Source organism: Vulpes vulpes, chromosome 13 (assembly GCF_048418805.1).
Source record: "Vulpes vulpes isolate BD-2025 chromosome 13, VulVul3, whole genome shotgun sequence".
NCBI classification, from domain to species: domain Eukaryota; kingdom Metazoa; phylum Chordata; class Mammalia; order Carnivora; family Canidae; genus Vulpes; species Vulpes vulpes.
In genome coordinates this window covers 50,847,567-50,919,655 of record NC_132792.1, presented here as the reverse complement: position 1 = coordinate 50,919,655, position 72,089 = coordinate 50,847,567, and the positions used below count along the sequence as shown (strand labels likewise).

Below are 72,089 nucleotides of genomic sequence, written 5' to 3'. Positions count from 1 at the left end.
TCAGGGAAGTCCTCTCAGGAAGATAATGTTTGAACTGAGACCTGAATAATGAACTGAAAGTAAGCAAGTAAATATCTGGGAACATAGCATTGTAAGCAGAGAGGTAAGCAACTACAATAGCCCTGAATAGGGACAAACCAAGTGGCAGAGTGACAGAAGCTTATCGAAAGAGAAGCAATGGTGGGAAAAATGTAGTCTAATATTTGGGTAGGAGACAGAGCATGTGGGATCTGGTAGCGGCTAGTGAGGGATCTGGGTTTATCTGAGGGTCAAGAGAAACCATTGGAGGGTCTCAAGTAGTAAATAACAGAAGACCTCCCCTCACCAAAAAAAAAAAAAAAACCCAACCCAAACAAGCCTAGTTTCACTTTCAGTAATGGAAAATTTGACATTTGGAATAAACCTCCTACTAAAAACAACTGAAAAATTTATAATTTTTTAAAAATTAAATTTTAATTTTAAATTTTAAAAAATTATATTTAAAAAAATTTCTTTATAGGGTCAAAGAGCTAATAAAATACTGAGGAATTATTTAGCATAGATCTAGAAATCAAGAGACACAAGTCCAACTGACAGGGCTGGTTTTGCCATGGAACATTTATTTGTGCATCCGGCAGTGGCTCAGAGGGCTGAACTGTACTTTTGGCAACAAAGGAAACAATTGCCCTTTGTCTGATGGTAGATGAGCTAACCTCATCTTCTACTGAATTAGAAAAAGAGTTTGAATATTTAGGTATGATGGTCATGAGAGTGCTATTTACCCTAGCAGAGGATTGGAAAGCAGAGGATTGGAAAACTTTCTAGAAATGGGGGATTGCTTAAATAATAACAGTATGACCACATGACATTTATAACAGGCATAAAAAGACTACCAAGATCTTGAAAAGGTCTTATAATGCACTGTAAAGTGAAAAAAAAATCGACTATATTATGTACATGTTGTCTCACTTGTGTAACAACACATGTGTATATATAGAAAAATATTGAAAAAAATTGAACATTGAAAATATAGAAAAAATTAACAATGGTTATCTCCTAGGATTGGGAGATATGTCTTATTTACTTGCTATGTATGTGTTATAAGAAAAATGTGGGAACGTTTTAATATAGTTTTATTTATATTTTTAATGATAAATTGTGTATTAGAAAATACTACAGAAAAAATACAGAAAGGTACAAAGTGGCAGTCTGACTTCCATAGAATATCAATATTAATATTTGATTATGAATATTCAAATAATTCTTCACACATTTATGTGCATATAGACCCAAAACATTTTATACATTTTTATACATTTTATTTTATTTTTTTTCCAAAACATTTTATACATGGGATCATATTAACCATTATTTTATTGGCAATAGTCTTTTTTTTAACTCAAATATTTATTTTTAAAAATAATTATAATTGACATATAACATTAGCTCAGGTATACAATATGATTCGATATTTGTATACATCATGAAGTGGTCATCGCAATTAAGTCTAATTACCATCTATCCTCATACAAAGTTACCAAAAAAATTAAGTTTTTTTCCCTTATGATGAGAACTTTCAAGATCTAGTCTCTTACCGACTTTTAAACATATAATACGATATTATTGACTACAGTCATCATGCTGTACATTATATCCCCATAACTTACTTGTTTTATAACTGGAAGCTTGTTCTTCTATATCCCCTTCACCCATTTCACCCACTCCTGAACATCCCTCCCCACCAGTAACCACCATTCTGTTCTCTGCATCTTTGAGTTTTGTTGTGTTTGTTCATTTTTGTTTTTTAGATTCCACATATAAGTGAAATCATATGGTAAATGTCTTTCTTGTTTGACTTATTTCATTTAGTATAACACCCTGTAGGTCCATCCATGTTGTTGCAAATGTCAAGATTTCATTCTTTTTTTCACTGAATAGTATTTTACTTTATATGTTGTATATCACATCTACTTTATCCATTCACCCATTGATGAACATTTAGGTTGTTCCCATATTTTGGCTATTGTAAATAATGCTGCAGTGAACATGGGGATGCATATGTCTTTTCAAATTAGTTTTTGTTTTCTTCTGAGAACTACCCAGATGTGGAATTGCTGGATCATATGGTAGTTCTGTTTTTCATTTTTGAGAAATAATCTCCATAGTGGTTTCACCATAGTTTCCATAGTGATTGCACCAATTTATATTTCTACCAACAGGGCACAAGAGTTCCCTATAATTACATGCATGCCAGTATTTGTTCTTGTATTTTTGACAATAACCATTCTGACAGGTGTGAGATTATATTTCAGTGTGGTTTTGGTTTCCATCCCCTTGATGATTAGTGATGTTGAGCATCGTTTCATACATACATACATTCATATGTATGCACATACATTCATATGTGCATATCTTCCTTGGAAAAATGTGTATTCAGATCCTTTGCCCATTTTTCATTGGATCATGTATTTTTTTGTTGTTGTTGAGTTGGATGAATTCTTTATGTATTTTAGGTATTAACCACTTCTCAGATATATGACTTACAAATATATTCTCCCATTCAGTAGGTAGCATTTTCATTTTGTTGATTGTTTCCTTTGCTATGCAGCTTTTTAGTTTGATGTAGTCCCACTTGTATATTTTTGCTTTTGTCACCATTGCCTTCAGAATCAGATATGGAAAAAATATCACCAAGAGCAATGTCAAGGAGCTTACCCTCTGTGGTTTCTTTTAGGAATTTTATTGTTTCTGGTCTGATCCATTTTGATTTTTGTGTACAGTATAAGATAATGGTCCAGTTTCATTTTTTGCATGTGCCTCTCCAGTCTTCCCACCACCATTTATTGAAAAGACTATCCTTTCTCCATTGCATGCTCTTGCCTCTTTTGTTGCAAATCAATTGATCATATATGCGTGGGTTTATTTGTGGACTCTCTATTCTGTTTTATTGATGTATGTGTCTATTTTTATGCAAATACTATATACTGTTTTGATTACTATAGCTTTGTAATATAATTTGAAATCTGGGAGTGTGTCTCCAGCTTTGTTCTTCTCTCTCAAGATTGCGTTGGCTATTCAGGATCCTTTGTGGTTCCATACAAATTTTAGAATTTTTTTGTTCTATTCCTGTGAAAAATAACATTGGAACTTTGATAGGGATTATATTAAATCTACAGATTGCATTGGGTAATATGGACATTTTAACAATATTAATTCTTCCAGCCCATGAGCACAAAATATCTTTCCAATTTCTTTCACCAGTGTTTTTAGAGTTTTCAGAGTACAAGTCATTTACCTCCTTGCTTAAACTGATTCCTAGATATTTTATTCTGTTTGATGCAATTGTAAATGGGGTTGTTATCTTAAATTCTCTGATAGTTCATTGTCAGTATACAAAACTGCGGGAGTGGCATGGAGGGTGGAGTGCTCACCTGTTGACACTAGAGAGAGAATACAAAAATGGCAAACGCCCACACCTGCACCCGCAGGCAGAGGGAGAGTGCAAAGATGGTGCCTGCCCCTGCTGGCCTGCAAGGTAGAGAGAGAATGCAAAAATCTCACCTGCCCATGCCTCCAACCCAGAGAGAGTCCCAGCAAGCTTCTGTACCTCCCACAGATGACTTAGGGTTAGCAAATGAATCTCCCTCACATAAATGATCTAAGCACTTTTCAATCTGCTGCTTTTGTGCTGGGTGTGGGGGCAAATGAGTCTGTGTGTGAACCTTCTAAGGGCAGAATCTGTTCCTTATGGTCCTATGTTTCTCCTGTAATGTAAACCTCTTTGGTTTTCCAAGCCAGATATTTTGGGGGCTTGTCTTTCTGGTGCAAAGCCCAGGGGTTGGGGTGCCTGATTTGGGCACATACCCTAATTCCTCAGGGAGAAGCTCAGTATTGGTGAGGTTTCTCCTGGCTCCTCCAGATTGTAGGTCGCTGTGCTGGGGATGGGGTTTTTTGGACAGATGGGTCTCTGCTTCCCTTACCAGTCTTGAAGTGGCCTTTTTATCTTTTGCTGTGGAGAATTTGTTCAGCTGGTATTCAGGGCTTTTTTTTTTTTTTCAGAGAGAATTGCTGCATATATGGCCCCTTAGATTTGTTATGTCTGTGGGTAGAGGGAAGTTCAGGGTCTTCCTAGATCCCTATCAGGAACCACCATATCCACATTGTTTTTTTAACTTCATAATATGTAACTGTACCTCACCTCTATTATTTATTTTATCAATTTTTATTGATATCAAATTTTATCAGTTGCCTATTGACAACTGTTTAAGTTTATGAAGAATTTTCAGTTATTAACTATGGTTCAGTGAACATTTTTATACATAGATGTATATAAATAAATAAGATAAAATCTTTTAAGAATATTTAAAAAGTACTTACCCTTCAGCTAAGTCCCCAGAGCTTTCTCAGCCTTCTTCATAACATACGCCAAGTATTGCTTGGTTGCAGACAAACCTGACCTCAGAATGTTGTAGAATGTACTAATACTTGATTAAGGAAACTTCTACCCTACAAAATAGTTTACCTCCAAGAGGCATTTCAACTACTTTAACAAGGAACACATTTCTCCTTTATACAATTAAGTATCTAAGGTAGGGAAATTTTCATTCTAAAGTCAACTCTAATGGACAAGTTGAAGGACCAATATTTTATTTATGATGAGACAATTTTGCTCTTTCTCGTTTGCTGGGTTTCATGCAAGACCATGGTGTTTACTTGAGCACAACTCTGAGGGCCTATATTCTCATTCTCATCTGTGTGAATGGCCCTGCTGGGTTGTGTGAAATCTGTGTGGTTATGCCTATGTCCTGGCGTTTGGTGTAGTTTGTTTCTGGTGTAGTTGGCTTGTTGGTTTATTACTTTTCTACAAGGAATACAAGGGAGAAAAATCCCAGCGATACCGTTCAGATTTTCTGAAGAGTGGCAATGACGATAGTGTTCACACAGAAGTTTGGAGAAGTAACATATAAGAGAACAAAGACTTCTTTCATTACTTAGACAGAGTTGGTTTGACAAAGGTTTTCAGTAAATCACACCACCGAATATAGAAACTAAACTTGCTGACTCAGTCTTTTGCACTAACCACTAAATTCAGCTTCCTTCCTTAGCCATGCAGGGCAAAAACACAGGGGAAAAAAATATGCCACCCTTTCTGGAATAGGCAAACTTCTGGAAAACTGCCAGTTCTGGAGGTTGACCTGTATAATGCATCATTTTACAAAATGCATACCACACCCAGAAACCTTGGAGAAATCACCATAACACAGATGAGATAATCTCAAAACTTTCTGATTTTATGTTGAAATGACTAACATGTCAGTAGAAGGCTCTGATGATAACCTAAATTCCTTATTCTGGAAATGGGAAATAATCCTAGGATCTCAGAAAACTTAAATCAGTGTTGATTCTGGATGTTTGGGCAGTTGATGGGGAAATAGTACTATTTCAATTCTGCAATCAGGGGCACAAAGACACATTCAAATAAGAAATAAGATGCCAGACCAGGATGAGTCAATACAGTGTTAGTGATGGCAATAAAGCCAAGAGATGATTTTATAAAAATGTCATCAGCGTATCTGCCAAGTAGAAAATCACATTATCATTACTCGTACTTCATTATACCTAAATTCTGTATACACGGTCATTCTTTTTTTAATCGAGGATAAATACTTTCTTTATATCAAGAACAAACGTATATGACTACATAGCTCATATATAAAGCATGTCTTACTGTATTAGCTTTGATTAGTTAGGTGATGAGGTCTTTGAGTCCTGCTCCAAAGTCAGCAAGTTTGAGATGGATGGATTGATTGATTGATTCATTGATTCATTCAATTCAGCAAATGTGTGCTGAGCCCCGACAATGTGCCAGGCTTCATGATGAGGGCTGGGCATACAGAACTGAATAAAGGTGAAAAGCTCTTGACTTTATGGAGCTTAGAGTCTGGAGGGAGAGATGGACAAAAAAGCAAAACTAATGTAATAATTATAGATGGACTTAATTGCTGTGAAAGACTAAACAGGATGCTTGATAGAGAATGGCAGCAGGAACCCATAATGGGCAGGCTGGGGACGGCCTCTATGAGGAGGAGAAATTCACGTTGAAACCTGAAGGAAGAAAAGGAGCCAGGCAGGAGATGAACAGACTTTTTAGTGGAAGGAGTAAATGGCCAGGGGATGGAAGGAACTTGGTGTGGAGCCAACTGGGGCTCATGAGGAGGAAGAACTATGTGGGGTGCTGGGCGGGGGGCGGGAGGGTGGCGGTGATGTGCATGCACTGGGGCCAGCTCTCCTGGGAAGTCACCTGAAGGTGAGGTAGGATCATAGTAAAAGGTGGATACATGTATTTCAATCCCTAGAGCTAGACAAACTTTTGAATTCAGAATTTGTTTTGCATTTTGACGTTAATATAGTACACATATGAAACCATGTATTAACCCATGTATTATGTAACTCTCCCAGTGGCACGGGGTGGGGGGGGCAGTAACCTGTAAATCAAACACATTCATATACCTACAGTGAAACATGAATATTCAAAGTGAGGCCCATAAAGACTATACATGGCCCGGCATCAAGTTTATCTCAGGCTTTGCTGCCAGATGAGTTCAGCTCCAATTAGATTTAACCACTAACTAAGTTATATTTTTTTTAAAAAAATCAGTTTTCAGAGCTTTTGGCTTTTGGCTTTTGGATTGGTGGATGACAGATTATAGATCTATAATTATCCTCCCCTCCTGCAATCATTTGACCAATACTCTGTAATTCATTAATTTGACAAATTATTTTTTGAAGGCTTTTCCGTGTGCTACCAGGTAGTGTTTTGATTGTCCAGAAATGCGTTAAACATGAAAAATTCATATACTCTTAAATAGGAAAACTTCCTTTAAGAATTAGCCATGTAAAAAAAAAATATATAGCTATGTAAGTTTTAAATGTTAATTTTCTGCAATAAACTATTACCAATGACCACAGAGTTAAGCTAGCACAAAGCCTTTCAGTATGTAGGCTAACTTAGAAGGGTCTAATGCCAAGTTCTTGGTCAGCAGACAGTGAAGTGATGGAATCTACAGTTGGCTTCCCTGAAACTCCTCTAATGTGATACTGTCCAGATCCTTTCAGAAGATTCTAATACTCACATTTGCCTTTGATAATTAACAGAATTTATCTGCCTGTGATGAACTATTTGTTCTACAGCGTTTAGAGGAAATATGTAGAAACAAGAGTGTATTTTGGATGATTCTTGTTCCTAATAATGAATTTCACTACTGTTCTTGCAATAGTGCCAGGCTACTGAGGCAAGAACTTTGCATGATTTCATTCAATCTGTAAAAAATGAGGTAGATACGAATATTATTTCTTTTTTTAAGAATCCAGGAATAGAGGTTTAAAAGCAACATGAAGGGACACTGGAGCTGCACCTATAGAGAGCAAGGCACACCTGGGATTTACCCTCCACCCAGTACCCACCCTGCTCCGGAGGTGGCAAGCAAACAATGACTGGCTGGTGTGGGAGTGTGAAAGCTCAGGTCCCCCTCAGGGCAGGACAACTCTGAGATGTAGGTGACACTCCAGAGCTGCCCTCATCAAGCTGAGCCAGCACTCCGAAGAACTTTGCCTGAGATCACACCCTGTCTTGGTTTCCTTTTCCTGCTCATGCTTCCCCTCCACTCTTTCCCTCACCCTTACAGGTCTCTCCAAAGCACTTCCTTTAATAAATTGCTTGCACAAAAATTCTTACCTCCAGGTCTGCTTCTGGAGAACTTCGAGCAGCCCTACTGAACCCAGGGGAATTCCTAACCCGTGGAAACCATGAGTGATTAAAAAAAATGATTGCTATTTAGACTGTGATTTGATACACAGCAATAAGTAGTTAGAACTCCCTGCAATACCGCAGTAAGTGTGTACAGCAGGGACTTTTTTCCAGCTCATTCTGAGACAATCTGTGGCTAAATTCGTCATGATCTGGCAGGCATATATTCCAGATATTAGACTTACCTTCTTGCTGTAGGGCCCTGGCTAACGCCACTATCTAAAGCCCCACAGGGTGTCTGATCTGTGAAACAACATCTCCTTGGGTCAGAGGACGCGCTTCATGGTAAATGAGGTGTGACAAAGTGTAAATGACCATGGAATCCACTGTTCCTACCATGAACTGCCTCACTTAGAAGATTTTAGCCCGATAGAGCATGAGACAGTCTCTTGAAAGCAAAGCTAAGAGTGGGGCATATGGTCCTTCAGGATGTGGTTTGTACAGAGAGCCGTCTGGAGCCCTCACATACTGCTGGGTACCCAACAGGGGGAATATAGAGGTTCAGGAACCAGAGGCAGGAATAGGAGTGGCCTTGCTTGCTGTGACTCCCAGTGACCTACCTACTTCTTGTTCTTTGGATATGTTTTTATACCTTCCCTTCGCTCTCCCAGCTTCAGTGTACCTCCAGAAGCTGCAGCCGTGGTTCTCCTTGGCCAGACAGTCCCAACACTACTGGAGGCATTCTATTTGCAAAGGGCTGGAGGTTCCCCTCCTTTTCCCACCAGTGCTGCCAGCCTGGGTGCAAGGCACAAAAGCATAGCTCCCTTGCCACAGACTGGGACAGCTCTGAGATTGAGTTTGCCCTCTGGACTTTCCTTGTAGGAAAGGCTCAGCGTGAGGTCTCATCCTTGCTTGCCTACCTCTCCTTCTGCTTCAGAGGACCCTCACCTAACTCATTTTCTAGGGTCATAAACAAAATAAAAATCACGGGATCAGGACCTAGAGTTTATATTATTCATTCTTTATCTGAATTTCAAATTTAACAGGGCATCATGTATTTTATCTGGTAACTGTATCAGGACAGTAGCCCAAGTCTGTCTTATTCCAGTACTTACGTAGTTTTTTAAAATTAATAAATCATTTTGAATCTGTAAATAAATTTAGTGTACATATTATAGAATTCAAAATATAATACTATAGAATTATGTAGTAAACAATAAGTCTGCCTACCACCCCTGTGCCCAGCCACTCAGGTCTCCTTTTTAGAGGCAATCATGAAAAACTGTTTCTTGTTTATCTTTCTGGAACGTTCTTTGTAAATGCAGGCATAATTGTGTATGCATCTCTGTAATTTGCTTCATTAGTTTAACAACCTATCTTGGAGATAGGTCCTTATCACACATATAGAGCTGCCTTGTTCTCTTCAATAATTTACACATTTACTTTAAAAAGACTCAATTAATAATAATGTGGATTGTTTTCAAGTTTTTGCTCTTATAGATAACCAAAGTCCAGACTATGTTGTTCTGTTCAATTTAAAGAGACTCCAGGGTCTTAAGTATTAAAATGCAAATCAACAGATTGAACTGCTAAATACTCCTAATAGGATTCGGGAGAGCTGGGGTTTACCTGATAATAAGTTAGAACAAATTTAAGTGGATGCTATACTGCTAAAATCCAATAAAACAAGAGTGTGTTTTAAAAGCACTGTTTCTGGGATAAGCAGTAGCTCCTATAAATCAATTGCACTCCTTTCTAGAAAAGCTCTCTCAGAGAAAGTGGAATAAATGCCAGGTAGGTTCCTAGACAGTTGTTTTGCTAATATATAACAGAAGGGAAGATATATTTTAGGGCAAGAAGAAATTATTATTATAGATTGATATTTATTGGGGGGAACTCTCATTGGGTTAGAAATACTCCAGGAGTGCCTGGATGGCTCAATCAGTTAAGCGTCCAAGCATCAGACTCTTGATTTCAGCTCAGGTCATGAACTTGGTATCCTGAGATCTAGCCCCGTGTAGGCCTCCATGCTGGGCGTAGAGCCTGCTTGAGATTCTCTCTCCCTCTTCCTCTCTGCCCCTCTGCTCTCTCTAAAAAAAAATAGAAGAAAAAGAAATGCTTCCTACTCTCAGTAGGTTTACAATAAGGTAGCTTGACATGGAAACAAAGATGCTATCTATACGCAAGAGTTGTTCTCAACAGAATTCATATATTGCATAATATACACAAGTAATGTGTGTGGCTTAGATTTCCTTATATTCCATAATTCTTTGCTTGTCAAGCATATGGAACCACACCCTGAAATAAGCCTCCATAAAAGCAGACTAACCGGGTAGGAATTTAGTTTAAAAGGGAAGATGAAGGTTCTGCAATCACTATGTATCACAATTAATCTTTTCACTACCTTTAATAACATGTTTATTACTTAAGGAAGAAATAGCTCTGAAATGTTAGGTCAACATGTGGAATTTTCAACCTGTTCAAGTTCTACAGTAAACTTATTATTTGGGAAAGGAACATTAGCAGATTTGACCCATGGCTTTGACTTTTTATTCTTAACACTCTCACATTGAAATGTCCACTGGTTCAGGGTAGCAGGTACTCTCCCTCTGAGTGGTGTGTACAGCGTGTGTTCACTGACACTTCATATGTTAAATAAATATCACAGGAACTGAAACAATCGATGTTTCCCAAGTATAGGGATCCTTTCAGCCACAAGATTTACTTTAGCGCTTCCTGAGAAGTGCTATTGCAAGTATAGGAGCCCTGCTACCTACTTGCAAATTGCTCTTGAGTACCACGTGAATGCGTATCTTGAATGAACATGAAGGGGCTAGATTGCAAAAACCAGTGTTCCAAAAAATAAACATAAAAAACTGATTTTTTCTTTTCTCTCCAGGCATTGCCTGGTAATACTAGTCTGACTACTCTTCTGCTTATTTCTTACTCTTTCTCAGTTACCTATATTTCATTGTTTATTTACCAGGTCAATTTGAAAATGGCAAAAACAGTTCAAATAATCTTTATTCTAAAGCATCTTCCCATCCTGTCTTCATTAGTCTATGAACTAACTGGCTTTCCCATTCTTGTGTGTTGGTAATGGAGAGGAGGAGAAGTTTTCCTCGCTCCTCTTACAGTCCCTGGCTGGGTCTGAACATTAAACTGACCAAGGCAGAGAGAAAAGCATACACATTTTATTGAAGTTTTACACATATGTGGAGCCTACATCAGAGAATGAGGACCAGAAGTGACTAGAGCAGGAAGCTTTTATGTCTTTTATGCAAAGAAACAATAAATTTGTGAATTGACAAAACAAAGGGGTTTGGGCTTAAGGCAGTAAACAGTGAAGAAGTCAGTAGGAAGATAAGGGCTTAGTTTAGTAAGGTTTGTTTGCAGATTCTTCGGGTGACTTCTCTGGGCTGATAAGAGTTTATCTCCAGTGCAAGGAGACTTATGTCCAGAGTTTAGGCAGAAAAGGGGCAGCTTTGTCTATATTTACTGCTCAAAGGTTTTCAGCCCAAAATAATTTGTATGGTATAGAGGCATATTTTAGGGTGACAAATTCTGGTTTTCTTTGGGAGATAGGAGTCATGGAATCAAATAACTCCAAGCCCAGAGGCACTTGGAAGGGCCTCTGATAGAAAACCCAGGAGAAATAAATATAGAATCTTAGATTTTCAGGACTGGAAAGAAACTTACAGAGAATTCAACCCAATATCAGATATTCGTATCTCTTCGGAAATGTGTAGAATTGTTTAAAGACCATTTCTAGTTTGCGAACCTTTGCGTCCTGAAGCCTACTTCCTTCCCACTTTTGAAACACTAAATTACCAATTTCTAACCTTCAAACCAGTAGTGTTTAAAAGTGTCATAAATTGTACATATCACATAACACTAACATTGTATGTCACTGCCTACACTAAATTCATGATGTGTTTATTTTTATTTTCCAAGATAATTTTCTGGTACATTCTATTTTCTCTTTTCTCATAGCAGTGAGAATACAGATATCATCACTGATTTCCTATTCTCTCCTTGGATCAAATCTCAAAGAGTATTGAACTGAGAACTTGAGGAGCATAATTAGCAGAGATAATAAAACTAGAAAAAGTAGATATAATAAATTATTTTAAAAAATCAAATTCCGAAGCCAAAGGGCACTTTAGTTAGATATCATTTAGTAAAATATCTTCATTTTAGAAGATGAATTAAGGAAGACCAAGAATGTTTGCTCAGTGAAACAGATGGTTATGGTGGAGCCTCTGCTAGGTCCCATTCTCTTGAATTCCAGAAGGATTGTGAGGAAAATCTCAAGAGAAACTTCAATGCATGAAAGGTATTCTGGTTCCCCTAGTTCCCTGAAAACTTGTTTACTAGACCTTTGGATTCTGAGAACTTGATTTCTTTTTCTTTCTCTCAGTCTCTTTTTATTTTTTTGCACATTCGCTGACTCCGATTTAAACTTTCGGCCTCAGATTAATGAGAAATATGTATCCACTGAGCTGATTAGATTCTCAGGAAGTTCTGGGCCTGGAAAAGATTCCAGACGCTTCCAGATTAGGCTCTTTAGAACAATGAAGGGGAGCAATAGTATACATGATTCGAAATAAATAATTCTTCAGAATGATTAACATCCTGTTAATGTTTAATGTAAAATATTAACATATGTTAATAATTAACACGTTAATTGTTAACATGTTAATAATAAACATTAATGTAATTACTAAATTAATAATTTAATTATTAAAGAAAATTAACAACTAGGCATATTAATGGGAAACATCCTTCTTAGGCAAAGCATATATACAAAATATTTAGGGCTTGTTTTCATTTTTTTTTAATATATATATTTTTAATTTTTCTTTATTTATGATAGTCACACAGAGAGAGAGAGAGAGAGGCAGAGACACAGGCAGAGGGAGAAGCAGGCTCCATGCACGGGGAACCCAACGTGGGATCCGATCCCGGGTCTCCAGGATCGCGCCCTGGGCCAAAGGCAGGCGCCAAACCATTGCACCACCCAGGGATCCCTAGGACTTGTTTTCAAAAGGGGAAGACTTACATAACTCCATCCACTACCATCCCTACAACTTGTAAGAGAAATTTTGATAAAAGCAGTGATATTCTGGAATATATTTTGGATAGAGTTCTAAGCAATAGGTCATGGCTTGTTTTAAGGAATGGAATATATTTATGAAGAGAGGTGGATAGTAGTGCTTTCTATGATAAAATTCCTAGGATGGATCTCAGTGAGAAATGCCATAATGTTGAGGGAGGAACCAAAAGGAATGATCACTTATAACCTCTTCTAGGAATATTATTAATGGGGATGTCTATGTAAACAATTGTCCTCATTCCTGTCTGCACTCCTGTAGTAAATTGTTTTTTGAAATCCATTTTATCTCTGTGTATCTTCTCTTTATTATTATCTTTCTGATTCTCGGTTTTGTTTTGTTTTTTAATAGAGGAGATAATCTATTTTTCTTAAAAAGAAACTCTAGCTTTACATCTCTTCTCCTTGGAGGCTTTGCAAACCAGGTTTATCATGAATAATTAAGAGTTTACTTTTGTTGGAAACACTTTTTTATGACTGCATCAGTATATGGAACATAAAAAAAGGTGTTGATACAAAATAAAAAGATGTTGACCTGTCAGCTCACCAGTCCTAAAGACCAGTGTGGATCCATGTGTGCTTGGACTGAGCCATGCAGACCACAGGTGTTCTCTGATTGCTTTTCATAATGTTGGGTAGGCAGGATACTAATGAATGAAGTTCATTTTCTGTAGATGGCGTATTTCCAGGTTCTTTAGACTTTCTCTTTTTAAGAATCATTTCACAGCTTGTGTTTTCTGTTTCCTTCACATTGTTTTTCTTCTTAAATAAGGGAGCTTAGAATCAAACCCCTTTACCAATACGTGTTTTGGTGAAAAGCAGTTCTTCCTTTAATCTACAGTCTTTCTCCTTCAGGCCATTTCTATTTCCTCTTCCTTAACTACCCCATTTCCCAGTTTTTGACCACTAGGTGGCATGAGTATTCACACAAATGCCTCAAAGATGTAAAAAGAAACTTTCACTTAAAATAAGCCTCTGAAATAGTGAAAGGGACTATAAAGGCAAGAAGGGAAACTGGGAGAAAATTAGAGAGGAAGATAAACCATGAGAGATTCCTAACTCTGGGAAACAAACAAAGGGTTGCAGAAGGGGAGGTGAGTAGGGGATGGGCACTGAGAAGCATACTATGGGATGAGTACTGGGTGTTATACTATATGTTGGTAAATTGAATTTAAATAAAATATAAAAAAAATAGGCCTATGAGTATCTTGACTTTCCATATAAGATTTTGTATCACTTGGACCCATATAATAGTTCACATTTACATGTACTTCAAACTCAAACTAGAAAGTTCAGAAAAACTGCCAAACCCAAGGAGAACAAAATAGAAATCTTTGTGGCATATGAATGGTTTGTCAAAGGGACAAATATGTGTAGCTTTGAACTTTGCAGAATTCATTCCTTTCAGATTCCATTCCCCACAGGCCTCTAAAGGTGCCCTTAGCCTCACCACATGAGATTAATAGGCATTTCCTTTTAGGGATGAGCTGCACAGGACAAAGAGCACATTGATTGAACTATCCTTTAGAAATCTTTGCATTACTTTGTAATTGGGAATCACATGAGACACTAGGACCCACTATCAATCTACTTATTTGTATTTCAGTTGAAGTGTCTGATAGGTTAAAAAATTATTTTTAAATCATAGCTTTTTGGAGCTAGAAGGATCCTTAGAATGATCAATTCTAACTTCTTCATTTTAGGATGGGGAAATGTTGCCTGGAGTGGTTTGCTCATTGTCCAAATGTTCTGGTAACAGAACTAGACCTGGACACACATCTTCTGTCTCCTATACAGAATTCATCTTCTCTGTAGTTATTACTGTTCTTAGGATAGATTCATATATCTACCTTGGAATTTTGAAGAAAATATAAATAAAAATATCCCATAGCCTATGTTTAATATTCTAAGGAAAATCTTAGCTCAGTAAGCTTCCTTGGTAGAGATTTGATATTAAGAAACAAAAAACAAAATCAGTCTATTAGTCATTGTCACAATGACAAGAAACAAATCTTAATGTTCTCATTATATAGAATTTACAGATCGCATCTTAACTCAGATAGATGGAATGGCTGTTCCATTTAGCATTTTGCATAGCTGCCAGACCCATATACATCTTTCAATGAAGTTTTCTTTTTTCAAAGGAAGATGTTGTCTATCTATTGACTTTCTAAGAGAATATTATTCTTGTCACCAAGATGAAAAGGAAATTAGCTTAATCACCTGGATATAAATGGAGTGAAAATATTCTATTTTTTGAAGTAGCTGTATCATAAAATAATTTTGTTTGTGTAACACACTTCATTTCTTAGGATAAGCAGGGCCATCCTCGTATGACGAAAAGGTTTGGATAGTTCACATTCTAGATGATTACTCACTTTCCAGGGAGAGGATCCTATAGATCCTTCTGGTAAATATGGCTCTTTTCATTCTGACCAAGATTTCCACGGTAAACTCCAGTGCAGAAATTCTTTGAGTAAAACTTTTCATCTAACTATAGTACTAAACAGTTGCTTTGGCTAAATTTTCTTATAGAAAATTGAATTCAGTTTGAAACACTGAATTAAAAATTCTCTGGTGACAATAGTGCATGGAAACTAGTTACACTGGAAATTTTGAACAGTGTTTGAGGTATTCTACTAAAGAAAGTTGCAAGGTAAAATAAGGGTGAAATAATTTTATATGCTCAAAAATGTTTCTTAGACATTTACAGTTTTGCTTAGCATATTATAGTCTGAAAAATCCTGCAATCAGGAAACTTTTGTTGTAAAAGGACAAATAGCATCTTGTGAAAAACAAGTTGAGAAATTTTTATTTCCAAAATGACATAAAATATTTGATTGATAAGTCAACTACTCTGTATCTTACAATGTGCAATTCTTCTATTTGATTTTTATCTAATTTATTGGCAGAATCTTGACAGTATCCCCTTTGCCTCCATGGCCACATTCTGGCTAACAAGATTTGTGATGCAAAAGCCCTGCCAATTTATCCACAGAATTTTCTAGTATCAATGTCCTATCAACAGATGGACTATTTTAAAATATTGCTTTCATATGTTATAAAACAGTTGTTTGGATTGATTTCCTCTGACCCATTTATTTCCTTCACTTAATGTAAAAAGAGGTTGAATAGGTCTGGACTAAAAATGCAATTGTTTTATATCCTGGGAGCTGATATTGTGGTTGTTAACTGGTGGTAGGAGTAGCTTGCCTATTCAAGATACTAACTTGTTAGCGTGGCATAAAAGGTCAAGTGTATTTGTTTCTAAGGTGGCATGGAAGTGGTGCACCCAGATCACCACTGATAACAGAGGTTTAGTACAAGAAATCAAGATAAAAATAAGGTAACCTGGGTTAATGTCTTGCTTTCTTATAAATTGGCCTGATGCTGAAACTTCCAGAACTGGGTTCTTCCGTAAGCCTGATGGAGAATTATAACAATATTTTTGTGCTATTTTGTTTATAGCTGTAGCTTATGTGATCTGTTTTCTATTCCTACATCCCAAGAGAGAGGATTAATTTACATTAGTTTGTCATCTTCCCATACAAAGAATTCTTACTAGGCAGTTTTATTCCAAGCTACTGCAGAAGCCATTGACTTACCCCCAAGTTCAAGTTCAATTTGGAACTTAGTGCCTCTGGAACTAGCCTAATCCCCAACTCTGTTAATTTTGTGTAGAGTATCTGAATTTTCTTCTATACACATGCCACGAATCCTAGCAATAATTTCCCTAAAGAATTACTTGCCCTTTCTGTCCTCCAAGGTGACATAATGATCGTGGCCATGGGAACCCAGAAGTTCTCATCTGCTACTTCAACTAATCCCCCATTGCCCTTCTCCTTTCCTCATGAAACATAGAAGAATATATTTTCTCCAAATATTCTATGCTCCTACTTGTTGCCATATTTTGTACATGTACTTCTCTTCTGTTAGAATGCCATTCCCTTCCTTTATCACACAATAAATTCTTCCCAGATTTCTAGGCTTGGTTAAAGCAGTACCTTTACTATGCTATCTTTCATGTTCATTCTGAAGCTCAGAGAAGATTTCAATTGACATGAGAAAAAATTAAGATTAAAGATTAGAATAGTTAGTATATTACTTATGATAGGAGTAGCTGCTATAACACACAATCCTCAAAATATATAATTGTTTAAAAATGTATGAAAGAAGTTTGTCTCTCAATCATATAAACTCCCAAAGAGTGCAGGGGCAATTCTCCTCCAACTAGTGATTCAGGGTGTTAGGTTCATTGTATCTTCTAGATTCACCATCCCTAACACTTCAATGTAAGAAAGCTTAAGCAATAAGATTGTTTTAACGAAGTCATTCAGGGGGTCTTTTTGAGATGCCTTGGAAGAGCTGCAGGGATCAGGCAACCATGGGGAACTTCAGATATGGGACCCGAAGACGACAATGCCACCATGGTTATCTTTTGTCTTTGTTTTAACTGTTTGCTAACTTTGGTATTTCATATTACAGAGCAATTGCTCTATATATGTGGTGGGAGTGCGAAATTAGCCAGATCCAAGTGTAAAGTCTCCAAGTATAGTGACTCCGGGGTGGGGGAATGAGAATCTAGCCAATTTGGCTTATATGTTCCCCCAGTGGACCAATTACTGCTAAGAAGAGCTCTGATTGGCTAGGCTAGCGTCATGTGTCCCCCACATTTTAGAACCAAGCAAGCACTGTGATTGCAGTTCTACACATGACAAAGCTAAAATCAAACTCTCCAAAGAAAGGTAGGAGCTGATATTGCCAAACAATGAACAAAGATTTTCTGGGTAGGACAAACCCCCCCCCCCCCCGATATCTATTATAGAAATGCTTTAAAAAAATTAAGAATAATTAATTGAGACTGAAATTTTATTCTAAAAATCAGTTTTCCATGTTTCCAAATTTCTGTAATAGTAAAATAACTTAAATTTGATAGTAAACTGAAGAAAAACTTTAGTCTTCTCCACATTTATGTTAATTGCCAAATGTCAAATTTCATTTTATTTGTTGTTTCACTTTACCATACCCTGAAACTTTTATAAGGGGCTATAACGTAGAAATGAGAGAAAATCCATTCTTCCAATTGCACATGAGTCAGAATTAGAATAACCACATATTTTAGTTTGTTAATGACAGTCCTGTTTATATCCATTATCTTAGAATGTGAGAAATTTTACAAAAAGTGTATTAGGAAATAATTTCACTATTTCATGAAATTACCACTATTTAACATTATCTTCTTTGAATTACCTTTGTTAAAATATGAATCCAAGGACTTTGCAAACTTCTGTGCTAAGAGAAAACAGTACTTCCTTAGGGTATTTAGCCATGTCTACTGGGATCTATAGAGTCTTTAGATTCCTGTTCCTGAAACCTTTAGTAAAAGTAAAGGTGAATGGACCATAGACAAGGTAGTTGGAAAGAAGAAATTTCTAAAAATTATAATTGTGTTGTTTTTGTAAATATTTTTCATTAACTAAATAAATATGTATATGTGTATATTCTTGATTGATTCTAGTCTTTCTCTGGACTAGCTATACTCCCACCTTTGAATAATGTGAAAATTTAGTTATTCTTCAGTTTTATAATATGCATTTATTATGTACTAGGTGCCATTTTCTAGGTATTGGGAATAGTTATTTTTTAAAAAAAGTGGACAAGCATACCTGGGTAGTTAGTTGGTTGGTTAAGCTTGGTTAGTTGAGCTCAGGTCATGATCTCAAGGGGGTGGGATCAAGCCTCATGTCAGGCTCTTCACTCAGCAAGGAGTCTGCTTGCAATTCTTTCCCTCTCTCTGCCTTTTTCCCTGCTCTCTCTCTCAAATAAATAAATAAATAAATCTTTTTAAAAAAGTGGACAATGTTCATGTCTTCTTAAAATGATATTTTTGTGGAAGAGACATAATAAACAAACAAGAAAATATATACTACAGTACCAAGTAGAGATATTAGTTATGGAGAAATACAAGGTTATATCCTTATCAAAAATATTTTTTCTTTTAACTATATGGATTTCTTTTACCACCAAAGGAGCCTTAATAATTATACTATGATCTAAAAAACTTCCCATTACCTTTCACCAATTATATTTCAAATTATGTTTTCCTACTTTACCAGCTGATCTATGCCAGGAACTCTCAAGAGTTTACTAGTCACTGAAGGACAATTTCTAACTAGCATCTATAAGTGAACTAATCAGCAATAAACATAATCATAAACCACTTCCCTATCACATTATTTCCCCATCCTGGAAAAACATTTTTCTTCCCATAGTTGATCCCAACATCTCTTTAAAATGCATGTCATCTACCTTTTTAGATTTATTTTCAGGTAGAAGACATAAGCAAAGTAGGTTTCTGAAGCCTATGCATCCTTGGTCTCACTCATGGGACACAATTAAAATAGAGCCCACTCACTTTGATCTTGGGAAGAACATGGCCCCTGGTTTAGACCAGGATCCCTCCTGGAGAGAGATAGGTAAGTTCTGATGGATAGGGGCTCACTGGACCAACTCTTGGCTACAGCATTATACATTCCTCTGAAATTTATCTATAATTGTTCAATTTGTCCTTTCCTTTTTTTTTTTAAGATTTTTATCTTGCTTATTCATGAGAGACACACAGAGAGAGGCAGAGACAAACAGAGGGAGAAGCAGGCTCCTCACAGGGAGTCTAATCTGGAACTCGATTCCTGGACCGGTATTATGCCCTGAGCCAAAGGCAGATGCTCAACCACTGTACCACCCAGGCATCCCTAATTTTTCCTTTCTTTTTGGACAGAGATCTGGATTCTGTGAAAATATTTCTCAACTTCTAGAATAAATCATAATGCTTCCGTTATATTTGTATTAGAAAAGAGCTTATGATGAGATTCAGTGATCCTCAGTCCTTCCAAGTCTCAGGGTAGATCTCTGAGGCATTGGGCAGTAGTTAAAGTATACTTCCAAAGAGTTGAATGGGGGCAAGGACTTGGGAATAATCCAGCTATATACATTTACAAGAGTCTATTACCACAAGAATATGCACCCCGCTCCTTCTGGAAATAGAACAAGAGCTGTGTAAAACCTACCTAGCACATTTTCTACTGGCTCACATAAAACTGCCATCCCAATGGTACATGTACTTATATATACCCCATATCACATTACATATCACACATATTTATACACATGCACATACACATATATAAAGTTTACAGCACTTGTAGGACCAGTCCATGACTGACTTGGGACCTTATACTTTTATTTCAAAAAGGCTTAGGGTAAGTGGAAGGATATGATTGCTAAGATGGTGACAACCTTGGAATATGAACTAGATTAGAGGAAAACTTCAGCAAACTGGAGAAGCCTATGCAGCCAATAGGAGTGTGGAAGTAGGTTAGTTTCTGTTGCTTTAGTTGAAGTCTAGGGCCCACACCACTGACTCCACATGTAATCCCATGTTCTAAATTCCTGTTACTTGTCATTTTACTCTTGGTAACATAAGCAACCCCAAATCATTGTTTTGAACTTGTTACTGGCAGTGCAATTGGCTAGATATCCTGAAAGCCTTCCAGATTTTTACCTGAAATCATCTAAATATGCTGGGTTAACAATAAAATACATCATGTTAAGTCCATAGTTGAGTCAGTAAGAAAGTTAGCCAAATCTTCAAAGAATAAGAATAAAGCACCTTCAACAATAGATGTATCATCCAGATATAAAATCAATAAGGACACATTGGACTTAAACTATACATTGGATTACATGGACCTAACAGACATATCCAGACGATTCCATCCAATAGTAGCAAAATATACATTCCTGTCATGTACAAATGGAACATTCTTCAGGATACATCATATGTTAGGCCATAAAGCAAATCTTAATAGATTTAAGAAGATTTAGACATTACCAAGCCTCTTTCCAACCACAATGGTATGAAACTAGAAATCAATTATAAGAACAACAAATATGTTGAAATTCAACAGCATGCTACTGAACAACAAATGAGTCAAAGGAGAAATCAAAAAGAAACAAAAAGAATCTTAGGAGAAATGGAAATAAAGGGACAACATACCAAAACTTGGTATGCAGCAGACATAGTTTCGAGAAGGAAGTTTATAGTAATGAATGCCTACATTGAGGAAAAAGAAAGATCTCAAGTAAATAACCTAACTATATACCTCAAAAAAAAAAAAGAAAAAAAAAGAAAGAAAGAAAAAGAAAAAAGCCCAAATTGGGTACAAGGAAGGAAATAACAAAGAAGATGAGAAAATCATATATTACAGACATTACAATTCTACCAAGCAAATAAAAAGAATCATAAGAGACTATGATATAAAATTATATGCCCACAAATTGGACCGATGAGAAGAAATGGATATATTCCTAGAAACATACAACCTACCAAGACTGAATTGTAAAGAAATAGAAAATTGGAACAGATCAATTACTAGTAAGGGGATTGAATTAGTAATCAAAAACTTTCCAACAAACAGAAGTCCAGGACAAGGTGGCTTCATTGGTGAATTCTACCAAACATTTAGGGAAGGATTAATACCAGTCTTTCTTAAACTCTTTCAAAAAACAGAAGAGGAGGGAACACTTCCAAACTCATTTTCCTGGGCTAGCATTACATTGATACCAAACTAGATAATCACACTACAAGAATAGAAGATTATAGTCTAATATCCCTGATGAACATAAATGCAAAATTCCCTCCAAAATATTAGCAATCAAATTCAACAACTTAAAGAAAATCATATACCATATACCATCATCAAGTAGGATTTATTCCAGAGATGCAAGGATGGTTCAGTATCTGCAAATCAATCAATATGATGCACTACATTAACAAAATAAAGGGCAAAAAAAAAAATCATATCTTCTCCATAGATTAAGAAGAAGCATTTGACAAAATCCAACATTTTTTCATGATATAAAGTCTCAACAAACTGGGAATAAAGGAAATGTTCCTCAGCATAATAAAGGCTATATATGACAAGCCCACAGCTAATATCATACTCAGTGGTGAAAAGATGATTAAAAAAGATTAAAAAAAGATTTAATCTCCAAATCTTTTCTCCAAGATTTGGAACAAGGCAAGGATGCCCACTCTTATCATTTCATTCAACATAGTAGGAGAAGTCCTAGCCAGAGTTATCAGACAAGATAAAGAAATAAAAGGCATCCAAATTGAAAAGGAAGAAGTAATATTATGTCTGTTTGCAGATAATATTATATATGGAAAACCCTCAAGACTCCAGCAAATAAGTGGGCTTATTTTTGTTTGTTTTTTTTTTAAAAAATATATCTTTATTTCTCAAACACAAAGCTTTATTTCATCAACTTCTAATACAGTTTGCATTGACAAGTAATTTCACCTTCATCACGTAAGAAAGTCAGTGGCCATTGCACCAAAGAGGAAACCTCAAATATCTTAGGCATCACTAAGAAATTAGTATTTCAAAGGCTATGCTTTGAAGAATAACAAAAAGTTTCCAATTCAGTCTAATGAGCATCTTGCTTTTCATCTATATTAATTTGGAAATTACTGGATAAATTTTCCTAAAGCAGCTCTTTTTTTTTTTTTAATCCTTTGGGTGGCAGGGGGGAGGCCAGATGGCTTGAGTTTTAAAATGCCCACATATCTATATTACTTAACGACTTCCTCTTTAGTGGATTGTCTTCTCACCTTCCTATACAAACACACATGACAATTTGTACCAACTCTCACCAAGCAAACCTCCATGCATTTCCTTTAGCTTACACTTAAACTATTTTCGAAAAAGTGATAGGTAAACAAGATTTAGAACTCACCAAAAACAAAACAAAAACACATTTTCTTTCCTGATCCTCACCTTGGGGAATCTCCACAAGTAATCCTGAAAAGTTGCCAGGTCTTTTAAAACACATCCTCCCTACATTACCTCCCTTGGTCCTCTGCATGTAACTGGCTGAACTGGAACATGTTCCAAAATCAGCTGTGATATTCTGGTCTCTGCCAGATTAAGGATCTGAATCCAACCCCAGCACACAGGATTGTTCACCTTACAGAATCCAGCAGAAGGGTCCTCCCTCACATAAAGTCCCAGTTTGATACCCAGGAAATAATGGTCCCCAGTGAGCTACGAGGTCCTCTGCCCACAGATGGATAACTATCAGTACATTTGAGCTCAGAATCGAGGTGCATCCTAAAATAAGGCACCAGTATCAGAAAGTTAACTAGAAAAGAGGTATTCCTAAAGTTAGGAAGTTGCTCTTGAGTGGCACCATTTCTCAAAGTTAACAAAGCAGTGCTGGTTAAGATCCTAACCTACCATGAAGGTAAGGAGCTAGTGCTCGCAGGGAGGTGGAAGGAAAAGCAGTTTCAGGGCATTAGCGATTTGATTATTATTATGTCACCACAAAACATGGGTTTACACAAAGCTCACAGTGACTCCAGTCCCCAGGGAAAAATCAAACTGGGGTGTGTGTGGTGGTGGGGGGAACCTGACTACCAAACCACAACTGTTAGAACAAAGCAGGGCCCCAGCATCCTTCCTCCCTGACTCTCCTAGCGGCCAGGTGCTCCCAGGTGTGGACCATGCCACAGCTCACAGTTAGCAGGAACCCTGATTTGAAGGTATGAGTTGATAAAGAGTTTAGTTTCAGAGCTGAAGTTGAGTGAGGAACCGTGTCTTACTGCCAAAATAAAATTTAAGGGTGATACAAGCTCAAGGCCAGGAATTTAGGCTGTGCCTTTCTGCCCACGCAAGGGGAAACGGCCATCAACTTGATGGCTGACGTGAGCCTCAAGGGCATCACTGGCTCCTGCGGCCTGATGGTCAACTACCGGTACTACCCAGCAGAGACGGCCACAAACAGCACCAGCTACCTCTGTTCAAAGAGCATCAAAGCTTCCGAGCAGGTCTTCAGCCTCATGGCCCAGTTTCAGAAGAACAGCAAACTTTAAACCCATCCCAAAGCAGAGGTCCCTGACTCAGAGGAGAACTTTATGGATGGGTCAGGGAGGGTTACATATGAAAAGGAGCTTTTTGTAGTAAAGAAAAAAAAAGTGTTAGAACTAATAAACAAATTCAGTAAAGTTGTAGAATATAAAATCAATATACAAAAAATCTGATCCATTACTATACACTAACAAATAATGATCAGAAAGAGAACTAGGGAAGCAATTCCATTTATAATTGTATCAAAAATAATAAAATACTTAAGAATAAATTTAGCCAACAAGGTAGAAGTTCTATACACTGAAAACTATAAGATGTTGATGAAAGAAATTGAAGAAGACATAAATAAATGAAAATATACTTCATGTTCGTGTACTGGAAGAATTAATAAAATGTATAAACTATCCAGGGCAATTTACAGATTCAATGCAATTGCTATAAAAATTCTAATAGTTTTTTTCACAGAAAAGAGAATCCTAAGGTTGTAATAGATCCCACAGAAGACACTAAATTGTGAAAGCAAACTTGAGGAAGAACAGGCTAGAAGTATTGCACTTTCTCATTTCAAACCACATTCCCAAGCTATAGTAATTAAACATATGGTATTTTCATAAAACAGATACATAAATCAATGCAACAGAATAGAGATACCAGAAATAAATCCATGTATATATGGTCAATTAATTTATGATGACGTATCCAGGAATATACAATGATTAAAGGGTAGTCTTTTCAATATACAGTGCTGGGAAAACTGGACAGCCACAAGCAAAGAATAAAACTGGGCCACTATCTTGCACCATACACAAAAATTAATTAAAAATGGATTAAAGACTTGAATTAAATGGATTAAACATGGATTAAAGCAAAAATAAATAAGTAGGACTACATCAAACTATAAAACTTCTGTACAGTAAAAGAAACCATCAAGAAAATTGAAAGGCAACCTATAGAATGGGAGAAAATATTTGTAAACCATATATTTAATAAAGGGTTAATATCTATAATATACAAAGAGCTCCTACAACTCAATAGCAAAAAACCAGATAAGTCAATTAAAAAGTGGTCAAAGGAACTGAATAGATATTTTTCTAAAGAAGACATACAAATAGCTAACAAATACATGAAGAGGTGCTCAACATCTCTAATTATCAGAGAAATGCAAATCAAAATCTTAATGAGGTATCACCAAACACCTGTTAGCATGGCTATTATCAAAAAGACAAGAAATAACATTTGTTGGCAAGGATATGGAGAAAAGGAAACACTTGGATACTGTTTGTGGAAATGTAAATTGGTGTGGCACCTATGAAAAACACTATGGAGTTTCCTCAAAAGGTAATAATAAAACTACCGTATGACCTAGCAATCCCACTCCTAATGTACAAAGGAAATAAAACCATTATCTCAAGAGATAGCTCTACTCTCACATTTGTTGCAGCATTATTCACAATAACCAAAGTATGGAAGCAATCAAATTGTCTGTTATTAGATGAATGGATAAAGTAATATATAAAAAATAACATATATAATACGAATATAGAAATGCAACTGTTACTAACAGAAAGAGAATATTATATAGAGAAGAATATTATATGTAACTTAGCCTTACAAGGAAGAAAAGCCTTTCATTTTTGACAACATGGATGAACCTGGAGTTTATTATACTAAGCAAAGTAAGCCAGACAGAGAAACACAAATACTGCATGATATCATTTATATATGGAACAAGAAGGAAGGAAGGAATGGAGGGAGGGAGGGAAAAACTTAACTATAGAAACAGAGAGTGAAAAAGTGGTTACCAGGAGCCAGAATAGGGGACATAGCAGTAAAAGTGTACAAATTTTCAGTTTTGAGATGAATAGGATGTGAGAATCTAATGTAAAAATGCTATCATTGACAGTATTGTGTAATTGTATTTAATTGTATTATTGGAATTTGCTAGGAGTAGAACATGAATGTTCTCACCAAAAAAAGGGGGGGGGGAATGTAAATATGTGAGATGATAGATATATGAATTAACCTGATAAGGAAAATCTTTTCACAATGTATAAGTATAGCAAATCATCATGTTGTATACTTTGAATATCTTCCAATTATACCCTAGTAAGCCTGAGAAAGGAAAGGGAAAATAAAGGTAGGCCAGTGTTTCTCAACCTTCTTTTCATATCACTCCCTAACAACATTTTGGACATTTTTTTTCTGTATTACCCTTATCCCCTATGGAACTTTAATATGACAGATATTATTTACATTTGTTTATATTCTATGGCTCTTCAGAGGGTCATAAACCATTGAAATATCTAACAAAATGTTTTATGCCCCCAAGAATTGGTTTTTGCTAGTGGAGTGTACTGGCCCCTTTGCAAAGCTCAGCTTTCAGTGTCATCGTAATTAGTGGAATACTAAAAAGAACACTCAATTTATAGTCAGTTGAAGATTATGGAAGATTAGAACACTAACTCTACCTTGTACTATCACTCTTATTTTAGGATAAGTATTCCATTTACTTGAATGTCAAATTCTTCATGTATTAAATAGGGTAAGGTAAAATAATAAGCAAAGAGACAAGATAGAAAGTATCTTATTTGCCTAACATCACAGAGTTGTTGTGAGAGCAACTTTTCCTGAGATAAGTTTATTTATCAAGATGGGACTCACCAGAAGATTGCCTATCAGCATTTTCTTCACAAAACCAGTCTTAATACAATTAACATAGAAAGAACCTCAGATAGTTGCATAGTAGTAATGGGATGTGGCAATAGGCTCTGCCTTTCAGTTTAACAACCAGATAATAAGGGTCTTTCATGGAATTTGTTGAGATAAAAAGGAGTACTTATGTCTAATGGAGTAAAAAGTCACAAAGGGAAATTTTGGAATATTTTTTCTTTAGGAACTTTGAAAACAATATCAAACATTGTTTGACTTCAGGGAATTATTTGCAATCAAGGACTGAGAAAATTGATCTCTCTGATCCTCAGCTTCCTCATTTTCAGAAATAATACATATTTCTTAGGGTTTTTTGTGAACACTGAAGAATTAATGGCATTAAAGTATCGAGTACGGTTCATGGGATTACATGGTAATTATTATGTGGTAATTATGTGTAGAATTAAATTAAGTTGAATTTTACTTTCCATAGATAGCTTATGTTGCCTTATGAAGCCATAGGGGATACTATTTATTAATTCATTTATTCAAAAAATTCTTGATGCCATTTCTGTGCTGCATACACTGCCAGGTGTTGGGAAGATGGGAATATAGCACACAAAGTCTGTGGTCTCATGTATGTATGAGTCTCATTTCCTCACTGCTCAAGGTGTGCTCATCAACATCACCAGGGAGATTGTTAGAAAGAAGGAATCTCAGGCTCTACCCCAGACTTGCCGAATCAGAATCCACCTTCGAACAATTTCTTCCACACAATCCATATGCACATTACTATAGGAGAAGCACTGCTCTACCGAACTGTAAGTGGTGTTGGTGACATTTTACTCCATGTGATACCTAAAAGTGTCCTGGGAGTGTTCTTGCATTTAAAAAGCTGGTGAATCTGAGATACAGAACTAAAAATGTAGAGATAACAAGCTACAAAGAGTTTGGTTTTAACCTCCTTAATTTAGCAGAAAAGAAATCAGGCCAAAGTATTAAAGAGAAATAATGATGGTAAAAGCAATAAAAGCAAGGGCACACATATTCTGGATTCTTTCTCTCATTCTCATTTCCTCATTTGTGCAGGATACGATGTAAGCTTTGACATTACCAACCCCAGCCTTGCTGTACTTAGGGGATTTACTGAATGAACAATGTGATAAAGGCACTTTTCACTGCTGGACATGGGAGGAGCTCTGATTTCCTGAATATGCTCATAGCCTGGGTCCTCTGAAAAGATTTTTTTGATGATGTGGATGAAGTCATAGAAAGAAAGCTCTTTCATTTACTAAGAACACAAATCTGGGAAGGTGTGACAGATGCTACCAGTTGTCCCGAGTGCCTGTTCCTCATCCTTTTACTTAATAATAGAATTGTTCTTTTTATCTGGACACACAGCTCCCCAGAATAGAGATAGCATTGTTTTCAGCCTTTCTTGTAGGTAGTTATGGCCCTGTGGCTACATTCTAACTAATGAATAAAAGGTCCTAGAGGAAAAATTCTATGCTCTATAAAAAGTCCTTTCTCAAGGGTCTATAAACCAAAGTGTTATATGTAATGGCACTTCGGGGCAATCATCTTAAATAGACTGGAGACAAAGTTCTTGACTCTTTCCTACTTGTTGGCTGGAGAGTGGATATGACAGCTGAATCTCTAGGCTTCATCTTGAACTATAAATTGAAGGAGATGTTTAGGATGATAAAACCAAGGCAAAGGATGATAAAACAAAGGTACAGGGACTGGGGTCCCGGATGATCACAGAGTCATCACTCCAATGCTGAAGTGTTTATCTATGGTCTTTGTTCACATAAGACAGGGCTGCATTTCTATGTTGTTAACATTATGGTATCTTAGTGTCATGTTATTCAAAGCCAAATATAATCCCAGCTAATCCAGAGGGCTTGCTTATATACTAAACAATGAAATCAAGATGAAAAAGCTCTTGGTAGACTGAAATGATAGTCAAAACTGTTGTGACATAAAGTGGAATAAGATGGAACTGCCAACACTTAGAAAAATGTTTCCAAATATTAAATTGAAAAGAACTGGCTAAAGAGCAATTAATATATAAAAGACATGAGTATGTGTTAGGGGAGGGAAGCAGGCAGACACAAAGTTGGTGTGGGTGAACAGTGTAATGAGGCTACTTGGAGCTAAGGCTATGTTAGACTAAATTCAATTGTACAGACCAAGGGAGGTTAATACTTTCAATTTTCTGTGCTGACATAGCACTTTTGGGGTGTTGTGTTCACTTCTGAGCCCCATATTGTTCACAGTGATAAACTACAGAGGGTCTAAAGGCCAAACAGAATAGCATAGGGTCCGACAACCATATGACAGTCAATGGAAGGGCCTGTGAAGAATTAGCCTGGAAAGAAGCAAGTGTAGGGAAATGTAGGGGAAAGGTAGCTTAAAATATTCAAAGAGCTGTCACATGGAAGACAGAGTATGACTGTTTATTTGCTTTTTTCCCAGAAGGCATACTTATGACCCATGAATGAAAGATACTAGAGGCAAAATTCTGTTCTGTAAAAGAAATAATTTCTCTCAATAACTAAAGCTGTCTTGAATGAGAATGCACTGCTTTGTGAGGTGTTAAGTTGGATCATTCTAGAATCATGAATGCTAGCCTTTATTTGGTGCAATCTATGAGCCCTTTGTATGTGTTATCTCATTAGTCCTCACAAACCTGTGAGGCAGATTCTATTTTTTTCTCTCTGTCTTACAAATTTTATTTAATTTTACAAATTTGGAGGTTTAGAAAAATCAAGTAACCTACCCAACGTCATCTGGCTGGTGAAAGGCAGAGCCAGGCTCCAATGCTACCTTGTATCCCCCTCTTGTCCATTCATGGAAGTGGGCAGACTGGGAGAAAGGGCAGCATGAGCTGGCAGTCCTATAAAATTCCTGAGTTAAGCCACATCTGGAAACGTCTCCATTTCTTTATCTTGAAAGTGTTTTCTTAACTTTAATAGTAGTAATGAGACTTAGTGTGGTATGGCAGGAGAAAACTCCACTGGCTTTGTCTCGGACTTTGCTCAGAGGGGAAAAGGGGAAATCATGAAAAAGTAGGGGAATGGATCACAACGTATAAATTTAAATCCTGACTCTTTTACTTTCTAGTTGTATAGTTTTGGACAAGGTATGTAATCTGTTTGAACCTTAGTTTCTTCATGAGTAAAATTCCAATGATTACAGGCAACTTGCGGGGTTGTTGTGATAGCTAAAAATCAAGGGATTAGCTCAGGGCCTATTGAAGAGCAGATGCTCAAAACTGATCATTCATTATCACTGACACCTGGCATGTACTGGTGCCAGTATTAGCTGCAGCTTGTGTTTAGAAAAATCAGATTCTGGGATTTCTCCAGGATATAAAGGAGAAATTTAAGCTCCTTTAGACTACATTTTTTTTTAATTCTTAAAAAGATTTTATTTATTTATTCATAAGACACAGAGGCAGAGACACAGGCAGAGGGAGAAACTGGCTCCCCCCAGGGAGCCCAATGTGGGACTTGATCCCAGGACCCCAGGAGACCATACCCTGAGCCGAAGGCAGACACTTAACAACTGAGCCACCCAGGCTTCCCTAGACTATATTATTTTTATAATGCCTTAATCACTACTTGTCCAGAAATTTAGAACTTTATTCTTTGGGATGAAACTACATTTCCCAGGTTCACCGAAAATTAGGGTTCTGCTTGTGATTCAGATTTTGTCTATCAGATGTGCTCGTATTAGACTTGGATTAATGAAGAAATAAGTGGGGCAGGGACACAAAGCAAGGGGATGTGTTGGGGAAATAAACAAAATCTCCTGCCAACTCAGAAAACCTCTCCACAAAGTTCTAAAAGAGAGAAAACAGTTTTATTACTGAGTACACATAAACCAGGATATTATGTGAATTACAATCCACTAAGAGACTGCAGACAGAAAGCAATCTTGCCCTTATATAGCCAAGCAGACGTGACCCATGCCATACCTATTCTCAAGATAGACAGTAACTAGTCCTTAAGAGGACTGCATAGCACCATTCATCACACATAGTTGATCCTAAATTCATCTGGTTATTGGGGCAGCTACCTGTGTTTGCCCATGGTCTTCACCCAAAAGGAAAGTATTCTCTTATATCATCATGACAGGATATTAGTTTGCAACTTGAAGCCAGGTACCAGCTGAAATTAGGCTCCTCTCCTTCCATGGAAACTGGAAGATAGGGACACTATCTTCCTTGATGACTATATTTCAAGGAATTGGTTTCCAGGTCCTTGAGGAAAACTTCCAGGATTATAAAATTGGCTAGAGGGATATTTCGTTTTTAAAAAGAGTTATATATATTTTAAAGAAGCAGAGAAGTTAAACGTTTTCTAAAGCAAATGCTTTAAGAAAAGGGAGAAGTTAAAAAAAAAGGGAGAAGTACTTCACTTTTTTCAATAAGAAAAGTTAAGTTTGTTGTTTTCTTATTTTAAATTTGCATTTGCCCTTATACAATTCATCATGCATACATGGCCTTAAAGTCAAGAGTTCAGGTGGTAGCTTCCCCATCCATCTGACCCTAGTCAACAATTATAGGAAATACATTTTTCCTATAGCATGACCAAGATGGCAGTCCAGTTGAGACTCCCTGACCTGCCAACCTCCTAATTATGATAGTTAGCAGTTCTCTGATGGGCCAGTGTTGATCTGCAGCATCCCAGATCTTGCTCCTCCCTTTTCAGTGAATTTATATGCCCCTAACTCACTCTATTAAATCCCTTTCTTCTTAAGTACCTGGAGGACTGTCTGTTTTCTAAAACTGAACTCATTCCAGTATAAAATCTAATGAAAATTATCATCTAAATGAGCCACAACTCTATTTTAGACAAAGTTTCTTTGACAGTATTAGTATAAACAGAAAAAGTCTAGAATTTTATATGATTTTGCTAATGAAATAAATATTCAAACACACATGGAAAAACATCTATCACCTTTTGGTTGTTTTATGAATAGTATTAAACAGATAAGACTTGAGTGTGTTGTTAGTTTGGGAAACTTAAAAAGCACATTCCTTTGGCATAGATTTCTTTTTTCTTTTCTTTCCTTTTTCATCTTTAGATGATAAAAGAAATGCAGTTTTTGATTAAAGTTATCCAAAACATAATGCAATTTAAAAATAGAGGGATGTGGCTAATCTGGGATGTTTCCATTCCCAAGTCTCAAGGAGCAATCCTTTTTCATATATTGGTTTTCAATTCTTCCCATCCTTATCGATTTGTCAGTCCCTTATTAAGAGGTAAAGGCTAATTTTCTTCCCTTCAAATCTATGATGGCTTTGTCACTTGTATTGCCCAACAGAATGTGACAGAAATGACTGCAAAATTGATCTAGTCCTTAAGAAGCCTGGCAAATTCTGCTTTTGCTTTCTTGGAAGCCAGCCATTGTTGAAGAAGTGAGACTATTTTGCTGAAGAGAGGCCACTTGGAAAGAGCCCCAGGGATGTGAGATTGAAAGGTGATGAGGTTGATCAGCCAGTCTCACCCATTCCAACCACCCTCTGAGGTGCCAGATGTCTCTAGGAATTCACACCTACTGGCCCTTCCCTGGGAAGTGCTTCACTCTCTCTTTTCCAAACTAACTCCTACCCATCCTTTAAGACTCAGGTCAAGTATCACTAATTGTAGATCTCTCAGAGAAGTATGGAAATATGATCACTATAGGCCAATTCTTCTAGTCTCAGGGTAGAGTGGGAGAGATAAAAGAGTCTTCACTTGAAATATTGCAATCATTTTCTACATATCCATTATTTAGTAAATGATTACTAATTGCTTGTACTACTTGTACAAAATACTAATGCAACTCAATACTAGCAATTACATAGGGATAAATATTTTATATTATCATGCAATGAATAGTGTAAACAATTCAGTTAATATCCGAATTATCATATAATAATACAATTAAATATACTATGTATAAGTAATGACTTTATGACAGTTATTATTACATATGGTACTTTACCTCTTACTAGTAATAGTTATTAATGAATAATAGTAGTTATTGATGGGTGAATCAAGTTCTAAATACTATAAGACAATAAATAATATTTGGACAGTTAATCTTACCTTGTAATTGTACAAAATATTTATTTCCTAGAGCTCAAAGCCAAAACCTCATAGAAAATTCACTTCAACTCTGAAATATCATACTTCCTTAGCAGTGCAGAGTTTCAGCCTCCACTAATTAGCCCCTGCAGTTCTGTGCTGGCATTCCTGTGCATGGGCTTAAAGGAGTTTCTGCTTACAGTGTCCAAGACTTTTGAAAAAGTCATATTAATAGTCAGTAAAGGAACATGAGTATGTTAATCCAGATTAGCCCATTCTACCGTGGTTTGTCACGGTGAAGAGGTTAAATAATTACCATATAACTGATACAATATAGGAAGAGAATTGCAGGAAAAACTGGAATAGTGGCTCATGTAATCTTACTGGACTATTACTTGGTATCTCAGTGCCTTGTTTTCCAAACTGTAAACAGATAACCTGTCTCTAAATGATCGTGATAATTAAAGAAATAATGACATATCGGTGTAGAATATTCCTGTTTCTGATTCTTCCTATCTGTACCTAATTACGTGTGGGTGCTGTGCTCACCATGTGCACCTGCCAATCAGCAAACTCGGTGGCCATAAAGATATGGGTGAGCTAATGGTACCATGGATCAGGTCCCTTATCAGCACCTCCCACAAATGTGTTCTCTCTCTCTCTCTTTTTAAAATACTCTTACTCACTAAATAAGAGACAGTGATATTAGTATGGCATTTTGACTGCTACTAGCTTCCAAGAATTTTCCACCCTGAGTCAATAGAGAGCCCAGTAAAATTTAGGTCTAATGGTAACTTTTCTCAGCACCTACTATTAACTAGGCTCTTTTGAGTTTTAAGGCTCATAAAGCCCTTCAAACTAGGGAAGGTAAATTGGGAATAATTTAGGGCACCAGGAAAGAAAAAATTCGGTTATATGCCACGACAAATTAGGAATTACTCCTGGAGTGCAAGGATAGCTCTAAATATAAAAATCGATCAATGTAACATACCACATCAAAAAAGGATGAAGGAAAAAAAGAACACATCACCATCTCAATTGTTGCAGGAAAAGCATTTGACAAAATTTGGCACGCCCTTTAATGATTAAAACACTCAACAATACAGGAATAGAAGGAAACTGACTCAATATAATGAAGGCCATATGTGAAAAACCCACAGATAAAATACTCAATGGTAAAAGACTGGAAGCTTTCCCCTAAGATCCAGAACAAGCCTAGGAAAAACAGAGAACATCTATCTGATTTACAATCTAATGTTTGGTTTAGTAAATATTCATAGAAATAATTAATATTACTAGTCTGTATTAATAAAGATAAAGCACTGGCAAATCTTCAACTTCCAACGTACTAGCATCCCTAAGTGGGCATAAAATCCCTGTAGTGGCAACCAAGTGCAGGGTAGTGAGAGTGGTCCATTCTGAGTACAGGCAATAAGTGAGTGTATTGTCTGCAGAGAATTTGAAAATGATAATAAAATCAGCTACGTGGTCTGCTTTTGAAAATCACCATGTACAGGCAATTTGAACAGACTTCATGATAAAATATCCCTCTCTGAAAAACACTTCTTCTAGGTTCTAAACAGTTGTGGTTATTAGGGAATTTTAATAATATATGTACATTTTTAAATTAGCTCATTTTTATTACTTATCCCTTCATAAACATTGTATTCTGGGCAAGAGCTATTTGAAAAACTCAGTTATTACTTGGTCTCCCACACACATGCAGATTCAATTTGAGGGCAAGGTTATAATATTTTGAGCTAATCTGGGATACAGTTTCTCTCTCTACATATCCCTGAGTTTAAATCATGAAAAATGATGTAATTTTTCTTTTTTTATCTTAAAATCAAGGAAATGCAAATTAAAACTACAGGGAGATAACAGTAAACCCCACCAGAATATCTAGAATTTAAAATGACTTATAATGCCAAATGCTAACAAAGATGCAGAGCTTTGCTGGTGATCCACACTGCTTGGGGAAATTGTTTTGTATCTACAAAATTTGAACATAATCATACTCTATGACCCAGGAATTTCTTCTCTGAGCAAATATCCAACAGAAATGCACAGATACCCCAAAAGATAGTAACAAATGTTCAAAACAATGTCATTTGTAACTGCTTTGTACTAGAAACATTTCAAACTTCTCTAAGAGTTGACTGAATAAATCGATTGTGGTAGATTTATACAATGGAATAATACACAGTAATGAAGAAAAAAACTGCTATACTCAGCAACTTGGATGAATCTCATAAATAATGTTGACCCATAGAGGCCTTAAACAGAATGATGCATAGTTTATAATTACACTTATATAAAATACAAAAACAGGAAAAATTCTTCTGAGGTATTAAAATTCAGGGCAACTCAGGCAGTTAAAATATGGCCTGGGAGGGACATGAAGATGTTTTCTGATGTTTTCAGAATGCTCAATTTCTTGACCTAGCTAGTGTTTGTGTGGGTATGTTCCCTTTGTGATAATTCAATAAACTGTAACTTCATGATTTCTATACCTTTCTGAATGGATAATTCAACAAAAATGTTTATTGAAAAAAAACATAGCCACGCATTAAGGTATAAATAAAAGGTCTCACAGGCATTGCATTTTGGGGATATGATTCTACAATCTGATGTGGGTGGGTTCATGGATGTAGCTGTACACATACAGATAGAATTTCCCTTAAGAAAATCTAAAACAGGGCAGCCCGGGTGGCCCAGCGGTTTAGTGCCACCTTTGGCCCAGGGCCTGATCCTGGAGACCCGAGATCAAGTCCCGAGTCATGCTCCCTGCATGGAGCCTGCTTCTCCCTCTGCCTGTGTCTGCCTCTCTCTCTCTGTGTGTCTTTCATGAATAAATAAATAAATAAATCTAAAAAAAAAATCTAAAACAAAGAAATCTACATTTACAAGACAAATAAACCAAGAGGAATATTATTTGTGTAGTATTAAATGCATCTTTTAAGAAACAATTCTTTTATTGTGCTTGAAAATGTAATGTGATTTTCAAATACTTTATTCCAATCCTCAGAAAGAAATCTATTATGTAATTTTTAAAGTAAATTAAGTGTTCTACCTTATACCTCACCTCTCTATTTTTTTTACTGGCATATTTATTTTATGAGACTCTAATGGTGCATCATCATCATCATCTTTAGTATCATCATCATCATTATCCCGCTGCATTTTCATCATGCCTAACAGTAACAAAGCGCTTTCTCTGATTGCACAACAAGCCTTAGAGGTTAGGAAGGCGAGTATCAGACTCACATTCTACATTAGCAAACAGGCTTGGACTGGCTAAAAATTTTTTTCATATCCCACTGCTTATATGAGGTGAAATTGCACCCTAGTCTGGTAGTTTCTCTTTATTAGCTCGTAATCTACTAAGTTGCTTGATTTCAAACCACAGAGACCAACTCTAGTCATCTTAAGTTGGGGATGGGGGGGGAGGCGGAAGGAAGGAAGGAAGGAAGGAAGGAAGGAAGGAAGGAAGGAAGGAAGAAAATAAGGGGGGGGGGAGGAAAAAAGAAAAGAAAGCCAGAATATGTTGGAAGCATATCAGAGATTCAAGTATTAACAAGAGGCTAAAGCACCCGTCTTGGAAAACTGGCATTCCAGCCAGCTCCAAAGGCTTGGCAGCAGGAATCATGATGCATAAACCATCTGGCCTTTGTATTGCTGCTGGGATGACTCTGAAATCCAAAAAGATTCCAGCTCAGGATTCCACATCCCAGGAAGGAGGCTCAATGGGCTATTTTGGTTTTATGCCTACTTCCTGAATATTGTTAGGGACAAGGAGGGATTTGAATTCCTTCATTTCTGAGAGGAGGCAATCAGCATTGGGGAATTTCCCAAAAGGGATATTAGAGTTAAGAACTTCCTCTAATAGGACAATAGGGTGCTGATGATGATCAAAGTGAAAAGGAGTCTGAGGAATAATGCACGTAAGACACTAGGTTATAATTCACTTGACTCCACTGACATCCGAGGTTGCTTTCTAGACTGAGCTGGTTCTCAGTTTTTAAGTAGTGAAATACAACATAAGTATGCACGTCAATTATTTTCAAGATTTAACAGGGTAAAAAAACAAATAGAACAACCATAATAGATAAGCTAATGGATAGCTAAGAGAATATAAAATAACAATAATTCAGTGGCTACTGGGTACTTACCTGAAGAATACAAAAACACTAATTCAAAAAGATATATGTGCCCCTATGTTTATTGCAGCATTATTTACAATAGCCAAGATATGGAAGCAAGTGTACATCATAGATCAATGGATAAAGATGTGAGATATATATATATATATATATATATAAATATTACTCAACCATGATAAAGGATGAGATCTTGCCATTTGTGACAACATGGATGGACCAAGAGTATTATGCTAAGTGGAATAAGTCAGAGAAAGACAAATACCATATGATTTTTTCATATGTGGAATATCTAAAAAAAAAAAACCCAAATAAATGAATACGCCAACAAAAAGTAGAATCAGACATGTAGACACACAGAGCAAGAGAACTTGGGGATGGGCAAAATAGGTGCAGAGGATTGAGAGATACAGGCGTCCAAGTTATGGAATGAGTAAGTCACAGGAATAAAAGGTATAACATAGAAAATACAGTCCGTGATACTGTGATACCGTTGTATGGTGACAGATGGTAGCTACACTTGTGATGAGCACAGCATAGCATATAGAGATGTCGAATCACTACATTATGTCTAATGTAACCTTGTGTGCTAACTATATATACTCAAAAAAATTAAAAACAAAACAAAATAATGCAGTGGCAACCAGAGAGGTCAAGACTGCTGCCAGTGTGGTAGCTGCAACAGTTTAGGAAAGCAACTAGAATTTTAAAAGCATGTATTTGCTTGTTTCTATTTAGGGCTGGGAATATGTGAGTCTTCAACTTAATTTTCAGTATGATCAATATAGTTTTTAATATAATCATGGTTGAGATCATCATGTATATTGTTTTGCTAGGGCTGCTGTGACAAAGTACTACTAATTAAGTGACTTAAACCACAGGAAAGTATTATCTCACAGTTCTGGAGACTAGAAGTCCAAGATCAGGTTGGCAGTGTTGGTTCCTTTCTAGGGCTCAGAGAGAGAATCTGTCCCTTGCTGCTTCTTTCCCAGCTTCGCTGCCAGCTTGACTGGCAATCTTTGGCATCGCATGACTTGTAGATGTCTCATGGGATCTCTGCCTTCATGTTCAGAACGAAGGAAGTTGGTTCGATGGTGTTCTCTATGTGTGCATGTGTGTCTCTGCATCCAAATTTCCTCTTTATGTAAGTACATAAGTCTAATGACTTTATTTTAATTTGTCTTTGAAAGATCCTATTTCCATATAAGGTCATTTTCTGAGGTACTAAGGGTTAGGGTTTAAATGTATCTTTTAGGGGGACATAGTTCAACCTTTTGCTATCAAGAATAATACTTCATACTTTGTAATATCTTTTTCTGGGGACCAAAAAGCATGTTCAACACTGTTTCGTATTTCGGAATAGCTTGGTTTCTGAGAAGGTCAATTGTTCTCCTAGGCTCAAAGGACAATATCAAGGCTGTTGATACTATGTCCCGAGGCTTGACCTTTGTTAATTCTGTTAAGTTCTTAGTGTCATGTTTATTGCACAATACAGAGTTCTTTCATGGAAAAGTATTGGTTTTGTCACATGATATTTAACACCTTTATTTGTGTGTGTTTCGCAAAAAAAAAACTCAACTAATTAAAAATTTTTTTGTTATATTTATTTTTGTTTGGTTTATTTTGTTTAATTTGAATTCAATTAATTAACATATAACGCATTATTAGTTTCAGAGGTAGAGGTCAGTGGTTCATCAGTCTTCATAATATCCAGTGCTTATTACGTCATGTGCCTACTTAATATCTATCACCCAATTACCTCATCTCCTCCCCTCCAGGGACCCTGTTTGTTTCCTATGATTAAGAGTCTCTTATGGTTTGTCTCCCTCTCTGATTTTGTCTTGTTTTATTTTTCCCTCTCTTCCCCTATGATCCTCTCTTTTGTTTCTTAAATTCCACATATGAGTGAGATAATATGATAATTGTTTTTCTCTGATTCACTTATTTCACTTATCATAATATATTCTACTTCCATCCACATTGTTGCAAATGGCAAGATTTAGTTTTTTGATGTCGGTTGAGTAGTATTCGTTGAATATATATATATATATATATATATATATATATATATATATACCATATCTTCTTTATCCATTCATCTGCCAATGGACATCTGGGCTCTTTCCATAGTTTTAATTTCTTTATCTTATTTAGAGATTTCATTTCTTCTATTTTATTTCATTTTTTAATTTATTTTTTATTGGTGTTCAATTTGCCAACATATAGAATAACACCCAGTGCTCATCCCATTAAGTGCCCCCCTCAGTGCCCATCACCCTGTCACCCCCACCCCCTGCCCACCTCCCTTTCTACCACTCCTTGTTCGTTTCCCAGAGTTAGGAGTCTCTCATGTTCTGTCCTGAGAAAGGGAGACAGAACATTTCTTCTATTTTAATCTCCATTTTCCAAAGCTTCTTGAGGATTTTTCTATTGTTAATAATTTTTTGGCCCTTAAATATGATATTCCTGGTAGGAAAGATTCATAAGTTTGGAATTTCACAATGATAATTAACATGTATTAAACCATTATTGTGTGCAGGAACAGTGTAAGATCTTTATATAGATTATCTCACTTAATTCTCAAATTAGTCTCACTTTACACATGAAGAAGCTGAGGCTTTGGAAGATTCTATGAAAGTCAAGGTCTGTAGCTACTGATAGTGCAAGAGAATGTGGACTCAGGCTGATTCTAAAGTCCAGCTGTCATCGTTCTACAGGACTGCTAATTAAACAGTTTCAGTAAATTAAGATTGCCCCCAAATTTGTCTTTCAGTTCCTTACTCACAAAGGAGCAAGTTTTATTTATAACCAGAAATTATCTGAAATGCTTGCTGGGTAGTAACAGCAAGATTGCAATCAACTGTTGTGCATATCTTCTGGAAAAGTGCTCGAGGAAAGGAAAGGTGGGTGGGGAAAGAAGGATGGAGGGAGTCTATCATGTCACTGGGAAGTTTTTCACCAGATACAGGACAGCTCTCGAGAGCATTCCTTTCCCCTTTTCTCCGTATACTCAGGAGGGATAGGAGGAATTTTCCTCTTGGAGAGGAGTCCGAATGCCAGGCCCAGTGACATGATAGTCAGAACAAATAAGATATGGGGTAGATAAAATACTGTGTCAGAGGAATATTCATTAGGTACAATCACTTTAATGTAAAATGGACTATTTTTTTCTTTGGGCCCAGATTAGCACATCTCTAGATTGTTTCATATAAGACATTCAGTGCTGAGAGATAAATTTGTCCTTCCCTGTATCTGCATCACTTTCAACTTCTATTGATTTAAAGGGGGAAGATATGACTGCCTCAAATAATCTGTTATCTTCTATAGTTGGTAATGGATGAAAAAAATGAAACTGAATTCTTTTCTTTCCAAAGTCTGGAGAGAGAATTGAGAGGGAAGGCAGGATATGGTTAAGTATCCTTAGGCAAGCTTCAGCTCTGGAGTATGCTCCAGGCCTTACTCAGGAAATATGACACATCAGGAATGCACGAGAATGCAAGAAGAAATTAATCTTGCCATCAGGAACACTTTGCATTTAGAAATTCTCTATTTCAAAAAGCATCAGCTTACAAGAGGCCTGGCCACTTTCCTAATTATCTTTGCAACACAGCACATACTTTCCCTCTTCTTCTAAAGGGAATGTGATTTGCTCTTTCTCTCTCTTTCTCCCTGTGTGCAAATACTATGGTCTTCAGCAGATGGGCTTGAGAGCTATACAAAAAAAATAAATAAATAAAAGTCCTTTATGATCTTTCAAACTTATTCTTTTTCTCCTGGAATGTGCTGAGGTGTCCACAGCTGCCTGCAATGTCCGATAGTAAAAGTGGTGTGATGATGACCACGTTGGATGGTGAATGGAGGATTCCCGACACCAGGTACTGGCCAGCCAACAGGACACAGGCTTGTCCCATGGCAGCAGAAAGTTGCTCTGTAGGCCAATAGCAAGGCTGTGAAATGGCCTGATCCAAACAGGAGCCAGTCCTGACTGCACCCCAGACTTGCCTAGCCAGCCAGCCCAGTGAGGCAGAAAGCCACCCTCATTGCTGACACCGCAGAGCGGCTCTCACAAAGCGCTGCCTGTTGGCTCTGGACACAGACCTCCCACACCTACAGATAAAACAGAGAGAGATTAACATGCATTAGAAACTAAGCAAATAACTTAAGGGATAATTTTTTTTAAATGCCTGTATATCTAGATCCTGACCTTCTTTTATTCCATTTTAAGGTATGCCAATATGGCACCTTGTGATACGTTTAGTCCTGTGCAATGTGTGCTAACATAGCTCCTGGCCTCTGTGGCATTCAGGGTCTGCATCTTATTTAGCTGTCAATTGGTTAGCAGGAAATAGGCCAAATAACTTTTATATGGAGTCGGGAGTTGTGGCTCTACTGACCAGGGAGGGCATTATGGACAAGTGTTCACAAACTAAATCCATGGTTTCTTCCTTTATACCTGACACCCTTGGCACTATTTTTTTTTTAAGATTTTATTTATTTATTCATGAGAGACGCAGAGAGAGGCAGAGACATAGGGAAGGGGTGAAGCAGGCTCCCCACAGGACTCCGAGATCAAGACCTGAGCCAAAGGTCAGATGCTCAACCACTGAGCCACCCAGGCATCCCCCTTGGTGACATGATGCAAGACTAAAGCAGGAAGTACCCTCGTAACAATAGCCAAATAGATAGACTGTGGCCTCATAGTGTTTCTTATGAATTGAAATGAAATGAAATGAAAAATAAAGTAAGGTCATTTTTACATCTTTAATTTGGAAATGCCTCTATAATCTATTAGCCTCCCTGAAAAGTATGACACATTGATGTCCTGATATCTAAAAGCAAGCCCTTTGCAATTAGATACAAAGTGCTGAATACCTGCAGAGTATCATCAATGTTCAGTAAGTGCTGTTGAATTTTCCAACAGATCCTTTATTATCTTCACATTCCGGCTTTACATTTATTCCAAAAGTAACAAAGAAAGAAAAAAAAAACACCCGAGACTGAATGTTTGGGTTGCTCTCATGTCATACTTCTGAACTCAAACTATTGGAATAATGGCCTTTGCTGTGAGTGTTGTTAATAGGTGAGCAAAGTTAATGTCGAGGCTCCCACATTCTCCCTTGGGAATACAGCATTTAGACCGTTATTCTCACGTTAACCAGCTAGTTCAAATCTATTTGGAAGCCAGTTCAATAGAAATAATCTCAAAAGAGTAATATTCAGAAAATGATGTCCCCTCTACCTTGGGAAAGGACAGTGCTTTGAGTAGCCCAAAGAGCTGCTCTTGTATTGTCCCTTTCCCCCCAGGGTTAATGTTTAGATTGAGGAAGCACATTACTCCCCAGAGGATGGTGCAGAAAGCAACACGAGGACGTGTTGGGACAGGGAAGCTTACACTGAAGTATGAGTGGGCAAATGTTGGTCACATGCTGCTTTCTCTGTCCCGGCTCCTAACTCTCTGATCCCTGGTGGGAAGACGGTCTCTCTAGCTCCATTTTTCTTGTTGTTGTTGTTGTTGTTGTTGTTGTTGTTTTAACCACAGGAAAAGGGTTCTCCCTTATGAGTTTACACATGGCATCTCAAAAACAACCAGTTGTAGGTTCTGAGTATTCTCAAAGAGTAAGCATTCTGGTCGCTTCTTCTGTAAGCAGATATTCCCAATAATTTCACCATTCTCTAGACTCACTTGACGGAGATCCTAAATACTGGGAAATCTCCTGTAGAGAGTATGTAAACTCTTTGAGAGGAGTGGCACAGTCACAGCCTTTGGTACACATTACTCAACACAGTTGGCCTTGGGCTTGGCAGGGACTGGGATATTGCTGTCGGATTGGGAAATGCTGCACATATGCAGTAAGTGCCAAGGAGCTTTCCCAAGGAGTCCCTGTTTCTAGATTAGAGATTATAACTAAGTACCTAAAGTGAAGGCTGAAAAGACACAAGGGAAATACGCTTCCAGGGAATTTTTAGAGAATAATTCTCGACAAACTCCTATCAGAGTAGCTATTAAATTCATAATGGTTTCATCAAAAATCTCATCTCTGGCACCATGTATTTCAGAAATGTAACTGCCTGAGCAGAATCAGCTGCCTGAGAACTCGGCAGCGATTTTTTTTTTTACTTTGCTCCCAACTATAAGAATTTGCCATTGTTAGTAATTATAAACGATAAGACATCATAAAATTGGAGCAATTATAAGAAATGATCAAAAAGCCAGTTTTCATGTTGTCAGAATAAACAAAGAAATGTTAAAGCTCAATCTTATCTGCGTGTCAGTAAGAAAGTCAGTGGTGGAAACAGAAGTTCAAACGACTCAGTTAAAACAGTAAACCACAAGCACTCAATCTTGTATAACATGTTTAACTCAACCCCAGTGTTTCACTTCTTACTCTGAGATCAGGTTTCTTAAAGGAAGTGTGGCCAGTTCAGATATACCAAGGGTAAGAAAGAAAGTCATCCCAGGGAGGGGGGTGGTTTTTATAGGTCAGAGGGTTGCTACCATTATTATTAAGCATCTGCTACTTATCAAACCTTGTTCCTTGAGCTTTGCATATCTGATTTTACATACTCATCTCAGTAATCCTGTAAAATTGGTATAATTATCTCTGTATTTCAGATGCCTACCATGGAGGGAGTTAGGTAAATTTTGCAAAGTCTCACGGACGGTAAATGCCTTTGGAGAGTCCCAGACCATTCTGATTCCAGATTCCAGAATGCACGCTTCTGTTGCCCCTCCTCTAGGTGAATGTCAAAGGTACTCAAAAAAGGGGAAGTGAGAACCCAGTAGGGCTGCCCAGCAGGGGCAGTAAGATTTACCTCCATTCATTCACACTTGCTCCCTTGGGAGGTGTCCTGTGATTCTGAGTTTTGTGTTTCAGCTTCAGCCTTTCACCCTTCACTCTCCTGCTCACCACACAGACCTCTGTCCTGGGAAGGACACTGCACTACGTTCAGAAAAGCGTATCTATATTATTAGTAACTCTATCTGCACATTTTTCTAAAAGTTGTTAAGCCATTGCTTTTAAACATGGTAAAGTCATTTTATTTAATTTTATTGATTTTATTATGTTTTGGTAAGTCAGTAAATTTGGTTCCTTGTCACTCTCCAGCTAGGAGTGGGAGAGTGGTGGCTGAACCAGACTCAGCTCAGTGGCTTCCTTCCTAAGGTTAGGCTGATTTTCTGGAAATTCCTCCAGAATTCCTGTCCCTGAGGATGACATGGCAGAGACAAGGGACACAAAGAGGCATTCCATCAGGTGGCTGGGAGGAGAGGGTCTAATTTCCCACAGTCCAGCAGGCTCTGAATAGTCTTGGTATTTTAGGAGGACGTTTAGGATGCCTCCCAGTAATGCAGCTGGAACTCCTTCCTCTGCAAGACATTCAGAGGGAGGCAGAATTTAAAAGCATTTAAATCACTGATTTTCCTTTTCTTACAGGGGTCCTAGATGAATATGCTGAGAAGTAACAGTTTTAAAAAGAATGGTTTAGCAACTTTTTTTTTTTTTTTTTTTTTTTTTTTTTTTTTTTGAGGAGAGAGACTGAGCATGAGCAGGGGGAGGAGCAGAGGGACAGGAAGAGGCAGGTAATCTCAAGCAGATTCCTGTGCCTTAACCTCACCACCCTGAGATCATATTCTGTGCTGAAATGAAGAGTTGGACCCTCAAATAACAGAGCCACCCAGGTGCCCCAGGAATGGCTTAACAACTTTTAGAAAAATGTCCAAGTATAGTTATGATGATTAAGTATATTTTTCTGAACACAGTTAATATTCAGCATTTCAAGTGGAAAAATTTCAGTTTATATTGATTTTTGTTTCAAAATTTTATTTTTTTATTTTTTTGCTTTTTTGTTTTTTTTAATAATAAATTTATTTTTTATTGGTGTTCAATTTGCCAACATACAGAATAACACCCAGTGCTCATCACGTCAAGTGTCCCCCTCAGTGCCCGTCACCCATTCACCCCCACCCCCTGCCCTCCTCCCCCTCCACCACCCCTAGTTCATTTCCCAGAGTTAGGAGACTTCATGTTCTGTCTCCCTTTCTGATATTTCCTACCCATTTCTTCTCCCTTCCCTTCTATTCCCTTTCACTATTATTTATATTCCCCAAATGAATGAGACCATATGTTTGTCCTTCTCCGATTGACTTATTTCACTCAGCATAATACCCTCCAGTTCCATCCACATCTGGAGATCCCTGGGTGGCTCAATGGTTCAGCGCCTGCCTTTGGCCCAGGGCATGATCCTGGAGTCCCAGGATCAAGTCCCACGTCGGGCTCCCTGCTTGGAGCCTGCTTCTGCCTGTGTCTCTGCCTCTCTCTCTCTCTGTGTCTATCATGAATAAATAAATAAAATCTTTAAAAAAAAATTTAAACATCTTGTTGAATTCCCATATTGTACACCTGAAACTAATATAACACTGTATGCTAATGATACTGGACTTAAAATGTTTTAAAATTTAAAATACCATTATCAGTTTGCTAATATTTTAGCATCTAAATGTTAACATTCTTCAGATTTCTAACTAGTTTTCTTATCCTCCCTTTATAATTTTACACTATGATTAAATATCAAATTAAATATCAAATTACTCACAAATCATCCAATCCATTAAAGTATTCCCTTCTAAATATCCTTGCTTCCTTCCTGTTGATTTGAGAAGTTTCATATTTTTGAATCGAAATTTTCTACAAACTCCTACCCAACTTTCTGTCGCTGAAATTTTTATTACAAACCAAAATGTCAGCATTTTATCTCTATCCTATCTCTGATAGGATTCTTGGCTAATTTTGATTTATTTCATATCATCTTTAAACTAAATTTAAATTTTTAATTTAATGAAAATTCAACTTAACTCTAATTGTGAATCAATTTTAATTAAAATTAGAATTTTCTGTTTTAAAATTTAAATTAAACTAAAAATTACTTGCGAAAAATGTAAATGAAGTTGACGTGTAATTTGAGGAATTGGAAAAATAATACTAAATGTTCTTAAATTTTTGAAAAATAGTCAATACTGAATGCCAAAATTGTTGATGGAAAAAGTAGTTCATATTGGTACTTTGTGAATTTAGGATTTACTAGCATTTTAGCAATCAGTTAGGATTATTTTATCAGGTGGCCAGCCAAGTTTGGTTTAACCAATATACCAAAGAATATATTTGGTTATATGTAATCAGAATCAAATATTTTTATTTAAATTGGTAAAAACTGCAGTTTATAAATTTTGGTCATTCTACAAATTGATTATTTCAAGAACAAATTTTTAATAGGTATGCCTGCCTTCATCTTTAAGACCCTGTAGTTAAAAATACAAACAAGAACATCCATAATAATGGCAACATTTATTGTAAATAGACAGTAGCCAGCACTGTGCCAAATACTCTGCAGTAGTTATCTTCCTTTACCCCAAACAACTTTTTGAATTAGGCATTATTATTATCATTTTACACAGAGGGATCCAGAGGTTCAAAAAGGTTAGTTGCATAAATTGCTCAAGGGAGGCAGGATTAGGACTACTTTTCTCAGAGGCCAGGTTATGAAACTGTGAAATGCAAGATGGAAACCATCCACTTCTGCCCTAGATCTGCAAAGTGGAGATGAGGAAAGAAGTTGCTTGCACTTCACTGCCTAAAGAGAAAGAGCCCAGCATCTTCACAGATGCAGCATTTGGGGCAAATCATAAGTGGGCTGCGAAGATTTCCAGCCAGTTGTTTAGGGAGTAGGAGTGACATTAGAAGGGACACAGGTGGGTCTGGTCCAGGCATCCAGCTGGCAGCAGGGCTAGACATTGGCATCTCCTGGCGATGGCTGCAGCCCCACAGCAAACACAGTCAGCTGACTGCTGGCCCCTGGCTCCACAGCACGGAGCTCCATTCCCCCCTGTAAGGCCATTACGTCTATTGGATACAAAGGAACAGGCTGTTGCTCCTAAGTGCAGCCTACAACTAGTTGCTCTCTGAATAATGCCAATCAGCCCTGCATGGCTGGCAGGAAAGTAAGAAAGTCTCTTGGCTTATAACCTCAGAGCATAAAACTGAAGGGCATGTGCAAGTCTAGTTCCAGGGATCCAGCTATAGGGGTCATCAGACAAGAGGGATGTGCATGGAATGGTTTTGACTGTCATCTAGCCAGCTTTTGTTTGGGGAGATTGGGATGAGATGTATGTGGGTTAACCTGTTGTGTGAGCCTTAGCTCATTATTAATACCAGCTAGCAAATACCAATCCTCCTCCTCTTTCCGTCACCTCCTGTAACATTCACAGTGATTATCCCGAATTTTTCTACTGTAGTGACAGATCTGGGCATAACCAGGGACTGTTACTTGCCACACATACACACCATTTCCTCTTTCCCACTGCAGCTTTGGGAAGAACAAGGCTTGAGAAGGAAGAGAAAGGGAATGGGAAAGATTTCCCTTTCTTTCTGCTTGGGATGACATGATACCGTATCTATCAGATTATTTTTTCTTTTCCAATCCCTCATCTCATATAGCCTTCTCAGATTGAATGATTGAATGTCTCTAGTTAGTGAGATGGCAAGTATATATATATTTATATATATATATATATATTATACATTAGTTTATTTTTTAAAATTTATAATTTAGTGGTTTTTAATACATTCACAAAGTTGTACAGCCATCACTGCGGTCTAAAAACAGAACATTACCACAACTTGAAAAAGAAATTCTGTTTTTGTAAATTTGCATTTTCCTCCCTTCCTGAGCCCCACTATTCTATTTTCTGTTGCTATAGATTTGCCTATTCTGGACATTTCATAAAAATAGAATCACAACGTATGACCTTTTGTATCTGGCTTCTTTTATTTACCATGATGTTTTCTATGTTTATCTATGTTGTAGCCTGTCAGTACTTCATTCTTTTGGATAGCTAAATAATATCCCACTGTATGAACACACAATATACAATATTTATCCATTCATCAGTTGATGGAAATTTCAGTTGTGTCCACTTCTGGCTACTATGAATACTGCTGCTATAATCATTCATTGGGGTTGAATGGACATGATTTCATTTCTCTTGGGTAACACCTAGGAGTGGAATTGTTGGGTCATATTTAAATTTCTGAGGAATTACAAAATTGTTTTCCCCAGTGGCTGCACCATTTTGCATTCCCACTAGCGAAGGTACATAGTGCAGCCAAATAATAGATTAATGACAGGTAAAGACAAGTAAGCTGTTGAAACTAGAAATGCACAATGTCACTAGAGTTTTATTTAAAAATGAGAAAAATACTATAGTGAGGGATGCCTAGGTGGCTCAGCAGTTGAGTGTCTGCCTTCGGCTCAGTGGGTGATCCCGGAGTTCTGGGATCGAGTCCCACATTGGGCTCCCTGCAGGGAGCCTGCTTCTCCCTCTGCCTATGTCTCTGCCTTCTTTCTGTGTCTCTCATGAATAAATAAATAACATTCTTTAAAAAAATACTATAGTTAGTGACTACAAGGCCAAAAATGAGACGGTGTTGCTTAAAAGGAGATGTAAGAAAGCATCTCAATAAATTGCACATAATTGTGCAAAGTGTGACTTATACAGGCAACAGTAAGCTAGAACATGCAAGAAAAAAAACTAGAAGAAAGGATATCCTGAAATAGTCAAGGAAGCTTCCTTTTACTATCAACCTGAGAGATGACAATAGGGGGCTGCAAGGAAGAGAGACTTTACATGCTTGCAAACTATTTTTGTTTTGTCAAAATTCCTTGGGTGAATAAAGGAAATCTACATAAATGATGGTGATCTCTGATCCACTTAGGAAATGGAAAACAATGTCCAATGGTAAGAGTTGGACAGATCCAAATTGATTCAGAAGTGTTGGAAAATTCCATCACCATCTGAATATTTACCCTCTCTAAGATGACAGCAGAACATCTACTGTTAACATTTAGTCAGTGGAACACTGAATTGGAATGATTTAATCAAATACATTACTCAAATTTTTATCCCCATATCCAGAGAGATATGTAAGTGTAATAAAGATAGGTATTTTAGGAAGAGAATTATCCTTAAAAATTATCCATCCAAATCCTCGTATTCTATGGATGAGGTTCCTGAGATTCAGGGAAGTGAGCTGGAAACACTCGTGAAATTAATTACAAACCTCTTGGGGAAAAAATGTCAATTTTTGGCATTATTGAATAATAGTCGCTTGTCAATATAAGATTTGGTCAAATTCTCACAAAGAGATACAAATAATTTACAATGATGTAAATTATTGATAAATGGGAAAAGTTATGAATGTAAATCTTGGAGCAGATCCCTAAACCCCTAAAAATAAGGGGATAGAATTATTCATAAAAATGACAGAGTTCAGAAGATGAAATTAACATTTAAATATAATATTGTCTTATTTGTGCATTCAAAAGAGCCAGTCAGTATTTAAGCATGGCTATCTGACTCCTTGCATTTAAAAGTAAAACAAAACAAAAGCAAACTTTACTCTCATTACTTATTTCCTACACTTTCAGTTTCCCATAGTTTGATGGGCAAGATATCAATTTGGGGGGTAAAATCTAATGAGGAAACTCATCAACCTGGCCATCAGGACAGCTATAGCTAACATTATAGGCTGTATCTGGTCCCATTTAATTCCCCACTAGTTGCTTCTTTTCAATATATTCTTCAAACAAGCATTTTAAAAGTATTTCCTCTGCTTCTTGCTTTGACTGGGGGATGAAGGAAAGAATCACTATGATCTACTTAACAAACAGACCACAGAAAATTTAACCATGAAACTAAAAATAATTGCTGGCTTTTTATCATTTCTGCATCTTCTACAAAATGCGGAGAAAGTCAATACTAATTTCTGTCATTGCTTTTAATCCCTGGCCAATGTGCTCAGAAGACTTAAGCCGGTGCACTAAAGAAGTAGTTCCTGGTTCTTTTGAAAGGCACTTCTGTCACTTTTGCGGCTGTGGATATTGATCTGACCTTTAAATTCCTAAATTGAAATGGAAGCCTTTATGAAGAGTTATTATTATAAGACGATATTAAGACATAATAGCCTTTAAAATGTATTACCACTTTCTTAACAAATGTTACCAGGATGGGAAAATAAATGAAGAAACAAACAAAAAAATTAGAACACAAAGCATTCTGTAGGATTTGTGGTTGGTTTGTTCATTCTTTCTCTTTCACTCCATTTTTCCTTCCTTCTTTCCTTCCTTCTTTCCTTCTTTCCTTCCTTCCTACCTTCCTTCCTTCCTTCCTTCCTTCCTTCCTTCCTTCTTAGGAATTAATTACTGAAAATCTGTTACTTAATGATTTCATAATATTAGTACATGCTCTGGCAGTATCTCAAATGCTTGGGAGAATTAACATAGGAACAGGCTGGCAGCCTGCTGAACTCATTTAAAAGACAGCAAATGCTATAGGGGGGGAAAAAACCCCAAATGAGTGCTAGCTGGTTTTTAAAGTAAAATATCTTACTTAGTTGAAGACTGGCATCAATTGAACTAATTATTCAATACAGAAGGGTCATCTTTATGCTGTTAAGTCCAGAGAGAAAAGTTGAGTTATATTATTTTTGCAGTAGTTCTGTGGAGAGGTGGCTTATTTCACTTTGTCTTGAGTTCTTTTGTCACAGAATCATCATGAGAACTCAGACATAATTAAAATCCAGTCTGTTACACATAGATGAAAAATCACACAATCTCTAGAATCAACTAGATTTGGGGTACAGTGTCTCATCATAAGCATCCTGGACCCAGAACCTTTCCATTCACTTTGGGGAAAGCCTTCTCAGCTGGCTTACTCATTGACTATATACACAAAAATGCAAGAAATGTGACTTTCCTGGTGGATGGGTTCATTATCTCTTCTAAACTCGTTCTCCCCCACTGACTGTTCTAACAGGTGTTTTTGTCTTTATTATTTATAAATGAAGTTTTATGGCATCATAGAGTCTCTCTCTCTTCCTCTCTCTGGAGCCTAATAGGGAATTTTCAAATCATATTGTTTCAGGTCTCAGAGATGTTTCTCCCTGAGCTAACTTGCTTCTTCCTCAACTGTGCCTTTACACAAAAGTAGAAACAGCCTAGAGAGTCTCAGACTGAAATTGCTTCCCTGAAAGACTTCCAGGGCAACCTTTTTAATTTGAAAAAATATGAACCTTTTGGCTGAAGTTTGCTATCACTGATAAACAGGATTTTTCCTTTTTCCTTTATGGGGGTTGCCTCCTCAATCTTTCTTTATTGTATTGGTTTTAATGCCTAATTTTTGTTTGCATTTTTTCTCTCTAAAAAGTAATAAATAATGATAAATGCTTCAAGTGCTATAAAGTATATATAGTTCGTTTTCTTCTATCCTCTGAGATCTGCTCCTGTAGCTCATGCCCTGAGAAGGATGTGTTTGAAGCTTCCTATCACATGGAAAAAAATAATTCCACTTTTTAGGGTGCCTGGGTGGCTCAGTTGCTTAAGCATCAGACTCTTGATATCATCTCAAGTCTTGACCTCAGAGTCTCATGAGTTCAAGCCCTGCATTGGGTTCCATGTGGGTCCATGGAGCAGCACGGAGCCTAAAAAAGGACAGCTCTGTGATCTCTACCCCATTTCTTTACTTTGTTTTTCCTTCCTGCTCCAGGCACATACCCTCTGCTCCAGCTTTACCTGCTATGTAATTTCTTTCTTTTTAAAACTTTATTGAGATATCATTCATTGACATATAAAAATTAAAGATATTTAAGGTGTGCAGCTTGATTTTTTTTCAAGGAAGTTCTATACTCGACATGGGGCTTGAACTCACAACCTCGAGATCAAGAGTCCCATGCCAGCCAGGTGCTCCTCCTACTTCTGTATGCATTGTAAAAAGATTGCCACAATCAAGCTAAATAATTACCATCACCTCTACATAGTAACTATTCTGTGTGTGTGATGAGGGGGTGGTGATTTAAGATCTACCATCTTAGCAAATTTCAAGTGTATAATACAGTACTATTAACTATGGTCACTATGCTGTACATTATATTTCCAGTACTCTTTCATCTTACATAACTGGAACTTGGTACTCTTTGACCAATATCTCTTCCTTTCTTTCACCCCTGGCAACAGCCATTCTACCATCTGCTTCCATGAATTTGACTATTTTAGATTCCACTTATAAGTGAGATCATGCAGTTCTTGTCTTTCTGTGCTGGCTTACTTTACTTAACACAATGCTATCCAGTTTCTAGATGAGTTCTGGGTTGTTGCTCCTGGGTACTCTGCCCCTTGGGTCATTGCTCTGGTGATCCCCTCTGGTGGGATCCTGCAAAGCTTACTCAGCCTTCCAGGCCCTGCTCGGGTTATCATTACTACTTCCTGGTATTCACCTCACATTTTTGTCTCCACTAATAAACTACAAGTTTTAAGAGAGAGGAAGTTGCAAAACCTTGAGTCTAGACTCAGCTTAGCCATTAATAACTATGTGTCCCAGAGAAAAACACTAAGCCTCTAAGCACCCCCATTTTCTCAACTGCTACATTTTTTGGGTGTCATCCTTGGGCAGGGGCCATGCTAATCTTCTCTGTATCATCCCAGTGATAGAATATGTGCTGCCAAATGGAGCACTCATCTGCTATATATATTTTTAAACAAGTAGCCAAGTGTTAAAAGACTGGAGAAGAAAGCAGAAACTCATGCTGCCTCTGTGTTCTTAAAGTAGGGAGACATATTCTCTCTCCTCTAAATAAATGAAAATAAATATTTCAAGTAAATATTATGATTGTCCCCTAAGAAATATTAGCTCAGTGGAAAACAGAATATGTTTATTGAAGTATATGAGCTTAACACTAAGAATTATAAATCTAAATGATTAATATGAAATCTCAAGTTTCATGGAATGTTTAATTAATGAACTAAGACTTTCCATTCAAGCAGATAACTTGTAAGTTGGTTGAATTCGTGAACTTTTATCAGTAGTCTTTCAAGTTAAAAAAAATCCTTTAAGATTTTTTAAAGTATTGTTTATAACATAAGCTATGTCTTATGCATTCTCAAGGAGGGATTATAAGAAGCTTGTGACCTTGTTTGAACAGTTAAAATACTCAGGACATAATCACCAAGATGCCTTTCTAGGAAAGAATTTCATTTAAATCCAGTTAAAGTAGACTTTAATATTCATAAGAGGATAGAATTATTATCTGGATAAATCTATCATGCAGAATATTGTGGCAAGAATTAAACAAAACCCAAGAGAATAATATTTTAATGGAAAATTTTCCTTTAGAAACTGGAAATAAAAATAGGAATAATTTAATCTTTCAGGTCATAAAAATGAACTTATAAAAATCTCAGATGACAAATGTTAAGGTACATTCACAGAACAAGAGGAAATAAAAAGAATCATTGAAGTTTTTTATGAAAATAGCTTTTAAAACCTGAATAAAATATATTTGAAAATGTGGTTCACCAAAATTCATCAAAATGATAAAAACAACCTTTGCAGATAAATTTCTAAAGAAGAAATAGAAAACATACAAAAGCTGCTTTTGTTCCTTCAAATGTTTTCCCAGGGGAATTCCATAAAACCTTCAGAGAATATAAATTCCAATATTATTTAAATTGTTTTAGATCATAGAAAAAAAGAAAGAAGTCCCTAAGTACATTTTATGAAGCAAGTACAACATTTGATATTATAGACTGTTAAGTCATCATTTGATAGATTCAAGGAGAAACAGCACATGATCATCAATAATCCTGGGGAACAAAAGCACTGAGCCAGCAGCATGTTTTACAGAAAAAACTCAAGCATTTCACTGACATCAGGAAAAATTAAATAATGTTCACTATCATGTTACAGTGTAACATTGGGCTAAAATATTGACCATTAAGCTTTTAAGAAAGTAAAAAGAAATTAGAGTTTCAGATATTAAAAGGAGATGAAAGAAAGAGAGAGAGAGAGAGAGCATTTGCAGGGGGAGGGGCAAAGGGAGAAGCAGATTCTTTGCTGAGCAGGAAGCCCAACCAACATGGGGTTTGACCAGGACCCTGAGATCATGACCTGACCTGAAGGCAGAGGTTAGCCACCCAGGGGCCCCTCCCCAGTTCATTGTGAAAAATGAACATACCTCAGGCATGTATCAAGGCAAAGTATTCCAAGTAAATAGTGTTTAAATGTAAAAAATAAAACCATAAAAATACAATATAAAAACTTGAGTAAACTCCTATAAAGCAGAAAGGCCTTTCTAATTATAGACTCAAGCCCATAAACCATAAAATGAAAGGCTATAATATTCAATCACATTTTAAAAATTACTTCTGCATGAGGTAAAATATTACAAACAAATATAAAAGGCAAGTGATAAACTGGGAAAAATTACTTGTAACTCACATTACAAAGGAAAGGCTCACCTTCCTCTTACATAAAAATATCCTTTCATATAAAAATATGAAAAAATAAGTAAAGGGTTGAACAGACAGTTCAGCATAGGCAATATAAATTTAACTTTTAGATTTGTAAAAAGATGCTCATCTGCACTCATAATAAAAAGAATGTCAATTCAAACATCATCACACTTGTGGTTTTAAAACATGGCCCCAGAATAATCTAGCACTCCTCCCATGAGCAGGTGCACTTTCCCTTGAATTTGATGTTTGTTATTTTCTGACCACCAACTCTAGCCTATGTGAGAAATATAGCAGACTATATAGGAGAGGTGTTGCTGTGATGGTTTGGTAGTTTGTACTACCTGGCTCTTTCTCTGAGAACCCAACCACCATGCTGTGAGGAAGCACAAGCCCCCCAGTGGACAGGAACCAATAGCTAGTACCAAATTGCCAGTCATGTGAATATGTTAACCTTTCAGCTTTAGTTAAGCTGTCCCAGCTAACACTGCATGAAGAAGAGATGAATTGTCTTTATTAAGTTTTGCTGAGATTGAAGATTTATGAGCATAGTAAATGATTGTTTCATTTTAAGCCATTAAAGTCTAATTTAGGGTGGTCTTCTGAAATTGTTAAGGAAGAAGTAAAACTTTCATTATTTGAAGATGACATGATACCTATATAGAAAACTCTAAAGGCTCCACCAAAAAACTACTAGAACTGATAAATGAATTCAGTAAAGTTACAGGATACAAAATCAATATACAGAAATATGTTGTGTTCTATATGCTAATAATGAATTAGCAAAAAGATAAATTAAGAGAATAATCCCATATACAATTTCATTGAAAATAATAAAATACCTAGGAATAAACCTAACCAAGGAGGTGAAAGACTTGTGCTCTGAAACTACAAAACTATAAAGCTATAATGATGAAAGAAATTGAAGATGATACAAACAAATGGGAATATATTCCATGCTCATGGATTGGAAGAATAAACATTGTTAAACTGTCCATACTACCCAAGGCAATCGACAGATTCAATGCAATCCCTATCAAAATACCAACAGCATTTTTCACAGAACTAGAATAAATAATCCTAAAATTTGTGTGGAAACACAAAAGACCCCAAATAGCCACACCAATCTTGAAAAAGAAGAACAAAACTGGAGATATCACAACCCTAGATTTTGAGATATACTCTAAAGCTATAGTAATCAAAACAGTATCCTACTGACCCATACTAGACACAGAATAGGGAGCCTAGAAATAAACCCATGACTATATGGTCAGTTAATCTTTGACAAGAGGCAAGAATATGCAATATGAAAAAAAACAGTTTCTTTAACAAATGGTGTTGGGAAAACTAAACAGCTACATGCAAAAGATTGAAACTGGACCACTTTCTTAAACCATATACAAAAATAAACTCAAAATGGATGAAAGACTGAAATGTTAGAATTGAAACCGTAAAAATCCTAGAAGAGTATAGAGACAGTAACATCTCTGACATTGGCTGTAACAACATTTTTCTGAGTGTGTTTCCTAAGGCAAGGGAAATAAAAATAAAAATAAACTATTGGGACTACATCAAAATAAAAAGCTTCTGCACAGCCAAGGAAACAACAAAACAAAAAGGCAACCTACAAATGGGAGAAGAAATTTGCAAATGGCATATCTGATAAGGGATTATCACCCAAAATATATAAAGAACTTATATAACACCACACCCAAAAAAACAAATAATCCAATTTAAAGATGGGCAGAAGACATGAACAGACGTTTCTTCAAAGAAGACATACTGATGGCCAGCAGACACATGAAAAGATGCTCAAAGTCATTCATAATCAGGGAAATGCAAATCAAAACTACAATGAGATATCACCTCACAACTATCAGAATAGCTAACCTCAAAAACACAAGAAACAACAGTGTTGGTAAGAATGTGGAGATAAAACAACTCTGGTGCACTGCTGGTGGGCATGCAAACCAGTGCAGCCCCTGTGGACACTAGCATGGAGGTTGCTCAAAAAATAAAAATAAAAAAATAGAATTATCCAATGATCCAGTAAATTCCACTACTGGGTATTTACCAAAGAATGCAAAAGCATTAATTTGAAAAGATATATGCATCTCTATGTTTATTGCAGTATTATTTACAATAGCTAAATTATAGAAGAAACCCAAGTGTACTGTCCATCAATAGGTAAATGGATAAGGAAGATGGGCATGTATATGTGTATCTGCATATACACATATGTATGTATATATTTATATATATACACGCAAAATATTATTTAGTCATAAAAAAGGAATGAAATCTTGCCATTTCCAATGACATGGATGGATCTAGAGGATATGATGCTAAGTGAAATAAATCAGTCAGAGAAAGACAAATTCATAATTTCACTCATATGTGGAATTTAAGAAGCAAAGAAAGAGGGATCCCTGGGTGGCGCAGTGGTTTGGCACCTGCCTTTGGCCCAGGGCGCGATCCTGGAGACTCGGGATCGAATCCCACATCAGGCTCCCGGTGCATGGAGCCTGCTTCTCCCTCCGCCTGTGTCTCTGCCTCTCTCTCTCTCTCTGTGACTATCATAAATAAATAAAAATTAAAAAAAAAAAAAAAAAAGAAGCAAAGAAAGAAAAAAAAGAGGGACGCCTGGGTGGCTTAGTGGTTGAGTGTCTGCCTTTGGCTCAGGGCATGATCCTGAGGCCCGGGATCGAGTCTCACATCAGGCTTTCTGCATGAAACCTGCTTCTCCTCTCCCTCTGCCTGTGTCTCTGCTTCTCTCTCTCTCTCTCTCTCTCTCTCTCTCTCTCTCTCTCTGTCTCTCATGAATAAATAAAATCTTTAGAAAAAGAAAAAAAAAAAGAGAGACAAACCAAAAAACAGACCCTTAAATACAGAGAATAAAATGATGGTTGCCACAGGAGAGATGGGTAGGAGGATGGGCAAAGTAGGTGTTGGGGACTAAGAATACACCTACCATGAGGGCCTGGTGCCTCAGTTGGTTAAGCATCTACCTTCACTTGGGGTCATGATCTCAGGGTCCTGGGGCCTCAGGCTTCCTGCTCAGTGGGGAATCTGCTTCTCCCTCTCACTCTACCCCTCCCCTTGCTTGTACTCTTTCTCTCTTTTGCTCTCTCTCTTGCATGTATGCATGCACTCTCTCTCTCAAATAAATAAACAAAATCTTTTTAAAAATACACTTACTGTCATGAGAACTGAGCAATACATAGAACTGCTGAATCAGGGGATCCCTGGGTGGCGCAGCGGTTTGGCGCCTGCCTTTGGCCCAGGGCGCGATCCTGGAGACCCGGGATCGAGTCCCACATCGGGCTCCCGGTGCATGGAGCCTGCTTCTCCCTCTGCCTGTGTCTCTGTCTCTCTCTCTCTCTCTGTGTGTGACTATCATAAATAAATAAAAATTAAAAAAAAAAAAAAGAACTGCTGAATCACTATATTGTACACTTGAAACTAATATAACACAGTATGTTAACTATACTGGAATTAAAATAAAAATATGTTTTAAAAAAGAACAGGTTACTGTTGTTAGAATAAAATTGTATCTCATATTGAAAAAAATACTTAATTTTTCTTGCATTTTATTTTATCATCCAGAGGTTAGACATGAAAATACCTATTGTTCACTTCTTTGGGAGAGCATTATGGGGATAAAATAAAATAACAAATGTGAAGGTGCCATGGGAACAAGTAAATGCAAAGTATTATCACAGCAATTGTAAATATAAGAGTAAAAGAAAGCATGGCTCTGCTGGAAGATATCAGCCTGAGAACATGTACTTACAGTAAAAATGATGGAGTAAGAATACCTGTAGAGAGATGTAGAGAGATTTTTAAGAAAATAGGAAGTAGGCGAGGAGTGGGAAATAATGAAGGGGAGAAGGCAGCACTAGGTAACATAGACTCAAAATAGACCCAGAAAGGTTGCTGATCAGCCCCTACATAGCTCTGGACTATCTCAGGGTTTGGACATTCCCCGCACGTCATTTCCACTCCAGGATTGAAGTACTCTTCTACAAAGACAATGTTCTCCAAATGAAGTCCACCTCATTCAGGCACTTAAGTATCTGTGGTGTAATGACCAACATTTGCCCAGTCATCTCACAACTAAATCTGATCATTGACAAGCCACATCCACATACCCAGATCTTTCAGTCAGCTTTCTGTTGCCTCATGTAAAAAAAGAAGAAAAAAAGATGACTGTTGAAGAAATAGAAATAATACAGGGAATATAAAAGAAATAAAAAAAGAAAAAAGCCCTCATTGGTATCCTGAGCATGTTTTGGCAAAAATTCATCCTTTAAAAAGAAAGTAGAAAAGAAAAAGAAGATAATGCTAATAATTATCAAGAAACAAGAAAGACCTCTTTGAAATTTTTTTCCACATGCAGTTTGATCCACAAAAACCAATGGATCAGTAGAAATTCAAACTGAAAAATTTGACAAAATATTCTAGAAAGTATTATAAAAGGATTAAGAGTTGTGAAATAGAAGTGGAAAATTCAGTTACAGAATATCAATACATGAAAGCCAACAAACAACTAATGAAAACTCCACAAAGAGAGAATACTAATATTGAAAAGAAGAAATTATCAGAGAACGAGAGTAGAGCTCTTCTTTCTTTCCCTGCTGTCCTCTCTCCATTACTTGTTCTGTTATCCCATTATAACTCCTAATTATAAACTTGAAACTCACCAGTGATGTTTTTGTTAAAGGGTTTTATGTACTTCTGAAGAAAAACACTAGAGCAATTTGCATTGAATCAAATTCTTGGAATCTCTTGTCCTAGTTTGTACTGGAATATTTAGGGAAGTCCAGGGGTATCTCCAGAACAGCAAAGCTTTTCGGAGTGGGTTTTGTCTCCTGAAAGGAGACATTAAGTGATGACTTTATGCGATGGAGATTCTGGAATGATGAAAGTGGAATAGAGACACCCAAAAGCCTGATGTCCCCGTCCAGCCTCATGAGTCCCCTGTTGAGACCTATGGGTGTCAGACATCAGCCTGATATAATGCCATTCAAGGCGGAGGGAAAGACATAAACTTATTTTGCAAAACAGTATGGCAGTGGCAGTGTGACCAATCATCTAGGTGTGCCTGGGACTATCACACTTAACACTGAAAATCCTACATCCTGGGAAGCCTCTCAGTCCCAAAATCACTGGGATAGTTGGTGACATTATGCTTAGGATGTCTAGTGTAAAGCCAACTGCCTGGAATAAAATCCCAGTTCCACCATTTACAAGCTGTGTGACTTTGTCAAAATTGCTTAATCCCACCTTTTCTTAATTGTCTTGTATGGAAATAGGGATAACATTAGTACCTAACTGCTGGGTTTGTGGTAATAAATAACTCAGAACATGTAAAGAACTCAAAATGGTGCCTCGCCTGTGGCAGGCATTCAATAAATATCACCTAATAGCATTCAATAAATATTTTTAATAACAAAACCAGTAGCAATGTTACTATTTTCAAGTGGAAAATAGTCGTGTACTTTTTGTGTGTGCCAAAGTAGAGTTGTGTAAATAATATGTTTTTGGAGATTGATAAGGACAAATAGGACCAATGGGTGTTTTGAGATGTCAGCTGAATCAAAATCAATTATTTTCATGGTTAATCCTACAACCTCTGCAGAAACAGCTGTCAGGAAAAGCAGCACCCTTTATTCATTTGAGCTGTAGACAAAGCTTTCATCAGTAGGTGATATTAAAACCATAAAAATGAAAATGACTTTCATATCTGATTTTAAGCTGTGAGGGCATGTTCATGCTGATGAAATTGGAATGGACATCAGGTATTTACTGTTGTCAGGAAAAATAAAATATGGAATGCAGTGACATAGGGCCAGGTATCACTGAGTTTGAATTGTTCCAGTATTTATCTTTTTGATAGTAGGTATATTCATAGTCTTCCTAAAGTTGAGGGTTGTAAAAAATGTACTGTAGGCATATAATTTTTTTTGTTGGTTTTGTTTCTTTGCTATTCAACATCTGAACATCCTTCCTCTCTTTTTGTTTCTTCCCTATTCAACATCTGGACATCCTTCCTCTCTTTTGGTAATCCCCAGTGTGGGCATTGGTCCCAATCTCGATGTGAAGAGGCTAACCACTGTCTCCTCCTCCCTCTCTGTTGTAGCAATGACAGCAATTTTTAAACATTAGCCTACATGCATCAAGATGACACTGAAGGCTTCTTTCACACAGAAGTAGATCGCTGGGCCCCACCTTCTGGGGGTTTGAGAATTTACATTTCTAGCAAGTTCCCAGGTGATATCTGTGTGGCCAATTAGGGATCACACTTGAAGAACCAGTGAACTAGAATGTGAACACATGACTTAAGTCATGCAAAGAGAGGCATCTGATTGGGACTTGAGACAATAATATCAACACAAGGTCAACTGTGAAATTTTCTGTGACTAGGGCAGGCATATCAGGAATCCAGCTCTGGCAACACCAAGGGCTCAACAGGCAGATATCAGAGTGGTTAAGAAAATAGTTCTTGTGAGTGACCTTGGGTGTCTTGCCTTCCTTGATTCTTGCCTGTTTTCTAATTCTTTCTGTCAATTCTGTGAGCTATCCTGTCCTCTCAGTGAATTCTCCAGGGTAAGTTCAGCAGGGTCAGTTTCTGTTGGATGCATCTAGAAATACTGACTGAAAAAGCAAGACTGTCCATGAGCAACAGGGATTTGAACTACTGTCAACCAGGGCAAGTGATAATTGACTATAACTGAATAAGTGCAGTGATAGAAGAATGCTCTGAGCACTATGTGAGCACAGAGAAGATGATTTGACCCAACTAAATGCTGTGTAATTATGGGATGGAAAGTGGGAGAAGAGCATGTTTGGAGAGAGTGTTCAAGACAGGAAATAGGATAAAACTGGAGACATAAGTAGGAATGAAGTATTAGAAAACTCTGTGTGTCCTACAAAGTGAATTTAGACACTATTTGGCAATATTTAACATAAACATTTCTCAAATTTCTCTAGAATCTCTAGATTTCTGAATCACTGAAGATTCTAGGGTTGGGACACAAAACGTTTTATGGATTCTTATGATCAAGCATGCTCAAGAAATGCTGCCACAGATAATGAGAATCATTCAAGAATTTTCAGTATAGAAGTAACATGGCTTTCTAGACTATTCTCTAACAGTATGAAGAAATAGCTTTGAGGAGTAGAAGATTGGAGACAGACAGACCGATTAGAATGTTGCCCCAGTTATTGGGACAAGAAACGAGATGGGTCTAAACAAGTGCAGTCCTAAAAAGGAAAAGGATTTGAAACATATTAGAGGAAACAGGCCTTGTTGGGATAATATTCAGCAGCTGATGGGATTCAGGGGGAGAGAGAGAGAGAGTAAGAGAGAGAGAGAGAGAGAGAGAGAGGGAGAGAGAGAGAGAGAGAGAAGTGTACCGGACTACTCCCAGAACTTCGATTTAGGTCATGGATTGACACATATATGTTGTTTTTAAAATGTTGGAGATAAAACTAAGAAGCAAGGCAGAGCAGGGGAGAAAGGCAGGGGCGAGGAAAGACATTAGGGTTTTTTTTTTTTTTCTGGTAATAATAATGGTTTGTAGAAGGGGAGAGTGCTGGGATCCTAGACACATGAATATTGTTGCATAGACTTGTGCAACAAGTCTGTGTGGGAATGTGTGTGTGCGTGTATATGTGGTGGGCAGACGTTTCCTAGTGTGAGTTCACAACATAATCCAAAGTTTCAATATGTGTCCTTTAACACAATCTCAGACTAGGACAAAAGGGTGCTCAGAGTCTGTCCTTTATAGTAATGGTGCAGTCAAGAAAAGGAGTGGGAGATGCAGTAGCAGTGAAAAGTTCAGATTTGGGAGAAGACACCATTGTGTGTAGAGCGTAGAAGGGTGACGATGTCGCTGAAGGCCCCAGGGAAAGATTGGCCTGAGCGCTTGACCCCACCACAAGATTTGTTGGCGCTATGTGGCTTACTATGTGACACAGTGTGAATCATCCGACTTTCAGTCCCCTGATCTGTTGAGAATTATAAAGGAGATAGTGATTATATTGTAATAAATCATAAATTAGGATAAAAGAATTTGCATGCACAATAAAATAGAGCATTCTTGTTGAAAGGGCCACAGGGTTGCTATATATGACATACAAAATAATGCTCATCAGTATTTCTACAGGAATTTAAGATTGCCCTTCTAAGCATTGCTCTTCATTTCATATTGTTTTATTCACAGCACTGATTTGGTGCTGATGCATGTGAATTATTTTCCCTTAAAAGCTTTTAATTCAAGAGACTCAAACTTCTTTCTAAAGTCCAAACCAGATAAGTTAATAACTGGGTGCTAGTTAACTTAGTGTTATTTTATCTTTGGATATAAATAAATATTATCCAGGGACTAGCAAAAACACTACAGGCCTACTTTTGCAGGGCTATGTCTCCTTTGACCTTCAAAATCTTTCAGAGCAGATTTTATCCTTCAACATTTGGTACTCATACAGCTACAATGTGTTAAACAGTAAAATATGAGCACTGTACATAGATTGTACTTTTTAATGCTCACAACACATCCCTTTCAGGTTACTATTATGATTATTCCAATTTTACAAATGAGGAAATGGTGATGCCAATTTTACAAATTGTGTTGGCCAATACCATGCAGTTAACTACATTTTAAAACCAGCTTTCAAATTCTTGTCTGATCTCTACCAAGGGAAAGAAAATAATAATAATCTGAGAAGATTTGCATGCACATCTTCCTGGTAACCAGCTCACTACATAGCTTATTATGTGGCCGTAAAGAATGCTCCTCATTCCAGATATTAGCTATAACGTTACGAAGAATTCCTTTCATAAAGCTAGATAGCACTCGAAAGAAGAATGTTTTCTAAATCAGCTATTATATATTTGCTACAAAGAGGAGTATTGATACATGTCCATTTCCTATTGCCATCAAATCTTAAGTCCCCTGCTTGGAATTGTAAGTAATTCCTGTGTTTTGACATTTCTGACTGTGAGAAAGCAATGAAGTGAGCACCTGGCTCCCAGGTCCAGATGCTTCTTTTCTCCTGCGTACTTCCACCATCTTCCTTCACTCAACCCACACCCGGCCTCCTGTGCTTCCGACACACTTGCCATTACCTCAACATACTTAAAGAAGGTTTACTCCTTTCAATTCATTCTTCATAGTTCTGCCAATGTCTCCCCCTCCCCCTTCCCCCAAATGTTAATTTGGTCATCTTTTACTTCTCCTTGGAAATCTTCAGCAGCAATTTATTGCTGAAAGTATAAACTCTTTAACATGACTTGATAGTAATAGATTAACCTATCAACTGAGAAATATTTACAATTGTTCCATATCTTAGTTTCTCTTAAAACATTCCTACAAGGAAGATAGATGTCAAATGTTCTCCCTAATTGTAAATTGGAGAACAGAGGTGAACTGCTTTCCAAATAGATCCAGAAATTAGATGATAGGAACAAAGGCAAATTATATTTCTTAGTCCCTTGTTTTGCCTCAAAAACAGATTTTTTAGTCATTTTTTATCATTTTGACAAATATTCTCACATATGCCACACATACCCATATGCAAACTCATAACATGTCTAATTGGTGGTTTTTTATAGAGTCCCTTTTCTATACCACTCATGAAAACCTCTCAGAGTGAGAGGTAATGTCCAGGATAAAAGTGCAAACTTTATAGATACATAGGTGGATTTCTGTCTATCCTCTCACACCTATAATTATGAGACTCTGAGGAAAATTGTTTAACCTCTGCAAGACTTAATTTTCTTATCTTTAAAATAAAGATAATAAACATAGATTTTAAAGATTTAATGAGAATGCAATGAGATGTTTGTAAAGTTCTTAGCACATTTGAAACATAAAAAGTGTTCAATAAATGGTCATCTTAAAATTGTGTTGTTTTAGTTTATTTAGAAATTTCTTGTCAAGAGGTTTGAGTTCTACTTTAGTAATAGATTTATTATTACACAACCTCCTAGTAGATCATGACATAGCTGTGTGTGACGGTACCACTTTCTACACAATACATCTTTAAAAGAGTTAAGTGATTAGGGGTATTGCATGAGTTATTTCATGTAGTCTGGCCTCCTCCAGACCCAGGAGAGCCCACACAAGAGGTGCAGGGCACAGTAAGGATGTAGTATGGCCCTTCTGCTATAGACAAGCTAAAATTGCTAAAAATAGAAATGTGGAATCAACTTTGAGGATGAATCAGTGCACTGAGTGGTTCCTTTTCAGTAAAGCTTTTGAAAAGAACTTTCTTTTTTTTTTTTTATTAGGACTTCATTCTGGGGTTAATAAATATACAAGCTTCAAGGAAATTCTTGCATTTTCTTATGTAGTTACTGAAATGTCATGGATTCTGGAATTAGTACGAACAATACACAAGACTGTTAATAGTCAAATATTTGGCATCGTCTAGAGGCAGATTAAATTTTTACTTCCTCCTCAAACTTACTAGCTATATATACTCAAGTGAATTACCTGACTTCTTTGAATCTCTTTCCATAGCTGTACAGTGGTAATAATAACAATAGTACCTACTTCAAAGGCAGGTAGTTTGAGAATTACATGAAACAATAGATGTAAAATGTTTAGTGCAATAGCTGGCACATTCAACAAACTCAAATAATATAAACCCTTGTCTTTTTCTCATTTGATATCACCTTTCTGATTTCTTAGATGATATCATTTAGAGGTATTCTTATTTTTATATCTACATTTATCCCCCACTTCATCTCCACACCACACTCATTTTTTCTGATCACTTATGTTCAGAGAAACTGTGTCTACAGCAAAGAAACTTCAACTGTGGGATTAAATGGAGTTGGAAGGATGACAGAGGACCTAGTGTTTGGATTTCTTAGAAGAGCCTTAACTGGGACGTTAGTCAGGAAATGTAACCGACATGATTAGTCATGCTGGAAGAGATCAGACCAATGGAAGGGACCACAGGAACCAGAACTGGGGAGCAGGCATTCTCAATTCAGAGTTCTCGTTAATGGTCATCAGGAGCAGACAAGCTCATTGTGTTCTGAGAACTTTCTACTATGTATGAGAGAAAGATTCTCTGAGCAGTGCTGTTTGGGCTTTCCTGCCATGCCTGGGAATGTCAGCAGGTTATTTGATATGATCTAAGCCTGATTATAATTTGGCATGTATAAATTGCCATCTACCCACATGATTTATCATAGCCTTTGCAATGGTATGGATTCAGTAATAACATTGGGATGTTTCTAGGTGAGACAAGAGGTAAGGGTAAATTACTTCTTTGAATTAAAGAACATATGAAAATTAGTAGTACCAAGAGTTGATAATATATCTGGTACACACAGAAAAATCCTATGGAAACTTTAATCATCAATTACAGTGAATTCAATGAACCACTAAGAATGGCCTCACTCCTCCCTTTTTCTAAATTAATTAATGCTGTTCTCATTTTCAATAGGACTGAGTGGCTATCTTTTGTTCAGCTTGCCTAACAAAGCAATTGTAGGCCTAACCAGTGCCTAGAAGAATCCAGCCAGCTGCTAGAAAAACTCAGTGATGTTACAGGATATTGGACACAAATTCTGTGATTTCTGAGACCATCAGGAAAGTTGCCAAAAAATGTAACAGCAGATTGTAACCTAAACTACTGCTTGGCGCCATGCCTTTTCAGCCTCTCCTAGCATGTTCATTTTTTTCCTTTTCACTTAAATATCCTTCCAATAGCCTCAGAAAAACACACTTATACACATACATTCACCTTAATATTTATTTACACATTTACTATATTTCCTTCTTCAGTCTCCTCCTTTGTTTTTTTTTTTTTTAAAGTAAGCTTTAGGCACCAGATCCCTATAATATTAATTTCTCCTTCTGATATATAAACTTATTAACCAACAACTATGCATTAATTAGTAGTTCAAGACACTAGAAACTTCATATATAAGAAGTTACTCTATCAGGTTAATAAAGATTATATAAGGCCCAGCAATTTCAACGAAGCTGAGAAATACTTGTTGTCTCTTTAGAATGGGTATCTATTTTAACTCTCCCTAAGCTATAAGCCCAGTGAAAGTTAGGATTGTGTCTACTTTTTCACTATTGTATTGTTAACACTTAAAGTAGTGCCCAGTCTATGGTAAGCACTCAATAAGTATTTGCAAATAGATGATCTCAAGGAGCACCTACTAGGTGACATTGAGTTAGGTCTTGAGTAAGAGGAAGCCTCAATATTGAAGATCTTCCAAGCATATAATGAGCTGTGGGAATCCAAATGAGAAGCAATGGCCTCTGCTCAGGAGTTCGTAGTGGAAGACACAGGGAATAATAACATGAAGAGGATTTAAATTTTAAGCTGAGCCTGGACAAGCAAGTAGGAGTTCCCCCAGATAAAGTGGGAGAATTGGCAAGAATATTCTTGGGAAAGAGAATAGGCTCGATAATTTGGGAACCATATGTGAAAAGTGTGGTTAGCCTATAGTGTATTTGTGAAGGTAGGAGGCAAATAAAGCCTTGAAAGGTGACCAGAATTTGAACTTCATACAGTAGAGGGAGACATTTAGGATTTTTTTTTTTTTCCAGAGAAGAATAATTCTGGACTCCCAGTGAGTGAATTAATGAACTGAGAAGCTGGACCCAGAGCACCGTTTGGTAGATATTTCAAATATGTTTGAGAGAGCAGAGGAGGGCCTGAGTGAGAAGCCAATAGATAGGATTGGTTGGACAGGATAGTTTCAGCAACAGTGTGGAGCTAAAGCTAACAAAATTTAAATACTAACTGAAGGATAGAAAGGACATAACTCTGTCACTCAAAAGTTTCTTTATGGAGTGACATGATAGTCAGGTGACATTTATCAAGACAGTAAATTGAATAGTAGAAACAGCTTCTGGGAAAATGATGAGTCCAGTTTAGAACATGTTTCCTGATGGTGCCAGCTTTGATAGTTTCATGATGACAAACAGCAAGCAATTGGAATGTGGGTTCAGATCTCAGAAAAAAATTGTGTGTAACAAAGTCAAGGATGCTTTGCTTTAGGGACGCCTGGGTGGCTCAGTTTGCTAAGCATCTGCCTTTGGCTCAGTTCATGATCCCAGGATCCTGGGATCAAGCCCTGAGCCCCATATTGTCAGGCTTCCTGCTAAGTGGGGAGCTTGCTTCTTCTCTCCCTCTGCCCCCTCTTGTCCCCTGCTTATTCTGTCTCTTGTGTATGTGTACTCTCTCTCAAATAAATAAATAAATAAATAAATAAATAAATAAATAAAATCTTTGGGGGAAAAAAAGAGTGATTTGCTTTAGAGGTGACAGTTGAACTCTTTGATGAGATTGCCAAGGTAGAATGTGCCGGATAAAAACCAGGAAGACTAAAGCCTTAATAGAGGGAAAGTCTCTACGAGGGAATAGAGAAAGGTGAATGAATGAAAGAGTAAAGAAGAAACTGTCAGGAAAAAAACAGTATGCAGTAATAGAAACAAGAAATTTCACAAAAGAGGGAAAATCAACAGTGTCAAATGTTGAAAAAGCCTGAAGACCTAATAGAATGAATTTTGTATTTAAAGCTTCATTGGTAACTTTGGAAATTATAGCTAATTGGTGACTGTGGAATTCAAATTACTGGGCATTAGGAAGCAACTATGAGGTGAGGAATGAGGCATTGAGTGTTTTGACAATTCTATGAAGATTTTAGCAATGGAAGGAAAGGAAGACCTATTGAAAGCCCGATGGGGTAGCAATGTCTGAGAAAGTTTTGTTAAAATCACGGAGAAAATTATCTAGGAAAAATAATTGTCAGAGAGGAAAGAATTGCAGATCCCAGAGAGGAAATACTATTCGTGGAACAATCCAAAGGAAAGAAAGAAGGAAGTGGAGTCTATTGCTTGGGTCTTCAAATGATTAAATTCATTCTCTCACTGTTTTCAGATGATGGAAATTGTGAGTTCTCTGAGGTCCAGAAATAGTAAATCTTTTCTAGGGAATACTAATTAAGTTACAATTATTAAAGAACCATGCCATTTTAAGGATTTGGCGGGGTCGGGGGGTGCTGAAATTTCAAGATACATGGGAATATACTCACTCTGAACTGAGAAGTTGCAGCCAGGCCTCTGTCCTGCAGGTTGGCAGAGTAAGCACCTCTCCTTTGATTGACTTTCCTTAGCCCTTCATTGTGGCCCCTCCACTTCTTAGACTAAGGAAAGTAATTATTTATAATATAGTCCATTCAACTTGGATCTGCAGTAGAATAAAGCTAATTCCAACTACAGTGTAGTTGTAAAAAAAATTACTCATGTGTAATGGGCAGAGTGTGGGCTGAGAGATTAAAAAATCCTGAACATGCTTCTTCTGAGTCTGTGAACTGAGTTGGGCATGGTAATCCTGGAGAACAAATGAAAGCTGTTTTTGAAAAATTAACCACTGGACCAACTAATAAATGTACTCATCTAGCTTGCAGGTAGAGTTGAAGCACAGGATATTTTCCCTTCCAACACTCTTCCTAGGAAAAGTGAGCAAAGAGAGGTTGATGATATTTGCATTCAATTAATGTGTCTGGCTGCAGGGAGCTCATGAACTCAAAGACACTAATAGCTTTAGCAACAACCAGATAAAGAGTGAGTTTGGACAGAGTTATCTGATGGGCTTCACATTGGATTAGGCTTTGTTTTTTCAGAGCAACTGTTGAGTTCTCATGAAGTAGAATGCATCTCATGATGCTTCTTTCCGTGAAGCTCTTTGTAGAAACTAATGATTTTCAGTAATTAAAATACCTGATGAATATCAAAACCATCACGGCAGCAACTTGTGCAAACAAAACAGGGGAGCCTAAGAAGGTACAAGTTTTTCCACTTCTAAGCCAAAGGGAACATTTCAGATGTATAAGAATTAAACCCTTGGCTGTTTGAACAAGCTTGGTGTTGCCTAAGCTGCTAAGTGAAGAATGTCCTAAAGGAGAAAAGGAAGGAAAGAGTGCCTTGCTAAGTAAAATATTTTGAATCTGTGTTAAAAAAAAAAAAGTAGCCAGTATTTCTGAAAGTAACCAGAGGAAAAAAAATCAGGAAGTAGAAAACCAATAATATAAGGTTGTTGGTGTTCTTACATTTGGTTTTTTGGCAGTATACATTATACAGGGCTGGCCTCTAATTTCAGAGTCCATGAGACATAGCCTGTTAGTTACAGCATAATGGCCTACACAAATTCGCACCTGAAACTAGAGCCTCATCTTTAAAGATGAACAGAGCTGTTCAGGAAGAACTAAAGATCTAAGCTAAAAGGCAAAATTGGGTATTGAGGCAATAAGAACACCCAGACATCTTTTTGTCCCTAGGATATTGCATAATTCTCAGTCCATAGAGAAGTCACTGAAAAATGATTTGTTGGCTAAATGAAGACCAGGTAATGATGGTCATACAAAGAAGTATACTACAGTGAAAGGAAAATTCAGGAAAAGAAGTGCTCAGAAATTCAGGCAGATGGTATTAGGAAAAGTCTGTTAAGAGACAATGGGGAAAAAAACCCAGGTGAGGGTTCAGATCCAAATCCTAAGAAAACAGAACTAGTTCCTAGAGGTGTTGATATTGAAAAAGAAGTTGCCAAAGTTGCTGAAACAAGATCCAGGCCTAGGCAACAAGAGGAGAGGCCTACATAACTAAATCATGAATTTATTCAACAATTGCTTACTCGGTTGCTCTCTCTGTGAAAGATACTCTGCTAGATCCCAGGAATAAAGCAAAAAGAGACAAAGATTCCTATTCTCAGGTAGCTAATAAGAGGAGACAATAAATAAAAATAGGCAAGAAAAGTATATCGGATGCTAGCTAATGTTAAATATTTTAAAGAAAAATAAAGCAAAAGGTGTAGATAGTAAGGATTGGAAGGGATTATGATTTTAAATAGGGTGATTGGGGAAGACATTAACTGAAGTGACATTTGGATAAAGACAAAGAAAATATAAGTTAATGGAGTGATTCATCTCGATTGACTAGGGCGAAATAGCCCAGGGGAGGGAGACAGAGGAACATCAGGTACAAAAACTCTGAGACTCTGAGGCTGGAGTAGATTAGGAATTTTCTAGAAGGCAGAGAGGCTTGTATGGCTTGAGGGAAGTGATCAAGTGGGAAAGTAGTAGGAGATGAGATCAGAGAGGCAAGGGGGAGGTCCTGATGGAGGCACATCATGTAGGACTTGGCAGAATTGATCTGGATGTGCTGAAATCTTACAGCTCCAAGATCAGAACTATTCCTTAGGACTAAGGTCAGGTTGAGTCTACTGGGATCCATCAAATGAAAAGCACTTCTCTGAGGAGTGAAGAGGCTAAGAACCAGGTGGGTCCTATCAACTAATTTTTTTTTTGGGGGGGGGGATGCACAGGAAGCAATATATATTATCAACAACCTCCTCTTCTGGGGGCCTCGCCTACTGCGCTCTGACCATTCCCCAAAGGAACACATTTTATGTCCTCTTTCTGCAGAAAACTAAAGGATTAGCCTCACTGGCTTAATATCAAGAAAGGGCTGTTTAAATTACCACTTGGGCAGACTAAAATATCCTCAGTATCTAAAGAAACATAATGATGAAAGGAGAAATATTGGAGTTGACAGGTTTAAGCATGGACCTGACTATGTTTAGGTAGTTCCCTACAGGCAATTCCCTGTGTGAACAATAACTGATGTCTGAGCGAAGGTCCCCTTTCTAGAGTCTTTACCTCTCTGGGTATGTAAGTATATTTAGTTCAGTATACACATATTTGTAGTTAATTGTATTTATTGAAATTAAGTTCCTAGTGTAATTTAACCTTTTGAACCTAGTGTAATTTAACCCTTTAAATAAAGGTAATAAAAGCAAAATGAAATCTAAATGTAAGAAACTTAAGTTATTTTCAAATTTCTAACTCTGTGTTGTCCACCACTCACTATTATCCATTTACTGAACCAGTTGCCAGGTAGGACCTGACCCCTACATAACTGCTAGAGAAAGGACAAAGGGAGCTTACGAAACTGGATATCCAATGGAGTTATTTATAGACTAACTTCTATTTGCATAAAGTTACTGGGCTTGTTCATTTTTAATTATTTCAAAATCTTGAGCACCCTCTCTTCCAACTGGAACACATTCCTGTTTCTTCACATACATGATAAACAGCAAGGGAGTGGTATAGATGGCACAAGTTGTTTTGTTCTTTTTTTCCCCCCCCTGGAAAACAATACCTCTTGAGTTCAGAAGGACTCAGAACTCTCTAGGAATTAAATTGTATCCTATTTCATATTCATCATAAGCCAAATTCAGGCTTCCATGAGTCTAAATCTAGTTGTTCAGCCACTGCTTAGCACAGCTAGTTTATCAAACCGGGTATTGTGCAGTCTAAATAGAAACAAAAAGCTTTTTGATTTGGGCAGTTCTCATGAGAGCTCATTGACTTTATTGTGATATTTCTCTTTATACAGAAAAGGACCAGATTAGTATCTGATAATAGATCAGCACATTTATGAATGCTGAATGCTGAGCTGTGGGCAACATGTGATTGGATACAGAATTTGTAATTACTTAGCTTTATTGAGCCTGCTGCAAGGATGGAGAGGGGTAATGAGGCACTGATCTCTTCCCCAGGGGCCTGGAATAGCAGTGACAGGCAAAGGTAGGCCATTCCCTGGGGCTGCAAGCCAGACAAGCAATTGCTGAGAGGCAATGCAGGCAGGTGTTAGCACTAAATATGTGGTTTCACAATGGAAGACAGAGCATGGGGGACACAGGTGCCCTGATATGGATTTATCTGTACTTGAGTCGACAGGTGTCCCCATCACTCTTGGGGCAAGATATCAATATGGTGGGACAGGTGGTGGTGAAGATGAAGCCACAGTTGGGAAAGAAGGAGGAGATGTGGGAATTGTTCAGGAGTCAGATGTCGGGGAGACTATTTACCTGAATGATGAGGCTGAAAATCAGAGCCAGTTAAGAGATCAAGAGATAAAGTGCTAGTCACTCAGAGGCAAGAAGAGGTTCACTTCCCTGGAGGTGTTATACCAGCAGTGTAAAGTAATACTTTTTGACTATTAACTGTAAAATCAAACCAAAACAAGACATACAAACATACATGAATCTGTT

At 37.0% G+C, this 72,089-nt stretch overlaps 1 non-coding gene across 1 annotated transcript; it reads right to left on the bottom strand.

The window, feature by feature from the left end:
- Window positions 1-52,110: 52,110 nt before the first annotated feature.
- On the bottom strand, window positions 52,111-52,217 carry LOC112932660 (U6 spliceosomal RNA). Its single transcript, XR_003237523.1, has one exon. It is a non-coding gene; the product is annotated as a U6 spliceosomal RNA (small nuclear RNA).
- Between the last annotated feature and the right edge of the window lie 19,872 nt (window positions 52,218-72,089).